At 39.6% G+C, this 72,089-nt stretch overlaps 1 protein-coding gene and 1 long non-coding RNA gene across 9 annotated transcripts; both read right to left on the bottom strand.

Moving 5' to 3' along the window:
- Nucleotides 1-9,643: 9,643 nt before the first annotated feature.
- On the bottom strand, nt 9,644-14,618 carry LOC122969832. 2 transcript variants are annotated; one of them, XR_006399094.1, is made up of 7 exons: nt 14,496-14,618; nt 14,141-14,392; nt 12,992-13,954; nt 12,750-12,879; nt 12,437-12,645; nt 12,025-12,327; nt 9,644-11,922 (listed from the first exon to the last, which is right to left on the bottom strand). It is a non-coding gene; the product is annotated as an uncharacterized LOC122969832 (long non-coding RNA). The 2 variants fall into 2 exon arrangements; XR_006399093.1 differs by having other exon boundaries at nt 13,801-13,954.
- A 17,218-nt stretch (nt 14,619-31,836) lies between these two features.
- phactr4a (phosphatase and actin regulator 4a) lies at nt 31,837-64,835 on the bottom strand. Of its 7 annotated transcripts, none has more exons than XM_044335418.1 (16): nt 64,476-64,835; nt 60,569-60,694; nt 56,175-56,219; nt 45,683-45,853; nt 45,520-45,600; nt 44,228-45,421; nt 41,182-41,556; nt 39,317-39,448; nt 38,137-38,704; nt 36,840-37,078; nt 35,898-36,060; nt 35,551-35,606; nt 34,022-34,083; nt 33,756-33,893; nt 33,182-33,258; nt 31,837-32,998 (listed from the first exon to the last, which is right to left on the bottom strand). In XM_044335418.1, the coding sequence occupies exons 3-16, from the start codon at nt 56,185-56,187 to the stop codon at nt 32,983-32,985; spliced, it is 3,285 nt and encodes a 1,094-aa protein (XP_044191353.1). In that variant the 5' UTR covers nt 56,188-56,219; nt 60,569-60,694; nt 64,476-64,835; the 3' UTR covers nt 31,837-32,982. The 7 variants fall into 7 exon arrangements, with proteins under 7 accessions (XP_044191353.1, XP_044191354.1, XP_044191355.1 ...); XM_044335419.1 differs by lacking the exon at nt 64,476-64,835 and adding an exon at nt 61,393-61,601; XM_044335420.1 differs by lacking the exon at nt 60,569-60,694.
- Nucleotides 64,836-72,089: the final 7,254 nt, after the last annotated feature.

The following is a 72,089-nucleotide window of genomic DNA, read 5'->3' as shown; positions in this document are numbered from 1 at the left end:
ATGGTTACCACTGGACAGCAATGATATGCAATAATTCACAATTTCAGCAGCATGCACTGTAATACTTCTCCTAGTGCTGGAGCAGTACTAGATGTAACAAGGTTATATTCATTGGGATTTACATGAACCTTGTATTTTGAAAATGTTTGTAAAAGTTTTGATGTACATTATGAAAGAAAAAACTTCAGTTTTCATCCAGCGACCAAAAATATTTTTGCTGGAGGACCAGATTACACATATGAGCATACACATACTTACCACTGCTCTACAAGTTCCACTTATACCTCCAGTAGCAATTTTACATTTGAATACATACATGCAAAAAAATGTAAAAACACCCTACAATACTTATATTAATATTAATATATATATCTCATACAGAGAAAAATGCAGAAATACAGCAGCTCTTTTCAGTAAAAGATAAAATGCATGTTCAACAGTTCAGTATGTAAATGTTCTACAACACTGGATGCCTCTAATGCCTTGAACATTGCGCCTCACTATCAGAAACATAAACCTCTTATTCATACATTTGTCAGGAGTGCAAACTTATTAGGGGTGAAAAGGTGACAAAAATGCAAACCCCCTATGGAGTCTGGCGGCATGTCCCCCCAGGAAGAAATTTTCTTTAAATATCAGCTTTAAAGTGTTGATTTACAGTCGATTTTATCATGCCAATATATGGAAAAACTCACCCTAGAATTAATGTAATCTTACTGCTACAAAACTAATGTTAGGGGGATATCAGTTCAGGTCACACAGTCAAGCGAGTGCAGAGCCAGGCCCAAAATTGTATTAAAGTGCATTGCCTCCGCTATACAATAAAGTTCATCAAACAAAATAAAAACACAACAACTGACAAATCAAACGGCTTATGTAATATTTTGGTAGATAGAGAGAGTGAGAGAGAGAGGATTTAAAGCAATAAAATTCTTTTGACTGAAATTTTTTTCAAGCTGCAGCCAAGTCATATTCCCCATCTTCAATTTGTAAAACACATTAAAGGTTACATTACTTGACGCCTGCTAAATAAAGAACACAATTAACACAATATGTAAAATTATGAGATATCAGCACCACAAATAACCATGTCCTCTAATGAAGTCATCAAGTTTAAATACTCAACTAATAGTGTTTTAATGGAAGAAGATGCTTTTGAACAGCTTTTCTATTGTCAGTTTCCTTTGTTTGTCATTTCAATGCCATTTTTAATCTGATGCTTTTTCTTTTTTGCAAAGCTTGTCTCAGTTTTTACTCTTTCAAATAATAAACCATCTACATAAGTTTTCATTACATATGTTTTTAGTTTTCTTATTAATTAATCATTATTATACACATAAGATTAAGGGAAGACAACGCACCTGAAATTGCTATATTTGTTCTGACTTATTTTATGAGTTTGCCTGATTTGCATAATTTCATGATAAAAAAATAAGGGTTATAATACAGAAATATATTGTCGGTATTAATAGGTTCTGTTCTAATAGAAGAACACCCACCCATGTTTAGGTTAAGAAATTTCACATAGGCTTGGCTATGTTGCAAACTGGGCCTACTAGTAAAAAAAAATAGAATAGAAAACAGATGATATAAAGCAAGGATGTCAATGATTCATCGATTATCGGTTAATTGCCGTTAATAACTTAACCAATGAAAAACATATTAACTGATAATGCAGAAGACGAGGGACATATGTAACTGTCAGAAATGTTTCTGTAGATTTGCTGTAGTACGCGGTTGTACCATCAGGATGGAGCCTCTTACTTTTTTATGTTAACTTGTTTTCACTGATTGAACATTCAACAATAATAATATAAATCTTACCATTGTTATTCCGTCATGTGAAATTCTGATGCTTGATCTGTCACTCGGAACTATGAGCTAATGTCGAGTGATGCCCTGTGTTTAGATATTCTGTGCTAGTCTGTGACACGTGCAGGCATGCTATTAAAATCCCTCCTCCCCCCCAAAAAAACTCATTGGATCTACATGAATCACACAAATGACCTATTTTGGATTCAAAATGGCAAATTTCGCAGAAAAGTGACCAGTTTGCACCCCTGATTTGTAATTGACACCCATCAGCTGAGGGACAGTTTTGAAATTACGCCATTTAGCGTGTCTGCAGCTTCCCACAGAGACCAGAGAACATGAAATAACTAACCCATTGTTGAGCCCTGACTCCACTCATCTCACAGTTCAAAGATTCACCCTGATGATTGGGACACTCTTGCTAATGAGTCAGAGTAGCTGGCACCGGCTCAACATTCATATCACAAATTAAATCATTAGAAGCAAAATGAAAAGGAATGTCAAATGGCGAGCAGCATTTTGTCTCAAATGCCATTGTCCATTTCTGCCGCTGCATTTCCATCAGAAAAGGTGCTGAAGAAGGTTAAAGAATGGAAGACACACTGGAAAGGAGGAAGTGGTGTCTCTCTCAGTGACATTTACATCTCATAATCTTATTAATGACCACCTGGTCCATTAAAAAAAAAGGCTCCATTAACCTCCCCCCTCATTAAGTCATGGTGCTTGGTCATGAAGCTAATGAGAGGAAGCTGGATATTATGTTGAATATACACACTGCAGGGTTGACCAGCTCAGGAAAACCTTTAATCGGTTGATTGCGCACATTCCTCCATTTGATCCCTCAGATAGATTGTCCTTCAAGATTTTTATGAATTTGAGGTTACATTCATGCTATCTGTTAGCTACTTTCTGCTGAACTTTAGTCATTGTGTCTAGACAACTGTGTCATCTTGTTTTTTTCAATGTGCTTGACATTTTGAAATGTTTGCACTTTTGATGACCAAAACTGATAAAGATGTTACATTAGTAACAACTGTGCAATGGCCCCATGATGTTAAAAATGTATTAATAAAATGGACAAAACAGCAGGGAGCCGTTCTTCAAATGTGCTCTGCAATGTGTCTTGGCTAATCCAGGATAACATAATGTTCATGAACTAAAATGATCCTGTTCATTGTCATCCACTTAACTTGATTTTGTGCACAATTAGAAGTTTGATTCATTAACCTTGAATAACAGAGTACTCTTGTTGGTGCTCCTAGTTCAGTAAATGGCCTTACTTATACAGTATAATTTACCTGGTTAATAAGAAACATTGAAATTTAGCTAAAATTTTAACAGACTTTTTATAATCCAACTACAGTTTACACTTGTGATACAACATTTCATATAATTTAGTGTTTAATGGTACCCTTTGGAGTTTTTGACCACTAGTAGTTCTGTGGAGCAATGCCTTTTAAAAGTGAGACCCTGTTATTTTTTTGTTTGTTTGTTTTTATTCATACACTTGTACTTGCAATGGTATCACCTATTACACTGATCAATAGTTGGCGGTGGTAATATGTCAAGAAATGTAGCAATACCCCAGCAGTAATGTGTTCAATTAAATTAAATTAAATTAAATATAATTAAATCACAAGCAGCTTTCTGGGCAAACAGACACAGTTAGCAACTAGCTGGCAAACACTGTGGCACAGTTAGAAGCTAAAGAGCCAGATATTTCCCTCAGGACTTGATAGAAATGAAAAACAGAGCTAAAAGAGAGTGAATATTGGACTTGTGTTCGCCAGGTGGCCAGAAACAAAACTCAAAATGATGAATAATTTTGCACCATAACTGCTGGATGTGCACAGAAGGAAGTGTTGGCTAAAAAGTTCATCATATCAACTTAAAAAGGTGATGTCAATGTCAATGTTGTGTTTACAACTTGTTTCCACTGCCCCTACATGAGCAAAAAATCAGATATTGCAAGTAAAGTGCAAATAAAAGTGCAACTGCAACATTTTATTGTATTATTATTACAGATGCATTAAGTAGCATTTTACTTCTGTAGCTGGTCAAGGCCGACCTAATTTGATTTTTTTTTTTTTTGCTACATTTGGGTAGTTTTAGTTAGAAGGCACAGTACCACCACACCACTTCACTGCTGGTTACATGCTGGCTGTTTTGAGACCAAACTGTAATGTACGTTGAATTATTAAGCCAATTAATCTGTCTCACAAAAGCAAGACACACACTCACCCACACAAACACACACTATAAAAAACATGGACCAATTTACAGTAGTCAACACGACATGTTAGATAGCAGCATTTCATTTGGCACTGACAGCTTCTCTCTGATGATACAGACACTCTGTTGACACACTTCCAATGACAAAAGGTGAGAAAACACCACAGTCATGTACAGTTGCTGTTCATTTACACATAGGGCAGCTATAATATGCAGCAATATTTTAGTGCTACAGTACATTTGAATTTTACCATCTAAGCTTGCTGTGTACTTCCACATGATGTACTGTTAATAGCGAAGAGGTAGGATGTATAATTTCAGTTGGTGGATAGATTGATTGCGTGACTGATTTAAAAAAATCAGCATTCAGATCCAGCCTCAACCAGATTGGTGCATCCCTATTAGTAACCATTATAGGCCAGTTGATGGCACATGTGTCAGTGCTTCTGCTACTGCCAATTATGTCTGCACATGCCCAGGGAGACTGCTTTTTCCATTTCACATTTATCTACAAGTGTGCTTTATCCTTTGCTACTATTAATTCTCCAAGAAAAAGAGAGCATCAGACTTCATCTCCCCACATGCCAGAGACCCCTGGAATAATTGAAAAATATAACTATTATAAACTATTTTTACTATTATACTATTAACTACATATTCTAAATTACTATTTTATCATAATTTTAAAAGGCAGCAATATAAAGTACCTGTCCTTTAGATATTCCTATCACATTTATCTAAATTGCCAGTATTTTATAAATTATAAAACTTTCACTGCTCTAACCTTTACAGCTGTACGTCCTCAATTATTATAAAGTCACCTCTAAATTGCTGTAATTATGAAGGATTATAAGAGCTGGCTCAGTCACCTCATTGCAGGACAGACCTGAATTTACATCTGACTGGGGCCTTTCTGTGTGGAATTTTGGGGGGCATTTTTTCTTCCTGCCATTGTAACTGATCTGGAGCTGTTTTAGGAAGCACCATACAATGGCTTCGTTAGGGAGTACATGCTCCTTCTCAGCAACATAATCCCTAAACTGAATTCAAAGCTGCCGATGATACCCAGCTATACTATATACAAACAATTCAAGCAATGTCAACATGTTACGATCTGCGTCTAGTATAGAGGTGTGAAGTGGGAGGAGCTGCTGATTTGCGGAAGTGTTTTTTATCACATTTCAAATTTTTCTTTGAATGATATCCTAAATGTTACTTACTACATAGTACATAGTATAGTCTCACAGATAATGTAACGATCATGTCTGTCAATGTTTTCAATTTTGTTTCTAGAAATCATGTTTGGTTGTCATTTTGGCCTGGCAATACAGGTCTAGATACTACATTACCCAGGAACCTCAACCACTGTTGCCATGGAAACAAAGCCAGTCAGAGGTGCAAATCAGAATGGTAGTGAATTCAAAATGTTTGTGCCATAGTCATTGAATTTGTCCATAATTGACCCACTCTTAAAAAGTTAAATGATTTAAGCTGCAGATTGTATTGTCAATTTTCTAAACACTGAATCTTTAGCTTCAACCTGCCATTGGTGGCACATATACAGCAATAGAATTTAAAGCTCAGTGATTGGATGTTTCTTGCCGAAATGCATAAGGGAGTCGTGCTTAACTTCTCCCTCAAAGTTTTTATCAAACCAGATAGTTTCCAATGCAGTTGTTCAAGGTATACTATGCAGAATTTGTCAGTTGGTGTTTGTTAACACACCATTCAAAGTTGGCCCCTCAACCAGGGTGAGCTGAGAGCAGACTTTACGAGCACAACCACAAATGCACAGTCTGCCTCTGTTTAAGGTTTTAGGTTCAACACATAGATCATTGCCCATACTTAGGCTACATATTTGTTCTTTTATTTTTGATTATGGAAAGATGAAAAAAATTACACCACCATCCTCTCTTTGAATATCAAATATTGCACTTAGTGGTGCTCCATGCACAACACTTCAACATAGTGAGCACTCAAAAGCTTGACAGACTTGGCATGCGTAGTTACAGTTGCTAAGCTAAGGTTGGACAATCATACTCTCACTCATCTAGTGTATTCATTTCATGCTATCTGTCTCATTTCAAGACAATATTTAATTTTGAGAAGAGGTAACATTATTATGAATTGAGTGATTGCTTTTGTGAGAGATTTTCTAGGTATAACTTTTTGGACTTGTGAAAATGCTGTGCAGCCAGAAAATGTGTGAGAGCAAAAACTGTAAATGGGGGGTGAGACACTTTTACAGCAGATGGATAATCAATGTGATCATTATTAAAGAATAATAAGAATTTTCATCATTAACTTATTCCTTGTAACCATACCCAAAGCATGGTCACCTGTGTCAAAAGGGGGTTTTGTCATCTGAGGATTTGGATGAAGTTATTCATTCTTTTTAATGATCTCATCTGGATTACCATAGCCTTTCTTGTAACAAATCTCCTCAATCTTGTTCAGACTGCAGCAGCTATAGGATCTTGCAGAATGAATAAATCAGCTCACAATGTTTGAGCTGTTTTACATTGATTGCCAATGTGGAGGACTTCTTTTATATTTTACCTTCGATTTTAAAAGCTCCTTTTGGAAATCTGAAGTCTGCTTAGCTCATGTTTATTCATGCAGGTTGAAAAGAAGATGTTAGAACTAAATGCTTACAAAAGAGAGGAGTAAGAATGAAAAGAAAGTAGGTACAAACTTTACAGGTACCCACTCACAATAACATGGGTCTACACTGCTACTAGTGGTCAAAAATCCCCCAGGAGACCTTTTATATCTCTCACATATAAACTCAATAAATCATGATCATTTTTGCGTAATCACTGAGAATGGATTGCCAACATGACAAGCAAGCAACTGTCCCCAGCAGACCCAGGTTTACTGAGTGGAAATTGGTTTGTGGTATCTTAATTAACTGTAATTCTTTGTTTGGGATAATGCCCTACAATATCAACAGACATGAAATCCCTTGAATGAACACCTCCACACCATGTTTAAAGATCTGCATATAAAAATTCATTATAAAAACCAGAATCTATGAATATCCAAACAATACTTTTCCAAAGTTAAACTGCTGGACACACAATGTCACACACACTTGAGTAACTTGCATATTGTATCACAGTTGGCTCCAAACTTGTGATGTCACAAATTATGCTGGTAAGCCTGCCCCTTAAACTGAGAGTCAAGGTGAGCACGGTGAGAAACTTTCCCTCTTCAGAAGATGAATTGTGTAAACATACAAAAACATAATTCAGCACAGTGACGCTCAAACATCCACCTGAAGTGAATTATAAGCAAAACACATTCTGGGAGTTGGATAAGAAGGTCAAAACCACTCATGTCTGTGCACTAAAGAATAACCATGACGTGATTAGGATAGCATAAAGACTGGAAGCAGGGGAAAACAGCTAGCCTGGCACTGTCCATGTTCAAAAATTCACCTACCAACATCTCTAAACCTCTAAGCAGATTACCACACAGAAAAACTCGGGGGACATGTAATATTCCAGCAAACCAACCAGGGGACGAATAGGGTTGTATATAGGGGCCAACCATGGTCATCTCTAACAGGTGTAATGTTGCTTTATTGCAATTTTTACATTAAGATTTTTAGCAAAATATAATGCACTTTAAAGTGCGTAGAATTCACATTAAGAATTTAGACACTCAAGTAAAATAACAGAAAGTATCGCTTTAAAAAGTAAGAGCATGACACAGTTTTTAATCAATATATACAAGTCACCCATATGATTGTCACATTTGCAGCTACACCAGTGGTTATCAGGGGAAACTCACTCTTGATATAAAGCATCACACACTCTCTGATTCCTGGCACAGTCAACTGTCTCTACTTCTGTGCTGAATTTATGACCCGCAGTGGCAAAGAACTATTTGTGCAGCCAAGATAATTATAGGCATTTTCAGTTCAGAATACATTAATAAAGGCCAATAGGTGTAAGGAGATGTAATGTTTTTAAGGGCAGCCTGCAAAAGCAAAGCAAGATCTAATGTTGCCATAAACATTATGTATGTGACAGCAGCCCGAATGAACAGACTATAGTCACTAATGAAAAGGTGCGTCGCTGTTAGCAGTAGATGCAGATGCCTGCAATATTAGTAAAGACATATAATATATGTAAGCAGAGGTGAGCAATGAGTTCTTGTGGTTTATCATGACCCCCTATAGAAATGACAGAGGGTCTCATTAGAGCTGCTAATATGAATAGCACATCAATCACTATGTATGGATTTATTTGCCTTCACACATTGTCCCATCCATACTGTACCTGTGCACATTGATGCCGGGCAAGGTATCTAATGTAATTCATTACTGCTATGCAAATTCACCCATTAACATGTCTAAAACTGACAGCATAATTCAAGTTCATCTGTCAGGTGTAGCCAGAGAGCTTGAAGAGGGTTAAAGCAGCATGGGAAAAAATGGTGGTACAGTAGATCAGTCAGTCAATACTGTCAGTACTATTAAATGTACTTTAACACAGCAATCCTGCAGGATAGTAACAGGGTCATAAATGATTAAATACATAACTGCAATGATGCTACATGCTCTGTCACTGAAACAAAATAGCAGTAACCATTCAACATCAACTTATATATATATATATTTGCACACAAATAATGTCAAAAGGAAAGGAAACCCATTGGTTTGCATTGGAGTCGGTTTGAAGCCCAGAGTTGCAGTTTATGGTCAGCAATATCTTTTTCATTTGATGCCAGGACCTTCCAAATAAGGAGTGTGGGGTGTTGCGTTTCACACTCTGGAAACACACCTTGCTACCTCAGGCCTGAGTTAAGACCCGCCCCCACTTTGCCTCTGATTGGCTCTGACCCTGACATTTTTACCCTAACCCTGGCCATCTCATTCCTCATGCCTGAACCTAACCAATCTAACCAACGAGCACTAGCCAATCAGAGGCAGAGTAGGGTGGGTCATAAAAAAAATAATAATAATAATAAGGTGCACAGCACACTTGGGCTAATGTTAGCTACTTCAGTTAATTGTGCTAACAGGGCAAATATCATAATTAAATAACATTAAACTTCCTGAAATATTGTGTGACAGCATCCTGTGAGGGTCTTGTTGGTGTAACTCCTTATACACAAATGCAGTAGAACTGCGTGTCTAGAGAAAAATCTGGTTTATTCTTTTTTCAACTTTTTTTCCCCCTCAGCAATCAATAATACTGTGTTACAACATCAAGTCGATTTCACTCCTGGTGGGCTCACCTTATGTGGACTCTCACGGGAGAAAGAAAGTTATTCAGTACAGCAGCCACACAGAACATCAAAGCATATCACTCATTCAAACTAGTATGGTAGTATGAAAATGATACAAACACAAAAAATAAATTAAAAAGAGTTGGACACAAGAGAATGAAGTCTCTTATCACTGGTTATTTTGAAATATAATATTACTGAAAATAGGTTCACATTTTGGGGTGTTAGATGAGAAGATCAACACCACTTTCATGTCTATCCATTAAATATGAAGCTAGAGCCAGGAGACAGTTAGCTTAGCTTAGCAGAAAGACTGAAAGCAAGGGGAAACAGCTAGCCAGGGTATGTGTAAAAATAACAAAAATACCTTTAAAGCTCACAAATTAAAGCAATTGTTTTACATTTTGGGAAACGCACTTATTTGCTTTCTTGCTGTGAGTTAGATAAGATCTCTTCCACTCTCATATCTGTCTGTTAAATACGAAACTACAGACAGCACCTGTGTAGCTTAGTGTAGCATAGCGATTGTAAACAGGGGGAAATGCGTTATTATGGATCCCACTGCTTTTCTTGGCAAGACCTGACCTACTCTCCCTCTAAATGGCTGGTACTTGTTGGTTGGGTTTGTTAGGTTTAGGTATGAGGTGTGAGATTGGTTAGGGTTAGGGTTAGGGTCAGTGGGATCCATAATAATGCAGAGGAAACAGCTAGCTACTTTGCTTGGCAGTCTACAGGTGACAAAATCCATTTACCGGCACGTCTAAAGCTCTCTAACCAACAAGTTATATCTTGTTTGTTTAATCTGCTGAAAAACTGAATATTCTCACCTGGGACACACTAGATGCGTAAACCTCAGCAGTGCGTGTGTGTCACTGAACTGCTGCGTCTCTCACGCTTGCAGTGTCCACACAGGAAGCGTGTCTGCTGCGGCGCTTCTGCCACTGGCAGCCCTATCTTTCTATCGCTTTCCCTGTCTATTTCTGTTAATAACCGTGCGCATCACGCAGAGAAAATAGACGAGATCTCGAATCTCTAGATGACTTGACGCAGCAGTGTGGCTGCTCTAAACCTGTTAACATGGGCGTCGAAATGAAAAGCAAGAGGTTCCGTGACACACACATGCTGCTCACACATCCAGTGTGTCCCAGGCATCTCTTTTACACTTTGGTTTAAGATATAACGTCAATTAATGAGCTTAGAGATACTGGTAGATGGATTTTTTAAATCTTTGGACAGAGCTAGCTGTTGGCTTCATATTTATGAACAGATATGAGAGTGGTATCTAACTCTCGGCAAGAGAGCAAATTACTGTTCTTCCCAAATGTCAAACTAACCCTTTAATTAAGTTTCGTAATAAAGACATTTGGCTGAATAATTTTGCTCATATGTGTATGAATCAGCGTGTGAATGTTCAAATTCATCTGAGTTGCCATGCATTATCATTGTGGCAGCTTAAGGATAATGACCTGCTCCTTGACTTATTCATGATCAAAAAATCAATGTAGGGCAGCCCTTACAGTAAAGATGAAAGAATAGAATGGTGAGAATATTATATACATGTAAAAACTATAATAAGCAATAGTCTAATTTCAAGGCCAGTAATCATTTTGTCAGCTGGTAGTTGTCTCATTTTAAAATAAAGCACATTCCCTTTGTTTCCTCTAAGGCACTGAAATATCTGTTTTGTGTTTTCATTAACCACAGCTGTTAGGCTTATAAAGGAATTAGCCTACCAACTCATATTACCATGACAGGAAATGTATTGGTTCCAAGGATCAAATCAGAATCCCCTGCATATGCTGAATTTGAGGAACTGCAGCATGTAAATGACAAATTAACAACCCTGCCAAATCAATACAGCTCCATGAGCCACGGCTAAAACATACATACATATTCCCAAAGCACACTGAAGAGCGGTGATGGATAATCCTGTGAGACAAAGAACAGAGGAAGTCACTTGCCAGCAGACATGATTAAGCCACAGCTGGTTGGAGGTTGCATACCTGCAGGTACTAATTGAACTAATCCGGGGGTATGCTCCTGCAGAGATTTTTCTTTGAAAAATAAGCTCCTAAATGCTCATTTTTGATGACTTTTAGGATTACTCTGGTGTTGGTCACAAGCTAACAGAATAACAAGATTGAGCAAAATATAGTACAGAGTATTCTTTTAGTAAGTGCAAAAGTACCTCTATGTATAATATGCTAACATTTACAAAGAAAATTAAAAAAGAGCAGCCCCACCAGGTACACAACTAATTACAATTATTTTCAAAATGATTACTTAAACACACACATGTGAATATGGAAGAGTTTCCTATGCTTTAGGACTGGTGGGGGAGACAGGGCTAGAGGGGTCTGTGTGTAGTTTTTTCTTCTTGGCCTGGACCAGTGTCTCAAGGGCCCGCTTTTGCTGTTTTGCCATATGCCTCAGCCTTGCCCTCTTTTCCTCTTCAGCTGTCTGCGTTTTGCTCTCCTGAGCACAACCAGATGATTGGCAGCCATACTTGTTCTGCTGCCGTTGCTTGCCGTCAGTGGCTTCTGCTGACTGGATGTTCTTGTCAGGTATGGAGAGGTGCAGTCCTCCTCCCTTTTGAGAGCTGGACAGCCGTTTTCTCACTGGACTGGAGGGTGTATTTGACTATTTGGATGACATTGAATGTTGAGATGTGCATGTTTCCACACCTGGGGTGGATGATCTCATTCATCAGGCTGAAAGATGACTCGAGGACTGGGTACTTACCTCTCTCATGTCTCAAAGACATGGCCCCACCACTCCACCATGCTCTCTATGTCCTTGAACCTGGCCAGGCACAGATCAACATTGTACCATATGATCCCTTGGTGGATGTCATTGCCAGCTGGTAAGAGGTGGCCTAGCATTCCACTCAATGTCTGCAGCTGGATGGTTGCCTGTCAGTGACCTCTCAGAAGTGGGTCCAGAGCAGAAAGGGCCCTCAGTGTCTGGCTGGCCAAGGGGAGCTTCCTCTGCATATAGCAAGCAGTAGTGGTGGATGTAGGCTTTTCTCATCTTTTCCATGAATGGCTTCAGCAGCATAAATATAGACCACAGAATTGACATTTATTTCATGTTTTCTCAAAACAATGAGAAAAAAGGTCAAGTATCAAATGTTATTAAATTGCAGGGTACTAACAGTGTGGTTGGGATCCCTGACCCTGAGTGTGTCTGCTTCCAGTCCCACACACATCTCCCTGGCAGGCAGCAGCATGTCATCCTTCAGGACCATCTCTCTCAGAGCCCTGGGTGAAACTGAGTGATATGTTCCCCTTTTTGGAAGCAAGCCAGGAAAGCCAGGAACAGCTCAAGCTGCTTGTCTTGGAGTTGCACCAACATCTGGCTACCCTGTGTATGTAAAACAAACTGTTTTTAAATGGAAGAAACACCATTGGATACATAAGTGCAGTCAACAGTTGCAGTTAATGCCTAAAATACCCGAAAACACCCACTTGGAAAACCATGACATATTCCTTCAGGATAGCCAATACACCCATGTAAATGTTGAGCTGTAGTAGTGTTATAGTCCCCTCATCTTTCAACAGACCCTTTTCTTCCTGTCTTTGCCTTGCTGTGTCATGCCTGTGAAAAGAGAATCAGTAATATAAGTACGTATCAATAAGGCAAATATTGCTCATCATTGGTAACCATGATGTATATGACTCAGTTCTGTATAACTAGTGATCATCTTCACCTTTTCAGTTTAGGTCCTTAAGTATGGACCTGATTCTGGCTCTTGTCATCTGAATAACATTGTACTGTGTATACATGATTCCCAGAGGCTCTCTATAAAGCTGGTATTCTGTGCTTAAATAGCCAAAATAGAGGATCTTGTATGCTGGCAGCATCGTGTATATTGCCATGCTGGCATCATATGCTGACAGCCAGCCACCAATATGCACAAACCCCTCTGAAGACTGGAGGCAGGGATATTCAGAATCTGGCACTTGACAAAAAGAGAGACTATGAAATGATGCATTTCCTTACATTGCCTGTAAATATTCTCTAATTTAAATGCCCAGTCCTTGTTTTAGCACCCTCTTCTTTGGTACCTGTCCAGGTTCTCCTCACTAATATTTGTTTAAGTTATGAGTATATGACAGCGCAATTGTTTTGAATGCCCTTTGACTGCTCTAAATGACGAACATTGGAGCAAAATTTATATTATTGCCAAAGAGGGAGCCATTTTCAGATTATGGATTGGGCCTATAAAGTAGAACTGCACAGAAACAATAAAGATTAGTAATAAATTCAGTTCTCTGATGAATTAATTAATGAATGAATGAAAAACATTCAAACACATTCAAATAAATAGTCTTTTTATGTGATCTGGACACCACTGATAGTATGTCTGTAAGCTGCAAACTTCTTTGCCGCATTGTGTATGTGGTGACATGAGTCTCCATCAGTGTTGAGCAGGGTTGGACAGTGCTGTTGGATCGTTATCTCGAGGCCGGTCTTGCTACCCCTCATGATTAAACAAGAATCCATCAGCATGCTTACCAGATGTTTCTGTGGTATTTTATTTTGGTCAAAGAACTTGCAGAGCACCCTCCCCAAGGTGGTGACATTTACTTTCATGACCTCTAGGGAGGTCATGCTCCACCATCACCTGCCTCAAGTCATCATGGTAGAAGCTGACAAGCATGGAGAGGACCTTCAAATCAAACCCAATGTAAAAATCAGAATTTATTTGCCAGATGCACAATAAACATTTAGACTGGACAAGAAACCGATTGCTTATATATAAAATCATTATAAGATTAAAACTAAGAGTTAGTGCAAATAGAACAGAGGTAATATAATAGATTACACGTATCTTGTAATTAAATATGAGACCAACCTTTTTGTTGTTGTTCGATGTACTTTCGTCCAAGTTTAAGGAAAAGGGAAATCTCCTCAGGTTGGAGAAGGTCCTTTCAGACAAAGTCCGCCCTAGGCCATGGACCATCTTGTATGATGCCGATGTTAAAGCTTTTAGTGGAAACCTTTATTCCCTGCAAAGCCACTTTGTCCAGAGCAAGATTTTGAGCAAGCTCCATGATTATTGGAGCAATAGCAAAGGGGAGGGAATTCTCTGCTAGTACTCCAAGAACTATGGAGTAGAACACAAATAATAAAATTAGTTAAAAGCAGGTAGTGTATTTTATGCCCAAGTAGTGATGCTGCTAGTGCTGAACTAATAGGCCTACACCTACCTCTGCATTTGCTATGCAGTTCACAGTGGGTGTTGGAAGCTTTGCCTGGCATTGCTGTCTTATGTTCTCTGGTAGGGGTGGGCCCGAATACAAATACATTATTTGGCAAAGCACAAATAGTGGGTTTTTATGAACATTTATTTCATACAAATATTTTAAAAATTATTTGTTTTTGGGAAGAAAAAAAACAAAAAAAAAACATGTCAAATACCAGCACACAGATCGGTTACATTGCTATCTCAGTCTCTCTCCTCTGCTCCGCTGTTTTGTTTATCAGCAGGCCTCAATGAGGGGAGTCACATCCACCTGCTACATGATGCACATGTCCTTATTTGGACATCACTCCTGGATTTGGGGCTATTACCCAGAGATAAAGCTAAGCTACTGACACAAGCAAAATGCTCTCAAGGGACTCTCCATCACCTGTTGTGCCCTTTCTCCTTTCCACAAAGTTAGGCTGTAAAAAATAAATGAAAAGTGCAAAGCAAGAATTGCCTTTGAAGTTCTTCCCTTCACGTTACACACTGTACTGTCTCTGTGTTATGGGTGTTTAAATAAGTAGAGGTCTGGCTGCGCATTTGCAATACACTTGGTTTTAGCTCTGTAATCAGCGCATGTCTATGATCTGGGAGACTTGAGTTCGATATCCAATGTGGGGACCTCCTTCGTAAATTAGTTTATTCATAAACATTTAACAAAAACTTTTAATACCTTAATATCCTAAAATTAAAAGCATGATAAAAACAAAAACTGTGTTTTTACACCTATTTGTATTTTATTTGAATACAAATATAAATACAAATACAAATACAGCTTTCGGCACATCCCTATTCTCTGGACCCTGTGTGTAGCTGATGTAGATGCTCCCGTCTCTCTGGGTAGAAGGCTGCTGGCTACACTGTGTGTTGTTGTGATATTACAGACTTTTTTCCTGTGCATGCCGGTTTTGCAATGTACCAGCATAGCATAGCTGCCCTTGTTTACATAGTTTATTTCTTTGCAGCAGAGAATGCACCTTGCATAATCTTTTTTATTTTCCTGAAAACATCCAATAAAGGGAACATTTGCTCTTGTCCTTTAACCTCAATTTTGAGTACCATTTTCAGCCATGACCAGCTCCAGCTGCACTTAATGCCTGCATCCACCTACTTCACTAACAATCTATCATTTTCTCACAAATCACTCATTCTGAAAATAAATCATAGGAAAAACATTATTTTTGAGGTTAGCTGATGTTATAGTTGGATCACACAAAGAGTCCATGGGGCAGACCAAATATATGGGTACCATCTGAGGTGGCAAAAGGTTCAGTGGTCCAACATTGTTTTTCACATTTCAATGAACAAATTGATATATGATAGACCTGTCAAAAAAGTAGCTAAATATATTTTTATAAGCCGTAATAGATCGACTCATTTACAGAAAATGATGGCTGGTGTCTTCACACCATATGGATAGGTCCCTCACCTCCTTCCCATAGGCATCCTCATTGTTGTCATTTATCAGTCCAATCATTCTGGTGTCATCTGTGAATTTCACAATGCTGTTATTATGATCGTTAGCAACACAGTTATGTGTGAACAGACTGTAGAGTAAGGGACTATGGCAACAACCCTGCGGTGCTTCTGTGTTGAGAACTATGGTAGATATCTATTCTCACTATCTGAAGTCTGCCTATCAGAGAGTCATACTGTATAACCACTTACATATGGAATTACAAAGACCAAGGTCTCTAAGCTTTAACACCAGTTTAGATGGTACAATAGTATTAAATGCAGAGCTATAGTCAATGAAAAACATTCTGACATAGGTCTTTTTATCTTCTATCATTTTTTACTTCAGGCAATCTGGTTTAGCTACAACCTGTTATACTATCATCTTTTTGCTATCAGAATGTAATATTATTGCCTTTTCTACTGCTGTCAGCTGTCATTTCAGAGTCTGATTGACACTACTCACCTGCATCTCTCCACCTCCAGTTTTCATCAAAGTCAGGCCCAGAGTGTGGCTGCTTCAGGTCTGTCCAATCATGGCTGGATTAATCCACTAGGGACTTAAATAAGGTATGGAACTCTTACTGTATACCTTCAAATGCCCATCATGTACTGTGTACACCAGACTCACATTATTTTCCCAAGCAGTACTCCTAGCTGGAAGACTAATTGGCTTATCCAGGTCTGACCTGAATCAAATTATTTTGTGACAAAATGTATTTAAGAAAGTGTACCATGTGAGCTCAATATCAACTGAAAAAGGTTTTAAAAGCCTATTTTGGCAAAGTGCCCCTTTACAAGACAGGCCAACAGCATTAGGTAAGAATTATTGCATCAGAGTTGCAGCAGCTTTGCCGCAGAGGTCAGCAGCAGTGCAGTGGCAAAGACAGCGAGGGCAGCTGTCATGTCTGAGTTGATGATGGTTCGACTTCAACATTAAAGGATACGTTCACAACTTTTCAAGTCTGTTTTAAAACAACAGTCAGGTGTCCAAATGAACAGTGAAAGAGGTTTTCTTCGCTGTTATCATTCCTCCTGTTCATAGTGGCTATTAAAAGATCCCCTTCAAATGTACTTTCAATGTAAGTGATAGGGGACAAAATCCACAGTGTGTCCACACAGTCATTTAATGCAAAAATGCCTTTAAATGCATTTAGTGGCAGATATCCATTAGTCATAGCAAGTGGATATCTGCCACGTTTACAGTCTTTTTAGCATCAAATTCCCTCTTTGTGTTTCCTCACACAGTGTTTCTCTGTTGAGCTGTGGTGGAAGTATAGTAACAAAAAGAGGGACTTTAGCACAAAAAGACTGTAATGTTGAAAGATATCTACTTGATACATTCTTAAATACATTTTTGCATAGAAGGAGGACTGTGGATTTTGCCAACCATCACTTAAATTGTAAGAGCATTATGAAGGGATCTTCTAATGGTCAGTATGAACAGGAGGGATGATTATGGCAAGAAAAACACGTTTCAATGTTCATTTGTGCACCTGACTGTTCTAGGACAGACTTGAAAAATTGTGAACGTGTCCTTTAATGAAGAGAAACAGTATTGTAGCAACATCTTCAAAATGATTATCCACTCTGGGCTGATAAACAATGTTTAGGATTGGTATCCATTTCCTCTATTTTAAGCTGAGCCCACAACAACTATGTGATGAGCCTGTGCTGTACCGTACTGGTGTAGGATCGGCAGTAGCCTGCAGCCACGGCAGCAGCCTCTCACTGTCTGAAAGCACCTTCAGGCCCTTATCATTTCAGTTGATATTATACTTAAGTGATGCAAAATCTCAAACCAGTTTGCACCAACAAATGACCACAAACCAATAAATGTGAGGCTTTTGGGACCCCATTGCTGTTGCCCACGTTGCCCAGTAATCTTGCCCAGTGTCCAATAAGCTCACATCCCATTCACATCTTCAGCTGAAGCCTTGTGATCTTCAGATGTTCAGAAGCTGTGTCTAAACCCCATCAGGGGGGATATTCATGCTGTGACTACACTATGAAGAATAATTATTTCACAGTGAGGTCTAATCATGATTTCATATTACTCAACAGCTCCTCCGATATTGAAACCCTATATTAAATATGTTCATGTTTTATTAATAACTGTCTAAACTCCTTTTTAAATGAGTTTCTCCTGATCGAAATAGGAACATACAGTACATAACTGAAAACTTTGGCAGCACTACACTGCACAAGAACATTTCAGAACAAAAGCCCTTTTTGCACCACATGTAGTCTTGGCTGACAGGTACATAAAAAAGAACCAGCAGGAAAATATGAAAAGGTGAAAAGCTCTTGCACACTGCACGCACGGCATGCTGTCTCATGACGGAAAGGTTGTATTTTTTACCATCCAAGAATTCAAGTCCAGACCTAAAACTAAGGTTGTGGCTCCTAAACAGATCTGTGGACATCTTTAAACAGTAGTTGAAGATTCTACAATGCAATCTGCTTAGACATGCCTTTGTTTAGTTTTATTTATTTTAATCTCCTTTAAAACTCAATTGTGTCTGTGTCACATGGCAGAAGTTAGTATTTAGTCTAATTATTATTTGCGTTATTTTCTGTTGAGTTTTTTTGTTTTTTTCCTTGAACTTTAAAACCCTCTCCTTCTCTCTGGACTTTTAAGTAAATTATTACGTGGACTTTTAGTCATTTTATTTCTTATTTGAATTTATTTTGCTTGTGTTTAAGGGAATTTTATTTACCTTTTAATCTACATTTTTAGATTGTTCAATGTTTTTTGTTTTTTTGTTTTTTTTGTGTGTTTTGTTGAACTGGTTTGCACTTAATTGTAATAACAACTCAGCAACACTATGCTGACTTCTGGAACAATTTTCACCAATATGTTGCTGAGTTGTTTTTTTAAATTTGTTACTTTGTTACTTGAGCATCTAGTCGGCTGGTGAAGTAGTGACAGCGCACTCCTCTGACGTTTAATTGTGATAAAACAGTGTTATAACCATATTAAGTTCTGTGTCGTTGGGTATCCAAACTACTCTTCCCCCTATACAAAGTACAAAATGAATAAAAAAAAAAAAAAAATTTACTTCTAAGGAAAAAAAGTTTTTCCTTTTGCTGTGAGGTGACAGAGCCTTGGCTTAAGACACTTAAAATTGAAGCAGGTTTACTCATCATGACCTTCTCACAGGTTGAGTTACATGCACACTGGTGTTACCTTCTTAGACTTCTCTATCACAGTGTTCATAGTCTTCACAATAAAAAAGAGAGAAAATAGCAAATTTTTTCATAGTTGATACATGTTTTTTTCCCTTATTTCTTATGTTTTTTAATCATGACCCTTCAGATTTATCATGTGACCCCTCAGGGTGTCCTGACCCCGAGATTTAGATTATCATAACTGTTGAGAGCCTTCTTTTTATATCTGTATTTTGCCCCTTCATTAACCTATTTCTCTCAAAATTAAGACGAGTGTATATAGTCATTTTTAAGTTTGTTTAAATGTGTAATTATACAATTATTTATCAAGTCAATGGATGTTTTTTATGTTGTGAGTCTTCATTTGTGAGTCTTAATTTCTACATCTTTCTAGTTCTACCTTTCTTCATTATTTCAAATTGTATTTAATTTTTCATTGCCCTGAAATTTTGATTCAGGGTGAATATGATAAAATTTCTGTTAAAAATGTCTAATTTTATGGTTTTTAACTAATAATCTGTACGTATTACAGCCTCCACTCTTCATGTTCAGTCTGCTTCTGGCTGCAGGGATTCACTCCCGTTTAGCTACAAGAGCATCAGTGAGGTTGGGCGATAAGGTCTGGCTCGCAGTCAGTGTTGGAGTTCAGTCAGTCAAGTACTTAGAAAACCAGAGATGGATTGGTGCTATCATGTTGAAACAGTAAAGGGATAAACTCTAAACTGTCGCCATAATGTTGGAATCATACTTGTATGCTGTAGCATTAAGAGTCCTGTTCATTGGAACCAAGGGGCCTCACCAAAACCAATGCAAACAGCCCCAGACCACTTTTGAAAATGACTTTAAGTCCATTTCATTGAACATTTTTTAAACATGTTTAATGAAATGTAGATTTAGGAGGCTTTAAGGCTTATCCAACTCTGTATATAACATTTACATGGCTGGAGGTCTTTCCACAATAATTCAGTGAGTTTAAATTAGTTTATATGACAGTGCTGTAAACTGTAGATACTAAAATAATAGAAAACTCACTCCTTCAAATAACCAAACACTCTGCACACTGGTCTTTAGTTTTACTTACGTGATCACGCACACAGTACTTAAGAGACACCAGCTGTGAATTTATCTCATTACATGCTGAGTAAAAATAAAGAAAATAGACTCGAACTAAAAGCATTAAAGAGGCAGTTTCTAAGCCTCTGCACAGAGTTACACAAACTAACATAAATGAGGTGCTTTGTAGGCTTTCATATTTAGGAGTTGAGTAAAATTACATTAATCACTGTGTAGCAAGGCATGGGCGTTTTTCTTGGAAGTTAATTTTCTAAAAGGTAATTGGTAACTCTGCATGCCTCTTCTTCTCAATGCCTGAGTGCTCCTAAATGCTGATTTTTTTCTTGCCGCAATTTTATGTAAAACACTCAGTGTTCTCATTTTAGCTGAGAACTAATGGAGAAGATAGAGCAAAGAACACTCTCAGGATGCAGCCAATGAAGACATATCCAGCAGATGATTTCAGTTAAATTCTTTATAAATGCAATGTATCAAACATTGTAGCCTCTAACCTTAAGCTTTGGTACGTTCACATACTGTATAATTCAAACAATATGCTTATATGGCAAATTATAAGTCAAATGTGGATCAGCTATCATAAACATCACATTGGTTACACTTGACATGTGTTTTCTACATGGTTTCTATACTTCTCATCATTGTTCATTGTTTGTCCTCTGACTCAAATATTATCCAGTAATGTGGAAGTGAGTTTTTATGCCTTCAGGAAGTCATACCAGTGAAATTTCTGTGTTATTACCTTCATCATCTTGTTACTGAAAATTATTCCCCTTTCGCCCATTAAAAGTAATCACTAAATTTTGCTTGTCAATTGCTGCGTAATTTCCCAGAAACAAGCAGGTCTTCTCATTAGTCAATTAAATGTTAAAGATTTCTGTTAACAATTATGAAATCCATTTGAAGAATATGTTAATCTTACATCAGTTTCAGAAAACTCTAAATCTAATTTTGAGGAAATACTTAAACTATCATAACCCATAGAAGCCCTTTTCTTGGCAGTAAAATTTTGATGCACTAATTCAAATTTGTGGGATACTAAGTAAAATTATGAGATAGTTAATCAAAATTATAAGACGCTAAATCAGAATAATGACATATTATAAGATACTAAATTAAAATGATAAGCCACTGAATCAAAATTATTAGATGCTAAACCAAAACAGTGAGCTACTAAGTCAAAGTTATGAGATACTTTGTCAAACTTTTGACATAGTGAGTCAATTCGATGACATTACAAAATAATTTTCTCATAATAATATATCATATGTTTGACTTATTAAGTCAAACTTTTGATTTACCATCTCATAATTTAGATTTTTCTATCTCATCATTCTGACTTACCGTTTATCTCCTACTTCTGACTTGCCATTAGATATATTCATTCCAGTCATGCATAATGTTTCATACATTTTCCTGGCAGAAATATATAATGCAGTCATAAAGAAATTACATAAGAAACTGAGAGATTTTGGGCTAATTACAAAGGTATTTCATTTTAAATTTCCAGACTATCGTCAATTTCTTATAAATGCAGGGAGATGCAGAAGAAAATGATAAGAAATCCACTTTTAAAATAACTAGTTGGTAGAGTGACATTTCCCATTTTGAAAGATAAATGCGGTGATCTTGCATTTCCGACTTCTTTGGTTCAATTACAGGTGTACCATGGAATACACTGTGAAAATGAACTGTGCAAGATAGTAATGTTCATTTTCAAGAAACCAAGAAAAAAAACACTTATGTTTCTCATGAAAGGGTTATACTTTATGTGTCCTAGAAAGGAAGCACCAAAGCTTCTTTCCCTTGCACTTAAAGCATATCAGCAGCTCTTATCATGGCTGCTGCTTAGATCTTTGTTGAAGGCCACTCAAAGTGTCAGGACATGATCACAGACTATAAAATTCACAATGCACCCCATTAGAGCGTGACCAGCAGGGATCAAGTTGTGAAAAGAAGAACAGTGGCTGTTTGTAATCTGGCCATTGTGAGACACTGTTTTAAAAGCCATGCCAGCATCTTTTTGCCTGAGGAAATTGTCCTGTTTCATCTTCAGAAATACACAATAACTTCTATTTATCATTTTTATGTATTTTCTCTAATATGACAGTTTGGAAACCTGTGTCTGGGCACCTCACTGATAACAAAGCTAAAAAGGCCAAATCACACAGCAAACTGGTCATTAAAGCCAAATGAGTTCTGACCAGGTGATCATGTTCGCATCAGGGTGTAGCTCACTCTGATGGAGCTGGTAGCTGAGCATACACACCACTTATCAAAGAAACTGATGATACAATACAAACAATGTAGATCAAAAGCTTTTTAAATTTGCTATAAGCTTCCACCAACAAAGCCCAGCAAGACAGCCAGCAGGGCAAACAGTAGTGTCTTTTAAGGCACAAAAGATCTTAATATCAGATGAAACCAACAGTGAGCGATATGATTAAAGCAGCTGTAATGAATATTTTATATTAACAACGGATCAAATGACTACTTGTATATGTGAAACATGTTGTTCATAGTGATGAGCCCAAAGAGAATTATCGCTCAACTCTGCAGTTTTACAGAGCGTTTTAGCATCTTTCAGCTCGCTCTTTTGATTTTACGACCCACAGCTTTACTGTTTTGGTTCACTCTCACAGCTCTCATCTTTGTCATTTCCAAATTCCCTGTTTTCAAGAAAAAGCTCCACTGTACGCTACACTGTACACTATCTACTCAGCACCATACAGCTGACAGACAAAGTTAGCGACTAGCTAGTGAACATAGTTGAGCATTTAGCAACAGCTGCTAAAGATGTTTCTCTCAGGAGTTCATGGTGACAAATACAGACCTTAAAGGAAAGCGATTAGCATTAGCATCAACAAACCACCATCCAACAGTTAAATCTGAATAAAATCCAATAACAACCAACACTAATGCCATTGATTCAGCTAATTTAAATGGAGTTAACTATACGCAGTTTGTATCATGGTTTCACTTGTTAATAACCGCAACAAGTTCTTAACACAGCGAATGTCAGAGGGTAAAATTAGCTGATTTAGGCTTAATGGTGTGACTAGCTGTCACCATTTTGAAATAATGCATGGACATTCCCAAGTCGCAATAACAGGAGGTTTTCTTGTCCTTCCCATTCTTTTGTCATTGTGTTAAAGCAGCATAGGCCCAATATCATAGTAGCTTAGCAACCAGCAATACAGCAAGTTACAGTAGTTACTGTAACTGCTTATGTTTTGACATTACAGCACCTTAAATTAGACCACATCACATTACTTTGTTATACTGCATTCCCAGCTGCTGTGGCACTTTGATGTAGAATAATGTTGCAGTATCTGTTTGCAGATACAAATGAATCAACAATATTTATACATCTGTTTACCGCTCAGTGAGTTTAGCATATTTTTTGCTTGCTTCATGTGGGGCCCTTGCGAATTGAGAACTCAGCAAAGCTTTGCTAATTAGTCTAGATTTCCAAGCATGCAGTGGCATTCCTCTAATTACACCACAGTTATCATCACGCCTGTTGGAGCAGAGCTCAGCTCCTCCCTTGAGCTCCCCTGATGTCTTAAAGCGGGGACAAGGGGGGCCCATCAACGATGCTAAAAAGCAGGCGGTTAGCACACAAAAGGGCTCATGGGTAAAGATTTTTGAAAAGAAACGTAATCCAAAAAATATGAGCATAAAATCTGGGGCTGGGTTGTGGAAAGCTTGGCTGGAATGAAGCAGATGAAATGAATCGCTTTTTGCACTTCTGTGAAATGTGTTCAGTTTATGCTGCGGGGCAACAAAGTGTTCTGAGCTGATTGGTTGTCATTGGAGATCCATTTAGTTTGGAAGTAGCCCAGCTCTTATGGAGAGAGGGTCTATATAAACACTCAAGCTGTCGATGCCTCAGCCTCCTTTTCACTACTTCATTTCTAGCTTTCCTATGCTATATTCTCTCTTTCTGACCCCCATTGCTTCCCTCTTTCTGTGTGCAGCTCCCATTCCTTTTGTGACACAATCATTTTTCACAAGGGCTCTTAGTGCAAAGGGCTCTGATTCAGCCTGATGCAGGATGGATGCAAGTTTCCAGCAGGCAGATGAAAGCTGAGGCAAATGGAAACCTCTAAATGGAGACACAGAGCACCATGTGTGATAAAAGATATGGTTTCAGATTGGTTGCATAGAAAATATCAAAACTTCCAGCATTGACAGGTCTGATTTTGAGCCTTGAGTAGCTTCTTCTTTTATTAAAATGAGAGGATATTTTTAATGATTGGCTTAATCCCCACAATTATTTTGAGTTTAATGTGATGGTAAAACTTAACTGTGAGCAGAATTAAAAAGAGAATGAACCACAATCAAAGAGTGAGATAGAAATATGACATCACAGGGGGAAAACGTCAATATTAATGCGCCATTATTCATGACACATGTGACTCACTCTGTTTCACCACAAGTCAGTCAAATGATATCTACATATTATAAAGGACCTTATGCATGAATGTGGTGCAAAATGCAGATCTGAATTCTTAGTCATAATAAAAGCAGTGAGGCTCTCAGATAATGTCTGTCAGTCACCACTGTGGTCTAGAATACATTATCTTGACAAATATTGGAAGGATAACCATATAATTTTCACTCATGCCTCCTAAAGGATGTATCATATTGACTTTGATGATCCCCTAAGTTTTGAGGACAGACTGCCATGAAATTTTGTCCAGACTTTGTTCCCCAAGGGATTCATTGTAGATTACTTGGTTGATAGGCTACTATGCATGTTCAACTGCCACCACCATCAGCTCAGAATTTCAATTTTGAGTTACTTGTACTTTATTTGAGTTAAGAATACATATTTCAGAGGGAAACATTCTAATTTTCACAACACTGTTTCACAGCTGTAGTTAACAGTTACTTTGCAGATCAAGATTTTACCCAGAAATCCAATGGTAAGTTTATAAAATATGACACATAAAGTAGCTCAAATTAACTCCACCTTGACGAGGTACAAAAACACTGACTGGAGCCATCTGACTAGTATAACTTTTTTGAAATTTTAAGAATATTTTTGCTGAACACCTCTGTACTTTTACTCAAGCAAAATGCTGATTATCTCTTGTAATGGAGTATTTTTACATTGTGGAATTGATACGTTTACTTAAGTAAAAGATCTGAATACTTCTTTCACCCATGTTAAGTTCAGCCTCACTGAGCTGTTAGCATGGGTGTAGACCTAGTCTTGATTTGACTTTTATAGAAATATGTGTAAATTACCATTCAGAAAATATACAGCAGTGGCAGCTGGTGACTCAAAAAATTGGGGAGGACAGGAGGAAATCAACATGGAATCTTACAACAAACCACATCTTAATATATCATTGTCCCCCACCTAAGGAAATCGTAGGGGTGGGGGGCAATTTTATAAAACAATTTGCTTTCAAAAACAAAAACCCCTGAGTGGTGAAAAGGCTGCATAAACGTATTGTTTCTAAACAAAGAAGTGCTCATTTTAGCCGTGCAGTGGTTCAGAATGTGTCATTTTACCAACAAAGTGAAATTCAAATTTATAGTATTGTTCTATTGTAACAACAGATTTCTGTTCTAATCAAAAACAGACAACATATCACATGATTTACACGTGTTTCCTTTGTATTTTCTTAGTATACAGAAAGATATAAAGTGCCACAAAGGTTGTAATTTGATACTCTGAGGTTCAAATCAGAGCTGAATACTAGAAAGAAAAAACATTCACAGATGTAAAAGTGTCAGTTCACATCAGAAAGTATTAATGCATGTATCACATACATGACTTACACACTCTTATCTATATGCACGACATACTAAATATAGTCTACAAAGCTGACATGTTAACACATGTTATTCTGGTTACTTTAAGCTTATTACTCAATATATGACTCAGCTTTAAAAACAAACTGAAGAAAATGTCACAACAAGCAGTCAGACCTCCTCCACACTCATTCACTAATCACACAACATCAACAGCTGACTGAACAACCGCTCAATTAAAAACGGGATTAATTTCAAATGCATGAGTGAGTCCAGACAGTTCACTGTAACTTCAACAAGCAAACTACCCACAACACATTATATGATCTCTGTTGCATTCTTGTTAAGGAGATAAATTCACACAACAGCAACAGAGACATTTAACCATCAGAGATGAAATTAACGATCAAAGAGACAGAGAGAGAGAAGATGTATCTGACTCACGTTATCTGACGTCTTCTTCTTTCTTTCACGGAGATGAAGTATCCATAACGTCCATTTGTGGCTGTTGGTCATTTTATTTGTTAGTTAACAGAACTTTGTGGCTGCTGGTTATTCAGTCTGATATCATTAGCAACAATGACAAACAAGCTAACTCTCCTGGTTGTTTCTCCGGTTGCTTCTCTCTCCGGCCTCCCCGGTGGCATCCTGCTGCTGCTGCGCTGCACAGTCAATTCAATTCAATTCAATTTTACTTATATAGCGCCAAATCACAACAAAAGTCATCTCAGGGCACTTTTCACATGGAGAAGGTCTGGACCATACCAGATCCTTTCTCCTGTTAGGTCAACAACAGACCTTAATAGTCCTTCAGGGCTGGTGAGGGCTTGGCCAATCATAGATTAACATGAAAAAATGAAGTAATTCAAATTGATGTAAGAGGTCCCACCCTGAGGAAGACAGCAGGAGCCCGTCCTCTTCTGCCCCCCACTTCCCCTCCACTGCCCCCCACCATGGATGTATAGAGAGAACTGGATACAGGAAGAGCGCCAGACTTTGAAGCAAATTTGACATAGCGGCCAAACCGTGTAATTACAACATCACGTGATGCACACTGGCCCAAAAAGACTGTTTCCCATAGACTTACATTGTGAAAGAGACATCTGTAAATCAGCGGATACATTTTTTTGAGCGTCACACCCCCCGCGAAATGACTTGTCTCACTATCAGAATTTGATCCATTTGTTCCGATCACATTTCAAAAGCCTCAAAGAGCCGCATGATTGAATTGTTTCATCCCTATTCAAGTTAGCCGGAGGGCTTAACCGGAAATAGCCGACTCCGCCGGCGAAAGTCACTACTGTGCTTGCTCTATGGACCACACAGATGCGGAAGCAATGCGGAAGTTGTTGAACTTTTTTGGCTTCATGCGCCACTGAGCAACTTTCATAGGAAGGAACAGGGCCCTGCCTCCGATGCTGTATCCAGTTCTCTTTATACCATCCATGCTTTATACATTCATGCCCCCCACCATCACTTCACACACATTTCCCTCTCTCCTCCTGCCCCACAGGTGTCGCTGTTGAAGCATTTTAACCAGAATTTCAATAATGGATTTTTTCCAAAGAGAGAAAAATATTTCATAAATAATACTGAGATTTGGTAATGGTTTATTTTAACTAAATATTATTTTTTATATTTTGATCTCCCTCTTGCCTCTCAAAAAATAGAGGAGGAGCAACCTCCTCTGCCTACAGAGGAACAGCTACACATGCTGCTACAGTATATACTTTTCTCAAATAATTGAATCACATATTTTGATAAATGTATGAATTATTGTACATTTTTGAGTTCATACTGACAACAAAACATTAAACAGTGACTTTGGAAACCTGACATATAATGTGACCAAATGTATATCTACAGTATATTATAGTGGCTACATATAGCTCCCACTCAGAGTAACCAGGAGTCAGAAGAGTACTTCACACATTGTAGGAGTGAGTTATACATAGTAAGCTTTTAAGCCCTTATCATCTAGTTACACCAGTAGTTGTGGTGAGTGGACGCTGAATGGAGGAACATCACATCAAGAAATCCTATAGGGTGTAATATACATAAAGTCCTTCAAATGCTGGACTCAAGAGCAATGGCTGCACATTATCTTTTCACCCCCATCGCCCTATCTGCCACTCCAAAGAGGACAATTAGGTCAGAGGAGTATGCACTTCACTGATATTGTGTTTCCTGATTTTAGGGTAATGAAGTCCTTTAACGTTCTAAAAACAGATAACAACATCAGCTATCACTATACCATCCAGTGTTGAATCTTATTCTTCTCATCTCAGTTTGCTTTTTAAGGCAGACATCTCAGCATCTAATAGAACTAATTAAGTCAGATGTTATTGGTAACAATGGACAACCCTGTCATACATCACAGATCAGTTCTGCTCATTTAAGCCTTGAAACCTACTTATAAAATGTATAAAATCAGTGTAGTGAGATTAAAGAGGAGGTTGTAATGGTGCTATAAAGGATCCAATGCGATTCTTTCATCCTGATCTTCCTGCAAATTACATTCTAGGCAGCTGCAGAAGATGTTAAGAGAAACACTCAGCCTGCCCGGGAAACACTGAACCCCTGCTGGAGAGGACACGTTTTAAATTGGTGTGTTTTGATGTTCGCTCTCCGAGTTCCATTCCCTGTCTACCTCCATCTACCTCCACCTCAAAGAGTCTCATCATCTGGTAGAATACATTCTCCTGCTTGTCACCACGGCGACAGAGAGTTGCAGCAGGCTTTGTTATATTCACAAAATGTAATTACAGTCTCGTATCAGCAATCCTCTTCCCCCCCGTCGTTTCACCGAGGAGCAGCTGTTTGGAGACTCCCAGGGTTCTCTCTAATGATTCAGTGATGCCCCCCACTCCCCACCTTCACCTCTTTTACAACCCACCACTGCCTGCATTCCTCTAGGCTACTGTCTTTACAGCAATGTCTTCATTTGTGCTTTGTCAGCAGCAGCAGCAGCAGCTATGGTCAGCGGGAGGCATTTGGTTTTGCTGTATTAACCTGTGATTTGTTATAACCCCTGAGTTGGGACGTGACTATCACATGGGAGCTAATTAATTTCTCCTTTGTTTAAAATCCAAAAACCTGTGATGAGGAATAATCACGGCTGGATGATAGTAATGCATTAATGCCACGACTGTGTAGTGATGTTAGATTATGAATCGTCCCTAATGGAGGTTTGTTATCAAACGTAGATGCCTGCCACCGAAACTCAATGTGTCGAAGACAAATTAGACATAAAATTTTCATTACCCCAGTGCAGTCATAAATATTCAATGCTCATATTCAGGATGAAGTCGAGTTGAGCTCATGATTTTTTTTTTTTCCCTTTTTCTTTTTACAAGAACATAATAACTCAACAATAAACACAGTCGCTGTCAATATTTGAGATTTGTAATTATACATTCATGCAGGGCTGCTTTGCCAAAACTGAAGTACTTTATGATTTTTGTTTTTCTTGCTTGGTAATTACTGAGGTTTACTGATGCAGATAGAAGCAAAATTATGCTGCTTTTATTTTGTGTCACATTTCCTTGATGGTTTTAGAAGAGTTACAGAGTTTTAAAGGATAGGTTCACAATTTTTCAAGTCTGTCTTAAAACAACAGTCAGGTGTTCATATGAACAGTAAAAAGGTTTTCCTCGTTATTAAATGATCCCCTTCAAATGCGCTGTCATTTTTCTTTTAAATGCATTTAAAAGTTGATCTGAAGCTCATATGAGGTTTCAGCAGTCTGAGTTAATCATATCAAAGCCTAGCCTGGCACCAAACATGTTAGAGAAGCGAACCTCTGCTCTTCTTCTCTGGCTGCATTTAGGTTACCGGCCAAGTAGTCAGCAGCTCTAATTAGCTCAGCACATGTTCCACTGTGGGAACAGTTTGACAGTGTGATAACTAGCTAAACAATTTAAGAGATGAAATCTTCAGGCAATCTGCTGATAAGGCCTCACATGCTCAGAGTTAATGTAATTATAGGATTCATTTAAGCCAGCGTCTGAGAGACCGGATACATCTTATCAAAGCCACGGGCTGACCTGGTGCAGTTCCCTCTAAATCAAGAGCACACATTGTATCTAGTCAGAGATACAGTATTCAATCATTCAACGTGCAGCCTTCAAAATGAAGCGGAGTGACTCAAGTGAAGGATCTGTAATAGATGGAAATGACGACAGCCGATGAGGAAGAAATTGAATCAAATGGGGCCTTATGGATTTGCATTCTATCATCGCCGCTGGTTTGACATGATTACTAATGGTTACTGACAGCGGGATTCAATATGTGCTCTATGATGATATGATTTATTAAGCCAGCACGTCTCATTCTCTACAGTCTCTGTGGTATTTTATAAGTCAAATTGCTAATGTCATGTGGACAGGACTATATAGAGGTTTTAGTTTAATAAGATTCAAATAAACCTGTTCTTATATCACACATCAAAGAAAAAATAATTATAGTAAAGTTCTTACATAAAACCTTAAATAATGAGCTTCAAAGTTCACCAGGCTGACAAAACAGTCTCACTTCTGGGTTCATGTATTGTCTGTTTTGGATCATAAGTTATGTGATCAAAAGCTCCAAGATGGAACTGAAGGTGAGACTGTTTAGTCAGTTGCTGTTTCTGAAGTCAAGAATGAACATCGAAACTCTTCTTTGAAGGACATGGAAGAGAACACACAATTTCACATATTAAAACCTTTCAAAGTTTATATGGGGAATGTGTTGGAAGCCAGTTACATATTTAAGGAGCGAGCAGACATGAAGCAACATTATCATTCATTTGGAGTTGTATTTAATCGTGTCTACCTGGAAAATCTATTTCTGAGAAAAATATTTGGCTGTTTGGTGCTGAACAGGTAGGGTGCAGTGAGCTTTATTCACTACAAACAGCTGCTCACTGCTGAAAACGATGCTGGTGAGAGTGAACTAAAACCAAAACTGGCTAAAAGATGCTAAAACACTCTGGCACAGAGAGGTGAGCTGTAGTGTGGGGATAATTCTCTGTGGGTTTGCACTATAAGTGTCTCCTTTCACAATACAATATATACACTCGTTTGATTTATTATTAATAAAAAAATTAACTACAGCAGCTGTAAGATGCTTTTAAATGTAAATAAACCTCCATCTGCTGAAGATATGATTGACAGAGCAGCTACTAAATAGACCTTGAAGTGAGATTTTATCAAATGATATTCAATTTTTTTTTTTCCAAAAGACGTAATGAAATGTGTTTACGTGTTAGTGTGTACTAGAGACTTTTGACATTTCTCTATAAATATTTGTTACAAGGTAAAAGCTTATTGATTTGTTATTGGACATTATAAACTGATGTACTCTGCAGTAAGATCTACAAAGTGATTTTGTTCTAAAACAAAACAGTTCAATGAGTAAAATGAAGATTAATAATATTTCAGTATGTTCATTTTGATCATTTGACATTCAGTTCATGTCTGAAGACTAAGTGGAGAAGAGCTACATCACTGTTGACTACAGTCTATTTATTTAAGCAGCATCACAGGGGCTGTAAAAGAGAAACACTTGATTTGCTCAAAGAATTGTCAGATAGACGTCTGAAGCTAATTCTGCTGTAGGGATATGAAACCATACAGGTCCAGAACTATGATCCTAATGAAAGGTTTCTTTGTCTTAAACCACATATTCTACAGATTTTATATAACACTGCCCTCATCTGGTCATAGAGGCCACATACTTGTCATTCATTTCAAATAACTGTTAAATATCCCTTAGTTCCCAGCAGATGGAGGGATTACACTGATGACTTGCTGTTAACTGAACACACAGTTAGACTCAGGAATAAAGACAGCATGTTGAAATGTAAATCACAAGTTATTTTAATTTCTGAGTGGATTGTTCAATTATACTGTGGTTTTCCAAAAAAAAAAGTTTTAAAGATCTCTGTATCAAAAAAGAAAAAAAATATTTTGTACCATTACTAGTTGGAAATAACATTTGAGAAATACTTTACAATTAAAACATATCAGCAGGCAATCAAATCTACACAGGTGGTCTATACAACTATTGACCTGCATATATTAAGTACCATAAAACAGCCAGGAAAATAAAAATATGTACATTTTCCTGCTGGAATAATTCAATTATAAACATATAGAATTATGGTTTCAAAAATGTTAAATTTTCTATACACCCAATTAAGGAACATGAGGTGCCTTGTTATAAAATTATCTAGTGATATGTGCTCCATGAGAATCATTTAAATGATCAACAACATACAGTAAAATGCACAGGTTATGATATTATATATTAGGTTGGAGGGTCTAGACTAATTTTTTCCATCACTAACACACTGTTGTACCACATGGTTTCACATTCTGTCTGAACCTTAAATTACATGAGTGTGTTAAATCATATGAGGAGTAAGGCGGGTGCTGTGTGGCAACCTTTAGATAGACATTTATAGTACACACACGTATCTACAGTGCTAATATAAAACTACAGTGATCTCTTAATGTGCGTAGTCTTCCTTTCCTGGGAGGAAGGGAGAAAATATATGGTGAAGGAAGGCAAAGGCAAGGTGAGAGTAGTTTCCCCTGAGGGAGACAGTGTGATACATACAGTACAGTAGAGGTTAACCCTCCAGTTCAATCTAACTCTTAATGAGCTGTGCAGCCCCCAGCAGACGGTTGGGGGGGAAGGGTTTCTCACACTTTTAGTGTTGGCACCGGGCGCTTCCGACATGGACGCGCCAACAAATTCCTCCTGTCCTGAACTCCACGGTCAATGTTCTGAGAACCACCTGAGGCTGAACCGCTGTGTGGCTTTTCTACCTTTGGTTCCAGTTTTCAGCAACGGTAGTGTCTTCAGCTGGAGCGGGTTAGTAGGCAGTCAGTAAAAATGAACCAAATGGGCCACATGTTGAGTTCATGGTGCCTCCTCGCTGCAGTGCGGACAGACTGGACACTCGGTTTAAGTGCTTTACTGGTCAGCATGGGCGGCTAAGGCCGGTGGAATCTGGGGGAAAAGAGAGGTCAAGAGGTTATTCAGGATGCTATATGACTGCAAACCTCTTCAGATTAAAAGAAGAAAATGCAGCATTCTTCAAAAGAAAAAAACAGAACTCATGAAGTATTGATGACTATGCTGAATAAACTTGGAGAACAGTTGAGGTGAATTATTGATGTGTACGAGCCTGACCGGGTATAGATCCTGCTTTCTTCGTGAACCTCCATCTCTGAACTCTTGAATTCATTCAGCTCCTTGCGGATGGCAGCCTGAGAAGAGACAATGAAGAGACAGCGCTTCAGCTGGAGTGGCTTTATTTGTTTACAGCAAGGCACAACAAGGAAGGAAGGATGTTTTTGCCTTTTAATATTCCAAACAAACAACAAGCAGCAATGTTGAAACCGTGTGTTGCTTCCAACATTTTCCATATGAGAACATCCATATGATTTCTGCTCCTACATATTTTATGAGCTTCACTGAACCAGGTAATTCACTTGGTCAAACTCAACACAGCCATTAAGCAGCGTCTGTATCGCATTCCCAGGATTCTTCCTTGATACTGAACCTGCTTGGAATGCAAATCCTCTCAGAGTTGACCACAGTAAAAGACAGCGTTGTTAAAAATGCACAGGGCTTAGACGCTCTCTTGCTAAGAAGCTCTAAGCCACCAGAGCCCTGTTAGTATGACGAAAGGTGTCGAGCGTGTGTGTGTGTGTGTGTGTGTGTGTGTGTGTGTGTATAGAGGTGAGGATGTGTTGAGCCTCACCTTGTCAGCAGGAGTCAGCTTGGTCCACGGTTTATCTGCTCGCCGATCGTAGTCGTGGGCATGGGTGGACTCCACGTACTCGTGGAAACGCAGGATCTTCCTCGCCTGCAGTTCAGCCACTGTTGGTCTCTGGGACAGCTGATGGTGAAATGAATATGTTAACTGAGGTCTGTCTCAGGTGTCACACATGTGTTTTCTAGCTCATAATAATGATCAAGGAGACATATCGGTGAATGCATGATACAGTTACTTTGTTGCATCCTGACCTTTCTGGTGAGCCTCCGTTTGATCTCGCATCTCTCTAGTCGTCGGTCCGCTTCATTCTTGGCTGCAGAAGGAAGGAAAAAGACATTCCATGAGAGAGAGGGAGAAACACTGCAGCCAGTCAGGTAGATTTCACCCGAGCTGCTGTTGGCACGCTGCGCTCACGGGAATCTTTAATCAGCGCAGGGCTCTGCACAAAGCGCGGCACTGTTCGAGAGCGGGTGCGAGGCATCATCTTGGCCGAGGACAAGCTAGACAGAGGAGGGAGGTACGGATCCTGGATCAAAACGTGATGACAGGTTCGGAGAAGTATTATGTTCAGACTTGGTTTTGGGATCCGACTTCGCAAAGAAATGATGCTGCGCTAATGTTTCACCACAGTAGGGTGATTTTAAAACTGGTTTCCAGGGATGTTTTTGTAATAATGTTGTTTGAACAGTTTACCACAAGGGGGCGTTTATTTTGTGCGCCTAGGCCCAGATGCATGCACACACACACACACACACACACACACACATATGAATATGTTTCCTTTTTCTTTTTTAAAGCCATGCATATAACATGGCTCTGTTGTACAAATCTAAATTAGTGTGACATTGTGTACATGTGCATGAAATGCTTGCGGACGCTTTTAAACTGGATTAAAACATGACACAAGAGGTTAAAGACAGTCCTAGTGTCGAGTCAAGAAGGTCAAGAAGGCGGGTCGTCTGATATGAGCCTTTCAGGGAGTAGACACCCTTTTAGTAGCTGGTATAGCAGTGAGGCTTAGTGCTAATTAATTCCCTACCACGTAAAAACAAATCTTCTCTCCGGTGCTGCCTGTGCTGTTACAATACCTACTGCGCAGGTTTGGATTTACAGTTTATGTGTCTCACTGAGTCTCTGCTGAGCGCGACAGCTACAGCATCACCTGCAGCGTTGCTTGAGAGGCCACACACGTATGAGACACAGCTAAGCTGTAACCCCTTAAGGCATGTCTGTAAATCCAGCTTTGATCACCTGTTAAGCGTATGAATATCTGTGACTGCTGCGCCATCATCGTCGTCATTAAACATTGAGAATCAGTAACTATCTAGATCATTTGCACTTGTATTGAAAAAGACGTCATATAGTGCTTCATAATAACGGATGAGATGAAAAGGGAAAAATAAAGGAAATAAATATCATAAAACTGAGTATACAGCTGTGCATGTTTACTATGAATATTTTAATTGACATTCTGACAGTTTATGCATGGGGTTTTTTGGTGCATACACATGGTTTATCCAACTGGCTCCAGGAGTTGCAACATGATTCAAATCAGACATCCTTTCCAAGTGACCTCACCATTAATAATTTACAGAACTGCTGTGTGTTTAGTGTTTAAACTATCAATACGCCTGAGGGCCAAAAGAGACTTTTGATTTCTGCAATGATGAGAAAAATGAGTGTGCCTTCTGACGTTGTGGTGCAGACGAATCGAATGCAAATAAATACACCTGGATGATTAAATGAGGGAACGGAGAGATAGATGAAGGGGGAGTCTTACCTTGAAGGATGTTTCTCTGCTCCAGCTCCTCTGCTGTCGGTCTCTGACTCAGCCGCCTGAAGATAGAAAACACTGCTGACTACTCAATTTTAAAAGGCTGATATGGATTCAGTCTAAAACACACATTTTGTCTTGAGAAGTGTGTGTGTAAGTGTGCGCTCAATCTGGAACTGATGGAGCACCTGTCATATAGTGAATTACATTATAAATAATGTCAAACAGCATGACGGCTGTTACATCAGAGATTGATGACCTCTATTTTTATGATAAGGATGTATGTCATCGTCATGTGCATCAGTCTGTTGATATGATGGGAGAGACATTAGGGAGGAGCGGCGGCTCTTTACCGTGTCAGTGCGGTGCCGATCTTGTTCCTCACTGCCACCCACTGCTCCCTGTTGTTCCAACTCATGCCGTCCTGGTTCTCCTGAGTGTCTCTCTCCTCTCTCTCCTGTCTCTCCAGCTTCAGGGCCAACGTGTCCTTCCTCTTCACGCGGCTCGCCAGCCCACCTACCAACCAGAACGATTATTATCACAATCGGTTCATCTGCAGATGGTGCAAATGCCAAAAAAAAAATGCAAAAAATGTTCATCACAAATTCCCAGAGTCCAATGTCGCATCCATAAATTGCACCGATTGTTTGACAGGAAATCCAAAACTCAGATTTACTGTCATAATATAAGTGAGAAAAGCAGAACATTCACAGCCAGGAGAAGTTTGGCGTTTTTGCTCGAAAACATGTTTTTATGGTTTAAAAATGTTACATATCAAGGTCTACACAGACTGAGGACACTAATTATTTTCAGTTTTTTCCTACATAACATGTATGTAGAAAACAAAAAAGGTCTTCAGGCACTTTTAAGTATAATAAGAATAAGAGAAAACAGTATATCAAAGCACTATTTATTTATTCACTGTGAAGTAGAAACTGGGTGGGTGCTCTTAACCATAACCATGCATGATTAAATCTTATGATTATATATTTGATCTTATACTGTAGGGCTTGTTTTCTTATTCTCTTGTGTTTCTTGCTCTACTTAATAAAACCTGGACATTATTTTATTCATGTTTTTTTTTTTTTTTTATCTTCAAGAGTCTCATCAAGCCTCCTGATCTCACTGCATTTCAAATGTTCTTTCAAGCATTTTATTGAAATACAAGCTTTCAGTACATGTTTAAAAGCAAAAAACCAGTATTCCTCTTCAGTTGATCAGTGTTTTCAAGCAGGGCACTTGTATCTACCGTCTCTACCGTATGACCTAGATATAATACAACGGGAGCAACTTACTCGGAGGGCCTTCCTCATCGTCGTCGTCATCGTCGTCGTCGTCTCTGTACAGGACGGGACCGTCGGAGTCGGACTCCTCCTCGCTGTCGTCGGGTCCTCCGCCTTCGGGGATGACGCAGACATTAGGGTCTCCGATCAAACCCCTCCGGCTGCGGGGCCCCAGCTCAGGCTGGCGGGGGAATCTCTGAGGCTGCAACTTGCGCAGCTCCTCCTCCATGTCGAAGTCATCGTCTTCTGGCCTACACACACATGAGGGGTGTATCGTGTTGAGTCATGTCATATTGTGTCTGATAATACACATCACATATAAATTTGACCACATCAGATACATATATATATATAACCAAAAAGCTCACATTAAGTTATAACTCTGTTCTGCCTGCAGTATGAGAACAAACTGTAACATGTTGAGGCTCCTTGTAGCCTCAATCCACCCTGATGTTCTAAGCTACCTATGCAGCTCAGTACTGTTAGGCACAATCAGATGTACTTTACAACCCTTTTGCCAAGTGAGGGAATAAAGCTCAATTGTTTGCTGAAGAGATTAACAAGGCACAGTTCTACAGATTGAGTTGGCTGGCTCTGCTGCTGCTGGAGTACATACAGGTCAACAGCCTCAACGCAAAGGCCTCATGTCTTTCCTTCATTATGGGAATGTACTGGAAATACATCTGTGAGTACATTCATAGACATTTATTGAACATCTAATAAATAGATCATTAAAAAGTATGACAAACTGGCTAATTTGCCCAAGTTGATTTTAAAGAGAAAATAACTTTTATATTAAGGATGTGTTTATACGCCACATCTGGAGCAGCTAATTCAAAACCTTGGTTACTTCCAGCTGTAAGTCATCTAGCCATACTGGTAGAGGATCATTCCTTACAGGGTTCTGCCAAGTTTCCCATCATTTACTTCCTAATGAGGTTTTTTTTTCTACAATGATAATGGCGCCTCAAAGGCTGATTAATCAATCTAAGTAGACTCTGCTACTTAACTTGTTTGTGTTTGAAAATCTGGAACTGGTAAGTTTTTGTAATTTTTTCTCTCTGTCAACTTAATTGACTATTGATTCTATTTGGATGAAGCTTCAGGGAAGTTTATTTTCACTCTCTGTCAGGCTACTAAAACTGTGTTTGTAGCTACCTGTCTTGTGACTCCATGTGACTTAATTTAATTGAATCAAATACATAAATTCCTCAAAATTAACCTCTCAACAAAGACAAACGACAGGGCTGCTCCTCTTCATTCTCCACTTTCAGTTATTGTGATGCAGTCGTGCAAATAGGACACTTACAGCCTGAGAGGTTCGATGGTGATGGGGAGAGAGTTCCGTGAGTTAACCATCACCTCGTTGAGGAAATCTGGAGGAGATTCAAACAGCAGCGAGTGGGCCCTCTGGGAGCCGTCGGGGTTGGGCTGAGCCGGGCCGGGGCTGGCCAAGGCTCTCTGGATGAGGATGTGCAGGGGGATGGCTGGAGGCTGGCTGGGAGGCTCGGTGGTGGGGCTGGGGGGATCGACTTGCACGGTGGTACCGGAGGAGGTGCTGGGCGGAGGGAGCGAATGAACCCTGGGAGGAGATGGCGGTATGTGGGAGGGCGGTGGTAGCAGAGGCTCAGTAGAGGGCTGCTGGGCTGCCGTACTACTCTTGTCCTCACTGTTATCTCCTACGGGGACAGCAGAGGGCGGCGGTACGGGGGCAGACGCCGGGTCAGTGGTGGAGGACTCTGGGACTTGGCTGGGAGGAGAAGGGTCCACAGAATGGCGCTTGGTGACAGGGGTCATCCTCTTTGGTGGGGTTGGTGGAGAGCGCTTAGTGGGTGCTGGAACCACGATGATGCCGCTGCCAGCCTGTGAAAGCTCCGCTGTGAAGAAACCACAGTAACCAATTAATACAGTCACATGAAACAACACTCGATACATGCAAACTTCATCTGCAGCCACAACATGATGCACATTCAATCTGTAGAAGGGTGAAGTTAGTGTTTTTTAAAAAAAACAAGCAGACAAGCAAATGTGACAAAAACACTTTTTAAAAACAGTTTCTGTTACTGCTGAGCTGATTGTTGAGTCAGTTGTCAACAGACAAAAGATCTTTAATCGTCTGCAAGCATCATAACATGATGCTACATGTTGTATCTGTGAGGGCTGTGCAACACTGGGGAGTTCAGCATTTCAAGATTTCACAACATGACACATTTCCATTTGTTTAGTAAGTATTCAATTAGACAAACTCTGCAGTCTTTAGTGAACATCCACTGGAGTCAACAAACACATTCAATACACTCCATCACACTGGATGTTAATGTCCATGCAGTGGTTCCTTGGCAGCGCTATGAATAAGTTAGTTGAGCTGAAAACAGCTCTGCCGGCTGAATACACATGCGATGCAGTATTGGGGGTTAAAAATGGAGGTGAGATGTTCCGTGTGTTATGAAGGATCTATACTGGTCGAGATCTGGCGCCCCGCTGGGTACCTGAGCAGGTCTGGCTAGCCCTGTGCCGCAGGTACACAGGAAGTGAAAGGTAGAGGCCGAGCTCACTCTGGCGTCTCCAGCCGGTCCAGTAACAAGGCTGCCTGACCTTAGAGCCCCTGTTCAATGAGGAAGCTGGCAAAAATGAGTGGAGATATCAGGAATGGGGCTGGGTTTATAATCCAAGCTGGAGAGAAATACAAGAGGGCACTGGATACATTCAGATAAGGTTTTACACTGTCCAGAAGCAACCCATCAATGAAAAACACTTCTGTGGAAAAATAACTTGGAGCAGAGTTTGCTTGCTAAGCAGAAGATAATGCTATTTGGTAATTCTACAAAATAGTTTCTCATAGTTTCATCATGATGCTTTCTGAATATTCCCGCTCATTCACTATGATTAAACAGTCTTTTTTCAGGGAATTAATCACAGGGAAACACCTTTTTTTTTTTTTAACATATATTAACATGTATTCTACATCTGATTGACCATATTTACATGTAGTATTATATCCAAAATATTTATAAGTATCCAACAAATTTTGCTATAAGAAAAAAAATAAAACAGCAGATGTATTCTACTGGGATTCCCTGCGTGAGACGTGGTCTTGTGCACAAAGTTAAAACAGCCCATCACATCCGCACACACACTCTCTCCTCTGAGTCCATTAACAATGTATATTGCAAGCTAGTCTTTCCCTACAAACGTGCAGATTGTATCAGTAACAGTGTGAAGTGAATGCAGTAACATATGCATAGAAACCTCACCTAACAAATGGTAGTGGAATGTGTTACTGCTACAGAGACAGTGTGTGTTTCACAGAGACAGTGCTGGGATGGGCTGTGAACAAGAGCAGCTGTGGCATGCTGGGACAAAGGATATGAAACACTAAAAGCCAATCAGTTTCTATCTAGCCTCCAGAGAATTGCTGGCATTGCATAAATGGTGCAAAGACAAGCCGGTACGTGTCCCCCCCCCCCCTCCAGAGACTGGTGCTTGTGCACACTGAAACTGCACACTAGCAACACGTTGGAAAACACACTACGCAGCAACCAGCCTCAGCTCACACTTATATGTGGGGAGAGACTCAATGAACTTGTGGCCGAGACTTAAATGGCTTTAAAAAAGACACACTATCCATTCAAAGAATATCTTGCTCTACCACCCGCAGTTTCTTACTCACTTCCTGCACACCCAGCATACCACGTAAATCCCAACCTCAACTGACACCTCACAGCAGTTGTTTTGTTTGAACGAAAGATTCAAAAGAATACTGCACCTGAAAAAACATCTTCCCCGATGGGAAGTGAGCTCATAAATGGACTTTGCACCTGCAGCAGTTGAACGTGATGTTTGACTGCTACATTTATCTACTTAGTTTCACATTAAACCGGCTGTTTTGTTCGGTTGCACCCTTTGTATTTACACAATAACTTAATGTAAGTGAGTGTGACAAGGGCAGCACCATCACATGTGACCTAGCAAACATAAACAGAGCTGCAACAATTAGTCCATCTACAAAAAAATTTATCAGCAACTATTCTGATAATCAAGTAACTGTTTAAGCCGTTTTTAAGCAATGATTGAAAGCATTCGCTGGTTTTTCCAACTTGTGCAGCAGTATTTTTGTTTGATGCCAGAATGGCCAAGTGATCTATGAACCTCTTTTGGGAAGACATGCAATTTGATACCATTGTTTGTCAAAGATTCAACACACAGTTTCTCTGGGTCCTATTAAATCCTACACAACTCATTTTGGAAGTTGTTTGACAAATAGTGTAAACATAAGATATGCATAGACCAAAGCAGCTGTTTCTTGAGAGAGATGTACAATAAAACAACAGAAGCAGACGCCAACAAAACTCACCGAGCAGTGCGGGGTTGCTGTTGCGGTTGGTGGGTTTGGGTGGAGGGACGGGAGGCTGCTTGCCATGGGGAGGGACAGGGGGCGGCGTGTCGGAGTCGCCCGAGGAAGGTCGAGGTGGGTCATCTGCTATTAGGGAGACTGTCCGTGGCGGCCTGGCCACAGCTACAGGAGCGGAGGAGGAGGAGGTGGAGGAGGAGGAGGATGAAGAGGAGGATGAAGAAGAAGGGGTGGGGGTTGAACTTCTGCCGGGATCGGTGGAAGGAGTAGTGAGGAATTTCGGGGGAAGCAGGGCCTGTTTGGCAGGGGGAGGTTCCTGCTGAGAGTCCTGTGTCGGGTGAGGGTCGGGGGAAAAGCGAACACCAGCGGCAGCGGATTCTACGGAGGGAGGACACAAACAACACACACATGACATGAGCAGGGGGGGGGGGTCACGACAAGGCTGCTATATTCTGTTCTCTACATTATGAAAAACTGAGGGTGAAGGAAACACATGAAGGAAAAAACACAAGAGGGAAAGCAAAGGTGTGACTAAACCTTGTAAAATAAGCAGATCTGTTAGAGCTTACCCAGGGGGCAACTCTGATCAAGGCAAAGACAAATATTAGGAGACGAGGGGTAACAAGCAGACACGGAGACAGATCAAAGCAGCACATACGGGTTCTAATGATTTGTTTCTCCCTTTTTTCGTGTTTACATAAATCCGTGTATCAAAGCCTGATATTTACTAGCGGCTTCATAACTCCTGTCAGTGTAAACATTCACCCGAAATACCTCGACAGCAACATCAGGAGACTTGGGTTCGCAGATGTGTTGGTATTTCATCATAGCAAAACGTTCACCGGCTGACTGTTTGCTGAGAAAATGGTTCACGATCACATTACGCAAGAGACAGCGTGTCTGCATGTTAGCTCATGCATGTCGACGTGACGGATTCGAGTGCAAACAGGACGTAAACGTTTCATCTATGGAGTATAGTTAATAATGCAGAATGCAATAAAAGGCGCAACCTTGAAATGTCAAAGCTGAAGTCAAACAGTATACTCTTGGCAAATACCCGTTATATAAACAGGTATGGTGTATTTAATGAAGGACTGCCCAAAGAAGGTAAAAGCACACGTGTTAATGCTCTAAACTGTTCTCAGGTTAATAAATCACACCCGTATGACTCATCTATAACGTAAAAATGTGCCATCTTCCCTGAATGAAGACATTGTACTGGCTGATTGGAAGTTGGTCAAATCGCTGCACCTCATCTTGTTATTTCGGTGCTTGCTTATCACTTGAAACATCACAGTCGCTGTCATAGGTAGGCAGGCTTTCCCTGTTAGGAATGCAGATCTGATTCTCTCTCAGATAGTCAAATGGTTCCAGCATCATTGTTACCCTAAATGGTTGAGTGGTATATTATAAAGCGATGCTGTAGTCTACCTGTATTGTATAATAAGGGGATGGTGGGAAGTTTTTCCAATGGAAATGGCTTTTAGAATTCATGATACAAACGTGTGGAGCTCCTGGAAAGAAGATCATTGCTGTCAAGATTAAAGTCATTTTTACCTCAATAAATCATGTCAGCACTCTCATTGGCTGTGATAGAAAGCGGCGTTGCCATATGAAAAATGCTTGTTCTGATAAAAGGCATTGTTAGCTCACAAGATATACATTTGTATGCAGTCAAAAATAAGGAAAAAGTTACAGCGCCGTTCTTCGTCTTGCTCTGACTTGTTTTCACTATCAACAAACACGATCATACATTTTGTAGTATCCTCACAACATGTTTTTAAATGTTTGTGGACGTGCACGTCAGCTCGGGCAGTACCACCAACGTAGCTGTGGAGCCAGTACATGCAGCGTTCGTGACATGTGGGGTCGTGTGTGGATCATGATTCGCAAAGCTGTTTTCTGTTGTGTTGAGTGAAAGTTCGAGTGTGTGAATGGGAAAACCTATTTGGGCAGGAGAGTGTCTGAGCAAAACAGTCAGATTCTCTCCAGTGATAACAAATCTGTTGAATCTTTTCTCTTTCTCATTAGCAGAGATCAGCGCAGGTTGTCTGAAAGACGGTGTCTGCACTCGACTAAAGATTGTTTACGAGGGAAGAATCTCCACTTTGTAACACTCCTGCGTGATCGCAAGAGTGTTTCTGTAGTTCCGACAGACTGGAGAACTACTCTCAAGTAAAACGATCAGCTGATTGCATGACATTGATTTCAGGAGTCACGTTGTCCCAGTTAAACTTTCATTCATATCATATTAATAATTCACGCTGAACAACTTCATAGTGTTGAACATTGATCTTCAGTATTTGGAGTAAGTCAGATACAAGAATACAGATATACAAAGTGTCAGATTACATTTTCAGGTTGTAGTGACAGGTTGTGAACATTAATGAGGTTGCCACTAAAGTAACTCATGTAAAGGGGGCGGCTGTGGCCCAGAGGGTAGAACGGGTCGTCCACTATTCATATCAGCGGTTTGATTCCCGGCTCCTCCGCATGTCGTAATGTCCTTGGGTAAGATAATGAACCCAAACCTGCTCCAGATGGCTGAATGTGTGTGTGAATTGGTGAATGTTGTTTGTAGTGTAAAAAGCGCTTTGAGTGGTCGGAAGGAAAGGCGCGTTTAAAGTATAGTGTGCCAAATTTAGCAGGCTGCACCTGTTACTCTTTATAAGGATGGAGCTTGGGTGTGCACTGGGCAGCTGTGTTATTTAGTTAAATATAGTTATATATTATCTCCAGCAGAAATAGTTTTCTATCCATGATAGGAGTTGATAGAAATAGGGTGAAGTTTCTGTGTCTTTTCTAGTCGGCAGTCAAATGAGTTAAAGGTTGTACTAAGATAGTGTGACAACTTGATTTTTCTTGACCTTTTCTATGAAGCCCGTGACTCTGATTCAGAAGAGTGACAACAGACCCATCAACATTCCATCTTTTCATTGTGCTGCTCAATGTCACAAACTGGCGGGGTGAAAAGTAGAAAAAAAAAAAAAAAAAAAAAAAACACAGGCTGGGTTAGGTCATGGAGTTCAACACGAGAGAGAGATCCTACCTGAGCGTTCTCTGAACTCTACAGATGGGTTGTATCTGGGCAGGGTGGACCTGCGGTCAGCCTCCGAGGCGGGCCGAGGCTTCTTGTTGTCCTCTGAGGAGCTCTTCTGTAGAGGAGGCCGTGTGTCCATCTCAGAGACGGGCCTGACTGGAGGTCGAGACTCGTCCACGGAGCGCAGAGGCTCTGGCTTTTCTCTCCTTTCCTTCTCCCGGTCGTCTCGTCGCGCTCTTTCGTTCCTCTTGGACCAGTCATCCCATTTGTCCCTGTCCTCTCTCCTCTCTCTGTCTTCTCTCCTGTCTCGCTCGTCTCTTCTATCTCTGTCATCTCTCTCCGCTCGAGGGTCTTTCCTCTCCCTGTCTTCTCTTTCTCTGTCATCTCGGTTCTCTCTCCTTTCCCTCTCAGGCCGCCGATCCCTGTCTTCTCTCCTGTCCCGCTCATCCCGCCTTTCTCTGTCTTCACGCTCCCTCTTTTCCCTATCATCGCGATCTCTCCTTTCCCTCTCGTCCCTGTCTCTCCTTTCTCTCTCGTCGCGATCCCTCCTTTCCCTCTCATCCCGATCCCTGCGTTCCCTCTCATCCCGATCCCTCCTTTCTCTGTCTTCCCAATCTCTTCGCTCCCGTTCGTCCCGATCCCTCCTTTCTCTCTCATCCCGATCCCTCCTTTCTCTCTCGTCCCAATCTCTTCGCTCCCGCTCGTCCCGATCTCTCCTTTCCCTGTTGTCTCTATCTGTCCTATCATCTCTCTTCTCTCGCCTGTCCCTGAAGTCTCTGTCTTCCCTCCCTCCCTCTCTCTCCCTGTCCCTTCTTTCCATGTCTTCCCTGTCTCTCCTCCCTCTGTCCTCCCTGTCATCTTTGCCGTCTCTCCTCTCTTCTCTGCGGTATCTATCATCTTGTGGAGGTCCTCGGGTTAAAGATCCTCTCTTATCCACATCTGATGGCAGGCGGTTTCGTCTGTCTACATCCACAGGAAGCCGTGCGTGAGAGTCCACATCCAGAGGTGCCCGATTGCTTCGGGAGGCGTCGGACGGTGCTCTGTTTCGGCGTTCGTCTCCCTGAGCCAGCCTGAGGGAATTCACCTTGATGTCGGACTCCCCTCGGGACACCCGCACTCCCACTTCTGACACCTTATCCACGTCCATGGGCACAGGGTGGCCATTCTTCACTGGTGCTTTAGAGTGGTTCACGTCATTGCTCTCTGTCCACAAGAAGTTAAGAAGATGTCATCAAAGTCAGAGCTGAATAACAAAGTTTTTAGTTCTATCAGTTCTTTTGATATTACTACACTTTACCTACCATTCTCTGGGATTTCCTTTAGAACCCCTCTTGCAATCAACTCTTGACGGCTTTTTCGAACTGAAATCTTTCTTTCCAAAGCTGACAAAATTAAAAGATAAATAATCAACCATAAAAAATGCACACTGCAAGTGTAAATAATAAGCTTTTGTACCCAGCTTACCTATAGATGTTTCAGCGAACTTCTCACTTGGCTTCTTCTTTCTCCATTTCCAGGGCTTGAAGATCCTTCCCATTTTGGAGAATTTGCCTTTGCGTTTGGTTGGAGGTGTTCCCCCTCCAGAGTTTCCGTCGTCAACCCCTGTTGTGCTGTGTTGCAGGTCCACCTCATCGTCTGTAGGGAAATTACAGTGACTTACAAAAAATATTTTTTGCAGATAAACAATACCTTTAAATATGACCAAGTCACATCACCAAAGTTTAGCATCAGAATCTAAGACAGGAATAACAACAGAGACAGATTCCTGTAGCATTGTGTAAATTCAGGGCAAAATATCACATGAAAGAGGAAGTTGTCTTATTTTAATGCAAGGTCTTATTTTAGCAGAGCTGCTGGTCTCTAACAGATACCCAGCAGGTCAAATCAATCTCCAGTATAACCCATAAAGACATCAACACGCTCTCTTTGAACACAAAAACACTCAGTTATAAATGGCTAAAAAGTTGTCTCTGAAGACCGACACAATCACAATAATGGTGCACTTTTATTGCACCACTCACAAGTCTCATATTTGTTTTGTAAGTACAGTACATTGTGTTCACGAATGAATGGAACTGATAAGTCCCTGCTACACTGTATTGAAAAAAAGCCACATATTCTTTAGGCTTATCACAGAGTACTTGGCCAACCTCTGTTACTAATTAGGATGGAATGTGATCTGCAGCGTTACTGAATGCCCACATCCTGATGACAACCTCCGGTTCTGTGAACACCACCACTCAGAAATCTTCTCATTCAGTGTACAGCTAATGATTAGTCTTCAACACTAATTGTCATGATCACAAAAAACTGGTAAAATAGATCAAAATAATAATTTAAGAGATTTAAAAAGGTAGACAAACCAATAAAGCGTGTTTGAGTTATGTAACAAATAGGTCAAACAAACAGCATTATCTCTATTACGCCACCTTGAAAAATATGGATTTATGATTTGGTTTGCATGGCCATATAAAGCAGGTCTTGAACTCAAAGCTGCTGCCTCATTTATGCGTCATAATAAGGGACTAACTCTCTAAACAAGGCTGGTCCAAATTCCACTCTGGCTGCCTGATTAGCTGTCACATGAGAGCCAGATAGTGAAATACGGGCACAGCCTCTTCTAGTATAATTTACACGGTGGTGTGAATGAATGTGATTCTTGCCATAGTAGTGAAGAGTATAAGAGCATGTCACATCCTCTGCACTTGTCAGATTCACTGTCAATATCAAGTTTCATATGTTTGTTAGAAAAATAATGCGACTTAAATTACAAGGAGAAAGTTCAACAACTCAGAAGACAGAAACCATGACTCTTATGCTATTGAATAAACTAAGATAGCAATGGGAGGGAAACCATTATTGTAATACTTAGGTGATGAGTCGTATGACAGAAGTTACACAACACTCTGCTGATTGGCAGCAAGTATAGAGCCATGCAGGAGGACTGTAGTTCAAGTGTAGAAAGGAGGGAAGGGGTTTTTAACCACTGTTTAACAGTTAAAGATACAGAAAGACAAGTGAGCTTATTTTGTCATCTGAGCTGTTACACTGGGCGTTATATGACACAATGTGAAGGAGGCATACTTGATGGGAAGGCTGAAAATCAATCAAAGTAAATAAAGAGATGTGGACAATAGAGGTGGTATAATCTGTTATTATGTCATGTTGACTTGGGGCTGTGCGGTATGACCAAAATCTCAGGGTCATTTCACATCCAGATAATGATCACGATATAGCACATTTTCTGTAAATTCAATGAAACTGCATGATTTGCTATGGCCTTCACAGTCAACAGATCTCAACCCAGTTGAACACCTATGGGAGCAGACTGGTGTTCATCCCTCCACAAGAGTTCTGAAGGCTTGTAGAATCAATATCAAGGCTGAGGAACAGCAATCTTTCCAAACGATATTCCTTCAATTGATGTTTTGATGATGGTGATGGAGAGCACTGTCTAGCATGTCAAATGTTCAACTGGGTTGAGATCTGGTGACTGTGAAGGTCATAGCATATGAGTCACATCATTTTCATAGTCATCAAACCACCCAGTGACCCCTCGTGCCCTGTGAATTGGGACATTTGTCATCCTGGAAGAGACCACTCCCATCAGGATAGAAATGTTTCATCATAGGATAAAGGTGATCACTCAGAATAACTTTGTATTGATTTGCAGTGACCCTTCCCTCTAAGAGGACAAGTGGACCCAAACCATGCCAGCAAAATGCCCCCCACAGTATGACAGAGCCAGCAGATCCCCTCACTGTAGGCGTCAAACATTCAGACCTGGACCAGTTCTTCCTTTAAATTTGTCACCTGTCTGTATATCATCATATCGCACAGCCCTATGTTGACTCTAAATTTAACTGAAAGATTTCATTTTAATATGCACAGTCAGTGACTTCCATATATGCATATTCAAGGATGTATGACACAATCTCATCCATTTTATATGGACTATAAAAAAAGTGGGGGCAGCTGTTACTCAGGAGGTAGAGCAGGTTGTCCACTATTTGGAAGATTGGCGGTTCGATTCTCGGCTCCTCCAGTCCGCATGTGGAAGTGTCCTTGGGCAAGATACTGAACCCCAAATTGTGTGTGTGTGCATGGGTGAATGTGGCTTGTAGTGTAAAAGCGCTTTGAGTGTTTTCGCAAGACTGGAAAGGCACTCAATAAATACAGATAATAATCTTTTTCTAATTTCCAAGAGAACTTTCTCCTCTAATTGGTACCATCATTTAGAAAAGACTGAATGGGACCTCTTAACTTCTTGGTAAAGAAGCCAATCAAGAGTGACTAGACTTGACAGCTACTGTTGACACAGAGCCAGCAGTAGTTTCTCAGAAACACAATTACTGCTGTGAATTTTTTTTTAATGTTTGCCCACAGATAAATTGCCTCTCTGAAGTGCACTGAAATTGTCCATGTACAAAACACTGAGAACGTGTTATGCTCAGCCTCCATGAAGCAAAAGGTTGTAGTAAAAGTAACAGAGCCAATTAGCAGCTAAGGATGTGCAGGACTGAAATCCTCTGTGTCACAGTGCATACGTGCCACCCAAAAGGCATGTATGGAGGACAAACTTATTTCAGCAAGAGTCATTAAAGCAGCCAGGCAGAACACATAACCCTGCCTCTAAGCTAAAAAAGTCAAAGCAGTCCTCATCAGCTCCTAATAATAAGAGAAAAGGAACTTTCCTAGCAGAGGACCTCATCAACACATAAAGATACAAATACAGCCTCAGGTTGTGTCAACACTCAGAATGGACAATTGAATCTCTGAAGCTGTTAATACTAAGGAGTAACTAGATGACGTCTTTTAAAATAAAAACAATATAATTATAATATCAGACATCAGCTTTTGACACCACATAATTACAGTTTCAAACCAGTTATCAGTCTTATTCTTACATTATTCTTACTACACTGATCACAATCTAAGTGTAAATTGGGGTTACTAGGATGTGAAAAAAGGTCAAATTAAATAAAATAATGAAGACAACAGACAAAAACAGTGGAGGCAAAATGGATTAAGAGGCAAGACACAAGAAAAATGTGCAGGTCAAGGTGAAAAGATGGGATCCTTGATTTTCTTCCAGCAAGCACCATAACTGATGGATTTCGATTCAATCACATGTGACAGTGGAGGGGGCGTACCTGTCCTACAGATTTGTAACATATATGTTTGGATCGTCACCTCTTACAACCACTATGAAAGCCATGTCCAGTGGATGAGTTTTTCAAGGTCAGAGACTAATGTAGCCAGAATTACGTGCTACAGAGGACAGCTCAGGACAGATCTTGTTGGAATGGAGATATTAATGATTAATGCATGACCTATTAATCACTGTCTAGAATTTGATCAATCAAAAACATATGAACTGACAATGTGCGAAGTTGCTGACATATTATTGTGCATCTCCAGAGTTTGGTTCTGTCCATGCAGGGTTTTTTCCAGAGGATGGTATCAGTATCCTATTATCACACAACTGGAATAACCGTGCCGTCACTACTGTCGCCGTGGACACAATACGAGTGGTTTTCCGTATGTCAGGTACAAATAGTAAAAGGTGTTGAGTTTGAGTTAACCCAGACTGCAGAAAGCCCGTCATCTGCAGCTCTTAATCTAACCCATCCATTGTAGATTCTGCTTCTTTTACCATTCCTTCCTACAATAATCTCTTACAAAAGTGATCCATCAAATTTTAACATAAGATCTGCTGATTTTCCTCTTCAATAAACAACTAGTAGACTGAAGTTTGTTATCAAGATAATGGGGCGGCACCATTTCAGTTTCCTACTTGTTAAAAGGTCACAGCCCTTTTCACTGATGCATAATTGGGTTGTTTAGTTCCATCTAATCCATGTCCTCCACTAAAGACCAGTGTCTAACTACGATGTGTCTCTTTCTAACAGAGCTGGGCTGAGATTCCACTTTCACAATGTCATATGTTTCACATTTTTAGTATTTATGTATGTCATCTGATTAGAAAGCAATAAATTGTGGATTGCAAGTCGGTTGATTTATAATCTAGCGAGTAATGCCAGCTGTGGTTTACACAACACTCTCACATCCAGATGGATATTTTTTTCAAAGCCTGTGACATAACCAATTTCAGACTGTTTTTCAGAGTGAATAACTTCCATTCACATAGGATACCTTTAGGCCTGGGACCATATGCTTATCTCCAGATTCAATACTATCACCTTACTTGGGTGCCAATTCAATTCAGAACTGATTCTCGATTCAAAAACGATTCTTGACTGGAAAAATAGAAAAGGTGGCAAGGTTTTCAGTCTCTTGCTCCAGTATACTGTGTGCAAAATCGTTCACTGGTGTCCTTCATCTGCTGCAATACAATATAAAACATAACTAGCAATTAAGATAAATGGTCCGCAGCCTTTTTATTTTGAAAGTTAACTGCATTAATGAATGAATTAATTAATTAATGTGAAAGCATCTTACAGTCTCCTGCCAGTATGAGAATAATAAACTGAGGAGGAGGTGGAGCACTCTGCTGTGTTATTAACGTCATGTCTCCAGCAGTGGAGAGCAGTCTCTCTGCTGCACCGTCAGCTCCGGGGAAAGACATCGCTGTCCAACACGCTGAGCGGCTGCAGGGTTTTTGAGGTGAAACACTGAGCACAGAGTTATTATCTTCACCTCAGAGTTGGTTTAAATGGTTTAATGCTGCAATGTGTGTTGGTCGGTCGGTCTCATTTGTTACTGCTGGAGTTCACTGCTTCGCTCCACTAACAGTCTCTGAGTGACCACATAGAAAGTTCACAATATACTTCATGTTCATCTCGCAAAAGGTAATTATTTAGTCATTAAATCAAAAAATGCTTGCTTCCGTCAACATCACGTTATTAACTAACATTTAGAAAATTGATTTTCATTTGTGAATTGATTCAGAATCGTAGTGTGAAACGATTTGTTCCACCCACCATTAGATACTTTCATCTGTTTAAAGGGGCGACTGTCGACTGTGATTATCCCAAACATCTGCACTTTCACCGTCAATGTGCCAACGCAGTAATGGCGGCATCGCTAGAGAGAACACCGTGTAGATCAGCTGCGTTAGTTACAACTTGAGGTATAAACATGACAAACTACTGCTGTGCTACACTGTGTCATGTATCGCGTGGCAGGACAGAGAGATGTGTACTCTTCAGCCTTGACCTCATTTTTAAGCAGCTCTTTATCCTCACACTTAGATTCATTTATCTCCACTGGGAACACACAAAAAGTTAACACTTCACAAAAGCAGGTCAGGTGAGGTTTTATATGTGGATGTGCAATATATTTTGACATTACTCTGTGTATGTCCCTGTTTATTATGATCACTGGCATGCATGCATGTATGCTGTGATGAGTCAAGACTATTCAAAACAGACATACTGAATCATTTTGCAGTATTATTTACCAATAAACCTACATTTTGGGACCAGAACAAACATATTTAAGTGCTGGTTAATTGGCTTTCAACCTAAGATCTCCCATTGATGCAACTATGTTCAGGAAAAACACCCTCTCCATAAAATGTTTACATTATTTTGTCTACCAACTGTACGAAATAAAGCAGGCTGTTGCATGTATGTGTGAAACCCCGTGCTGAAATGCAGGTACACACACACACACACACACACACACACACACACACACACACACACACACACACACACACACACAGGTCAGTGAACTGTGTGCAGACCACTGTCTCTCACAGCTATTCCTGACACATATCCCAGACACCAGTGGGTGTTAAACTGGGAGGGGCTGGGTGGCAGTGAGCAGGGAGAACACTGATGTTACTTGGCTGCAACGGAATCAAAGTGGGATGTGGTGACCTTGTGTTATGAAGCATGACAATTTGTGATGGGTGTTTTTCACAGAACAAGCAGAGAAGGCACCGACCCTTAACAGATGAGGGGAAAGATAAAAAAAAAAAAAAAAAAAATAAACTAAACACTGACACACAACTATAGATCTGCATTTATAGGCTGACTCTAAACAGGAAGGCTTGTTTCAACAAAACCTATGACAGCAGTAACAACACAGGCTTCTGCAAATACTCAGCCATTCAAACTCAAAGGCCTACTAAAAAGCATGAAAGCTGCACTAACCGCCCGGCACTAATGCAATACCCTACAGTGCTCGGGTCAAGCTGTCCATATGACTCATGCCATTCACATGACATGTTGACACCGACTCCAGAGAATAGCACACCAGAGGCAAAAATACATTTTGCATGGAAGGCAAATATATAACGAAGAGGATGTTCTCATGTTACCTGTTTTATTTAGGCACGAGTGTTGAGAGGTGTTTAAACAGAAACCAGAGTGTACCGTATGAAGCAAATATTGACTGACGAATTATACGTAAACATGATGTTGTTTCTATTCTACAAACACAAGAACGGGGTCAGCAGGTTGGTGTCAGCAGCTTAAAGTTAAGTGATATTATGCTGGAGAGAGGTGAAAACAAAGAGCTAGCCTGTGTTACAGATGCTAGACTGCAATAGCTACAAGCTGTATCATCAAGAGGAGTTGTAAGTGTGCAAATACAACTTGAGAGAGGTTCCTCCTTTAGACGACAAAAAACAGGTTCTGATAGTTTGAAAGTCTGTTTTGAGCTCTGCCAGAGAGTCAGGGGGCTTTGGGGAGCACCGTAGAACCGCAGACTCGCAACAAAACTTGTAGAAGTCAAGTCATATAAGTTCAAAAAGAGAGATCCACATGGAAAGAAGTGGTGTCAGTTGGTGCCTTGTACCGTGAAATCTTGTTTTTCAGAAAATGGCTCCACGGGGAGATGGAGTACTGCGTGCAAACAGAGAGAAGTTTTGTGTGGTTTGTATATTTCACAATCACCACATTCCATCTGCATGCATTCTTCTACACCTGTCTGTGCCTGCCGCCTACCAGTCTCTCTCTGATTTACAAACACCTGTTCATATATATTGTATCCTGTTGTTGAGACTCTATTCTTCACTAATGCAAACACGCCCGAGCACCTCAAAGATCACCTCAAAATTATGTTTGCAGCAACCGTGTAGCTCTGAGGCTCTGGCTTGAGACTCACCCGTGTTGTGTTGGGCTGGTTGCTGGGCCACTGTCTCACTGCTAGCACTGTGTCCCATGCTACGGCTCCTGTCCCCGTTGGCCTGCCGGGCCCTGCCTCTCCCAAGGCCCACGGCAGGAAAGGAAAACCTGAAGCCACCTCGCTCTCCTTCAACTAGACATAGAGCTCCTGTAACTCAAGACCGTTTTTGACTGCTCACTTGCTTCATTTAGTCTCTCGTCTCTATAGTCATGCCCTCTCCCTCTCTTCAGCCTGTGAGATTTGGTCTCTCCCTCTCTACCTCCCTCCTTCATTCCCCTTTAAAACACAAACACACTCACTCGCTCACTTCTTAGGTCCCTCCCTTCTTGGAGCTCTGACTTCATAAATAAGGTAGGCCAATAAGGTAATCCGGCAGTCTTGGATGCCTTTCATTCCTGAGAGCGCATTTTTTGGGGGCAAAGTTCACAGCAGGCAAGCTTTGAGGTTTGGCCGGTCCAGCCATCAAGCCTTGAGGGGATTTGCAAAGCGGTGGGGCCCCCCGCGAGCACCATTTCACAGACTGACAAAACACTACTCCCTGAAGGACGAGGGGCGGGCTCTGCGGGGTGAGGTAACTCGAGAAGTGTGGAAGGTGAGCTGGGCCAAGGTGGAGCTCAGTGCCAGAGAAGAGGAAGTGACACAGCAAAGGTGTCCGATGACTGTCCAGGGACTGTCCTTTTAAACTATGAAATACATGTGCGAACTGATAACGACGTATTAGATGTTAGTCACTCAGTTTTACTATTTACCTCAACTCCCACATGTTTGGTTGTAAGTACTTTTATTATGACTTAATTTGCACTGCTAATAAAAATAGCAAAAATGTGTCCTGTGTGGGAATAAAACAGCAATAAACAATTCAGCTATTCTTTGCTGGAACTATGGCTCTCTAAATATATAATAACACTGTGAAGCACAATAATACATCTCACAGCAAAGTGCTTTACATATAAACACCTCAGCAGACACAAAGCCAAAATCTCACATACATAACGGAGGAGTCTGTGTCTGAACGTTTCTATTAGAGCGCTGTGTGATTAGGTTATATCCAATCAGTGTGTGGGAGTTAGAGGAGCTCATTACCCGTCTTTTCTACAGCCAATCAGACAGATGTTGGTTTATAGAAAGCAATCCAAGACAGCTCAATGCAATATGGTGTTCATGCTATTTTGTCCTACCCATATATATATATATATACACAGTCATGGGAGGCGGGTATATCTTAAAGTAATGTAATCTCACCCAAAAACATCACAAAGCTTCAAACACAGTCTTGAAACTTGAAACTTCTCAAAGGTTTCGACTACATAAGATGCAAGGTGTTTCCGTTATTGTGTCTGATTTCAGCTTACTTTATATTTTTTAAAAAAAGGATAGATATAGGCTATAACAGAAGGAGGAGGTTTGGTAAACAGTGAGAGAGCAATATATCACTATGTTTTTAGACATTCAGTACATCATACAAAGCTGACTTAATAACATGCTGTATTACTGTTGCTCCCTCTACAGTCCAATTAAAGCCACAGCATAAGAGCACAACTCTGACAGAGGAATGTGTGGAATGTAAGACCACATGTCAGGTTTTATAGTTCAAGGACAATAATGAGAGCAATCATGGAAATCATCAGTAAACAGACAGGGATAATAACCAGTAACATTTTCTAACGTATGACTCACACAGACACTGAAATCCTTTTAATTCTTTCCAAAGAGCAGCAGCAGATGGAGACAGACACGTTAACTGAGAACAGAAAAAACACCTTAATGACTCACAAAAACACAATCACACCGTGTCATCATGACAGCCCCAAAACATACGCATACTGATTATAACCTAACATGAGTCAACACGCTGGATGGCTTTGCCCTTTCAGATCAAAATGCGTGGATATGTAAGGCATTCCAGTTGCTCATCAGCCATGCCTACATGTCAGAAACGCATCACTTTTAAAATCGAGCAGAGGAGGAAGTCTGGTTTATTTTTACAGCTTGGCGACAGCGCCAGGCAGGGATGAGCAGATCCAGCTTCCTTAATCTGTTCCTGCCATGGCCCAGTAGCCTAAAAAGTGCTCATGGAGCCATGCCCTGTCCTGTCTTGGTATTTTAATAACCCAAAGAGGAAACTGTCTCAATCACATTGTATTCATGATTTAAAAAAAAAAAAAAAGGACATTTTTGCCAATCAAGAGAGCACACTGTAGTTTAAAGGAGGAACTGAAATGTACATCTTTAAGAATTTAACATCCACCGACAGAGAGAAAGCAGGTTTACTCACGAAAATATTCAGACTGTACAGCCATCCCAGCTGTGTTCCCACAGATGTCACAAATGTACTACAACGGTTCAGTTTAGGAAGCGAGTTCCCCTGAGCGACTGTATCCCTGATACGCCAAGGTCGTCAATGATTGAGCTCAGTGGTGAAACAGACACAAGGCCATGCGTGGCAGTGACAGAAACCGGCAGCTCTGATAACCTACAGGTGTGTCCTCTGAGTGAGGGCCAATCAGATAGCTGCAGTGTCAACACCACAACGCGTCACAGGGCCTACCCTTTTATGGACAGCTCCATAAACAAGCACTAGGTTTGTTGACTCACCATTTTCTGTCATCGTGATACCATGATTGGGATAAAGTTAGTCTCACTACAGCCTACGTATATATTAAAATAGAAACTAACTCAGTTGGCATGTTTCAACTTGAAGGTCAACAAGATTTGTTTTGCTTTATATGCTTTTCTTTTAATTTACTGACATATTTCAAATGAAATCTGGCACAGTGAAATTGAAAAAGTCTTTAAAAGTTTTACAAATCAAATAATTAATACATCTGAAAAACAATAAAAAGGGCATTTTTCTTACCAGGATTTTCCATCACAGTTTCCAAAACTCAGCAGCCGACAGCTCCTGAAACAAATGAACAAAAGGGATCATTTGAAATGTAAAAAAGTAGAATTTTGATGATGTGTGTATCTTATTACATGCATTTTTCAAGAAGAGACAATGTATTCAAATGTTTTACTTAATGAATTCCTTGATCTAGCCTAATCCACAGCTTACACAAACATAAAAAGTTTCCAAAAGAAACTACACATCAACATGTGGAATCCCAGAGCAGCTGATACTGAAGTTAAACTTTGTATCCTATAAAAACAGCAGGAACTTACAAAAGTTATTCCCATCACTGAAGACTCTAGCGTTCCATTATCACTCAGTAAATCAATGAACGCCTCTCAGGGCACCTCAACAGATTGGATGTTCTCTGCGGTTAATGGGGGCCAGATTGAAAGCTGAACAAAAGTTGTGCTGGCTAAAACAAAATAGTGCATTAATTAGCTAACACGCTGACTGAAAATCCTAGCAGGCCTCACAGCAAATAAACAAGTCTAATTCAGAATTCCTTTCTAAGACACATGCAAACAACTGTCACGATTAAGAAAGGATCAGCCAATTACGCAATCACATTTAAAAATACACATCCTATTAGTATGGGTAACAACGTGGCGCTGCAGTGTGGAGGAGAACGGGAAAACGTTCTTTACCAAAGCAGTTAAGAAACTGAAATTGAAGAATGAAACACTGCACACACTTGAACAAGATACCTTTCTATACACTAGATGGGTTGGTAGATATGAACATACTGTGAGGTGGTTATCTATGATCATCTCACATTAAGTGTTGTGTAAAATGCTCAAACATACGACATTACAAAAGAGTGAAAAATAAAATACTCTGTTTTCACAAAAAACAAGACATTCTGCCAAATAACCAACTCTGTGCTACTGTGTGATAGAATGTGACCTTCAATGATATGAGGGTCATTTTCATCAGGCTGCAATCATCATCAGATAGCCTGGCTGCCATGTCTGTTTGTTTTAAATAGGGCCCGACCGATACTGCATTTCTGAGGCTGATGCAGATATTAGGCAGTATATCAACCGATAATCTTATATATACAGAATATATACATAAACACACATTTTTTGCAACGATCTCTCAAATGTAGTTATCAAACACTTGGGACAAAGATACGTAATAGAGGCAGGATATTTTACAGTTTAACAATGAACTGTATTGTATAAAATTACACCAGTGCACTGAAACAGTAAACTTCACTGGGAATTTAATCATTGTAAATAACTATATATTAAAAAAAAAAACAAATAGAGCTCTCTCTCTACAACATATCTGTGATGAATATCGGCTTTTAAATGACTCTGGGCTTGTTTCAGGACTTTCAAATAATGTTTTGTGGGGTTTTTTGTTTTTCATATTGTAATACAATTAAAGGACAGGTTCACAATTTTTCAAGTCTGTCTTAAAACAACAGTCAGGAGCCCGAATGAACACTGAAACATGTTTTTCTTGCTGTAATCATTCCTCCTGTTCATACTGACCATTAGAAGATGTCTTCATAATGATCTTACAATGGAAGTGATGGGGGACAAAATCCACAGTCCTCCTTCTGTGCAAAAATATATTTAAAAGTTTATCTGAAGCTAATATGAAGCTTCAGCGACAAAATGAGTCAAACCAAGCAGATGTCTTTCACCGTTACAGTCTGTTTAGTGCCGAAGTTCCTATTTTTGTTACTATAATTCCACCATAGCTCAACAGGGAAACACTGAGGAAACACAAAGAGGGAATTTTATGCTAAAAAGACTGTGAATGTGTCATATATCCACTTGATATGACTAAGGCTGTATTCAGACCAAATAAAGCGGTGCGGTGTACAGCCGCAGGGTTGAGCAGAGGTGTGTTGGCGTGTTTATTTGTGCTCCAGAATGTAACTGCAGTGAAACAATCAGAAAATAACCTTTTACTGATCTGATTCACCGGCTTCTTGCTACCAGCGCTCCCTCTCTTCATTCACTCTCTTGCTCGCTCGATCACAGTCTGTCTCTCTCTGTCTCCCACGTCTTTTTTAAAATGAGTCGGGAAGCCGACAGCAAAGCCTAACTTTACTTTCAACGTTATCAAACGAAGAGAAATGTCCTCCCCTCCTCCTAGTGACGTCTTTGTACTCCCTCATGGCAGAGTTTACAGTTCTGATCAGTCTGATCCCTGGCTGTGATTGGTCACCGCAGCCTTCAGCCACAGTGACGTCAGGTTGCGTTCCTCCAAAAGTTGACCCTGGCTCAACTTTCCAGCCGCAGTCCGGTGTGGCTCCCGCATCCGAAACACACTACCCCCATTCAAATGAATGGGAGGACCAGTGTTTTCGCCTCACTGTCTGATTTGGTCTGAATACAGCCTAAATCAGACTGCTGAAACCTCATATAAGCTTCAGATGCATTTTTGCACTAAATGACTGTGTGGACACACCGTGGATTTTCATCACTTATATTGAGAGCACATTTGAAGGAGATCTTTTAACAGCCAGTATGAACAGGAGGAATGATTACAGCAAGGAAAACCTCTTTCTCTGTTGATATGGACGCCTGACTGATGTTTTGAGACACACTTGAAAATCTGTAAACATCTCCAGCAGCAATACAGCTATCAAGTGGTCTCTGTACAGGTAACTGTTGTGACCTTAAATCATGTTTTTATATATGGGTGTATTTGTGATGTATTGTGCAAGGTATCTGAAATGATAGAGAACATCAAATAACTACTAAAATACACCAAAGTTGTGAAGAACTAAAATCAGACCTTTCTTATTGAGGTCTGGACACCAGGGTGTTTGGGGCGTTTCTATTTAACACAACAACTTCAACAGCAACCGCAAATGCAGCAGAGTAGCCTCCTTCAGCCACCTTCAATCCGACACGTAAACAAACATAAAGACTGTTTGTGATGAACACGGAGAGAGAATCAACAAGCCAGAGAAATGACACCAGCTGTACTTTACTGGTACCAAATCGATTCAGCACAAAAATCCAATGAATAGCAAAACAAGCTCAGTATTTCACAGTCTGTGTCTGTGTGTGTGTGTGTGTGTGTTTGTGTGTGTGTGTGTTTGTGTATTTGAAGCAGAGACAGGTAAAGAGACATGAAAATGTTGTGATGCCAGCAAGCTACTACATCTGTCCAAAGCTACAGCTATTACAGTACATATGTTTAGTTAACCATAATCAATGCTAATGCATAATTCATTCATTCTGTTACCAGTTAAACCCTCAGTAAACAAGGCTTCAAATTTGGTCTCAAGTCTGGTCTAAGTTACCATAGAAACGTATGTGTGCTTGAAGTCTCAGGTTTGTGTATCAAAGACATGAACATGCACTTCTTAAACCAGACTTGATTTAATTTGAGCATCTAGCTCTGAGTTGGCTTTTTGAAACAGTTTAATCCTGGTTCATTCAAGACAGCTTTCTGTCCTGAGTCATCTTCATGAAACACCCCTCTGGTGTGGAGCTCCACATAATATCAGCATTGGAGATACAACGTGCACTAAATCTTGTTTACCAAGCCCAGTTTGAGTCCTGGCTGAAATACACACTTCATATAAATATATTTTTACTGTTTTTGTTTTTTTTTGATGAAATCCTTCCAGGCTTCTCCTGCAATAGTACTTGCAATGTTCAGCAGTGCTCAACAAGTCACAACTTGACCAGTTGATTAATAACTGTCAATCACACATTGAAACTCATGTTTGTGATGAACAGTTCAGAACTAAGTGTTGTCAAACAGGAATAAAGATGAGAAACAGCAGGGAAGCAGTTACTCTCAGTTACTTTCTATGAACTGATAGCACTGACATCAACACTATCAACAGTCATGATTTTGAATGTCCTGTAGCTTTAAGACAAAGCAGCTGGGCAGGCGTGTGGTTAATCATAATGTCAAGATCAGGATCACTGGGACAGATGAGCAGCTGATATTAAAACCATAAAGATCATTTGTATCATCTCTCCCTGTGAGTTTCACAGTAACTAATCCAAAAGATGCCCCTGCCTGTAATTGGTCACTAGCAGAAGGTGCGGCTACATCATGACGCTAGCAGGGGAGGGTCACAACAACAGTATCAGGCTGCACTTTGGAATGTCAAAAGTCCCTTGACAACAAACTGGTAAAACCCTGCTTGCTCGTGGGACTGAACAGGCAGCGCAGTGTGTACAATGGAGAATAAAAGGGAGAGTGTAGAGTGGCAGGCAAGTATTTGACCTTCTTATCAAGTAGACTAGGCCAAGTTCTTACAATATCCCTGTGAATTCAGATTTCAAATGTAGTCATAATGGAAGAAAAGTACAATAAGCCAATATTAGTTAAGTAACTTAGCTACAAAATGTTGTCTTGTAACGCCAACTTACTTCTACTGAAGATCATTGATGTTCGATAAAATCTTCCCTCAAAATGCTGTCCTTGTAGTTTGGCTGTGACTTCTTTGCTTTCTTCTTCCAGCAGGACAACGTAATAGCAAAGTGATTACAGCACGCCTGTAAAGGATGCAGACAGACAAGTATATAAGACAGGAAAGCCTACTTCCTTCTTGGTGCTGAGCTTCTTTAAAAACTTTCATGGAGTCTTCTGAAAAAGAAAGCTTGAAAATATGCTGAGTAAACTGAGTTTATTAGATAAGGAAGTTAGTTGGTGCCACTGTCTTGGATTGCAGCACAAATCCTTTTGACAGGAGACAGTCATTGGCGTTGACAACAATACCACCACACTGTTAGACCCTTTAAGTTGGACCCTTACTTTGCATGCTAACTAAAGAATCGACTTTGCGTTGAACTTTAAAATCAGATCAATGTAACTTTCTAACAGCAGGCAACCCTCTGCATGGTCAGCTTTGGTTCAGTCCAACTGGTTTGACGTGTCTTGGGCTATAATGTACACACAGCAAATGCTCAACAGCTGCAGGCAGGACAGTGTGGCTGTACATTACACTGCTTTAACAGATCCCATTAAAAGACTAATGTCCACTCCTCTAGTGTCACCTTCAGCTTCTGTAATGTCCACTAGAAACTTGCAGCTTCACACACAGTTACTGCATTTTGAGCACAATCACTACCATTTGATAACTACATCATTTTGTCTGGATATTAATGACATACATTATTCTAATACACAGAATATCTATAATATCTGAGCTAGGTGAGAATGATAACCTTTCTGATTTTGTTTATTTTCTTACCATTTAAAAAGGCGTAATCCATTTATTATTCAGTATTTCCAACCTGCCCGTAAAGTTGATACGCACTCACAAACTCACAAATAATTCACTAGACAAAGTTCAGCAGCACTGCAACCCAATTCTGTTCTCAAATATCCTCCCGGAGCTCTGGTCCTAGGGGCTAGCTCCGGCTCTGAAGGGCCACGACTCACTGGTACACTCTGGCAGCAAAGCAAACACAGGTGAGTTAATGTGCACCGTTTTGTGTGCATACATACAAGCCAGCAAACTAGAGCAGCTGAGCCAGTAGTCAGTAGGGACACCACGTGAACATGAGCAAACACACACACACATACAGGATGACACCCAGTCCTGTCATTATTTTACAGCGTATCCAAAGGTTGAGGACTCAACAGCCTCTGTCTGTTAGCTTTTTTTTTTTGTGTACCAGGCATACATGGACTATCTCAGCATTAGAGAGAGTACAATGTAGAGCACAGTGGGCAAAATGGCAGCCAGATTTTCAGGTTTGGTAACAGGATCCAACAGTGGTATTTCAGTGCTTTCACGTGAGTGCAAGTGTACACCTTTTTTGTACTTTTTGCGTGGATGTGAGCCTTCAGACCTTCTACATAATTAGGATGCAATACCTTGAGTAGTCCGACTCTAAAACAGGTTGTAAACGAATCGGAGATTGAATTATAAAAGACTGAATCATTGTTTTATATTAAAAAAAGGTACACATTCAGGAGTGCAAGAGAGCAGACGATGTGTTATTTCTATTATGCCTCTTGTTTCCATGACCAGTCTTGAATTCAGCAATAATCTCATGCCTGTGAGAAACATGGTGAGTTTTTCTTTTTTAGTCTAACTGCTCAATAATGAGAGCCTATTACATCAAAGAATGGCTTAAGAATCAAAACATTACTGACTGATCCTCTGGTAACCAGGGTGTAATTCACTTCCGTAAGCCAAAGCACACTTTGGCAAGCGACAGAGAGGTTTGCAAACCACTGATTCAAACCGGTGTCATGCTAGATAAGCTTGCTGCTCGGCTTGCAGCTTTTGATCAGAATAAAACACACACAAAAATGCACCTCCTCTAAGACTACGAAAGCACGCCAAAAGCCTCTGAATTCACACAGGGCTCATGATTCAGAGGAATACACAGCTAAGTCCAAGAAACTTTAAAAATTCCCTTTGTAATACCATCTATCCAAACTGTAACCACATCTTCTCAATGTACATTTCAGTTTTTATGGAAGTGCTGTTTATGATAACAGATCGTTTCATTAGCCATTACTACCTTCCTTGAGTAATAATAACTCCACTGAGATTGCTGCATTACGGATGTTGCAAATGTCAGAAGTGTTTCATATGCAAGCTGACATTCCTAAGAGACATGATTCTGTACTTTGTTTGCACTGCACTGGTAGTTCATGAATTTTACGCAATCCTGTTTGTTCAGCATGAGCTCCCAATTAGCTTATTAAGAACTCCCAGTTCATCGGATAAAAGGACAGAGCTCTGCACAACTGAGAGGAGCACAATCAGCCATTGTGACAAGTTCATTCTGCAGACTTGGCAAACTGAATGAAGAGCCAAGTTGGAGTTTGTTTGGAGGCTAACAGCACGGTTCTCAATGAGCCACTGTCAACAGCTAGCATTAGCTGATAACAACACACACACACACACACACTCAAGCACAGCACAGCCCCACGATATTCAAATGCTCAAAGAACCTCATCTGAACACATCTCTGTTGTCTATCTATTTATAATCTAGCAACCACAGGAGCTTGTTTTTTTTTTTCAAAATGCAGCCACTGTTCCTGTTACTTGATTTTGATGATGGGACACATTTGCCAGACACTTTTTCATTATGTGCAGTAGTGCAAGAGAACATAGCGCACTTGCTGAAAGATTCCCATGGCGATGTTAATAAACAACTCCTGGATATGCACCAAAAACTGACTTAATGAATGGCCTAAACTGCCACCAAATTAAGTATTTGAGACATACGCCTGCTCTGAAAACATTACTTCTTAGGCTGAGGTAAGAATCCCCTTAAAGACAACAGTTGGTTATTTGCCCAAAAAAAATCTGTTATTGTTAACGAGCTTACAGTTGCGCGCCATCGTGGGCGTGCATTTTTGACCAGTCGAATCCAATAAAAATGAATGCCAATCCCATGCATCATGCCCATTCACCATCAATCTTTCAAACTCTTTCCAAAAAGCTACCTACCTTTGTGTAGTTACAATACATTTACCAAGACCTCTCTTCCTCAGTAAGTGATGTGTATATTGTATCTGTATACAAAGCACAATAACATGACTGACCTGATTACAATCTTGCCTATCTAGAACAAATACACAATAAGCTGCAGCTCCTTTTGTCTTCCCTCTTTGAAGAGTCTGTGTCGTGTTATAGGGCGTATTATGGCTTTCAGTCAGCACTCAAAGCACTTGTTGGAACAAGTAGACGGGCCTGTGAAAGGAATGCAGAGGAATGAGCTGCTTCCCTGGTAGTTCAATAACTGACACCTGGAGCCTCCCTCAAGTCATTGTAATGTAAAATAATGCTACAGTGGCTATAGGAAAGTCTGCAAAAAAACAAGTTACAAACAAAGCGCCTCATGCAAATGCTCTAAAAGAACTATGAATAGATTAAGAATGAACAACTAATTTAACATTCTGGCAGTGATAAAGTGTCCTGAGAACAACAGACAGACAGAAAACGGCTACAAAGAGTCCTTCGAAAGGTTTTTTCAGTTATTCAGCCCCAGCTAATGGTACATGCTCTGTATTATCAGACAGGTGCAGGTAAGTTAGCAGTTAACAGAGGCTACACGGTAGAAAGTTAAACTCACTCTAACACAGTCTGAATACCATTATTGATATTGTTTATTCCGCCTTTTTGTGTATTTCTCCTTTCCTATTCAACACCTTAACCTAGTTCAGACAGCCAAAGATAGAAACTGTACTGACATAATGCTAATCCTTGGCTGCCAGCAACAGGTGGCTACTGTCTCTTTAGCTTTGTTAGCTCAGGTAAATTAGCAAGACGCGAGTAACGACATGCACAAATACTAACGTTACTCACCGTTCCTAGGAAGCGCTGAATTTATGTAGAAATGTATCCAAAATGACAGGAGACGTGTGTTTCCCTTGTTCTCGTTGAGCTCTGATTACTTTTGACACTTGTCGCTGCGGTCCATCACAGGGACAAAAGCAAGGCGGAACTAGCTTCACCAACCAGCTTTTGTCCCAAATAAAGTCACAACATTCACTTTCTGAAAGCGGGTGAAAACACTAATATACACAAACATCGCCTAAATTTCCCCACCAAAACGCTAAGAGCGACGTTAAATGTTGTGTTTAAAACTTCTTTGTTAACACTTTGCTGTCAAAAGGTGGAGCAAGTTAACTCGGTAGGAAGATTAAATACAGTTGCGCATGCGCACTTATTAGCAGACTCCACTGCTAAGGACAAACCTCAGGGAACCACGTGACCACATAAGCGCTCTGAATGCTTTTAAAAAGAAGAAAAAACAAGGTTAAAGTTAGGTTGAGTTTCAGTATGAATGAAAAGTGCGGTACAAATTAAATGTATTATTATTATTATTATATCATTATTAATAATAATAATGAATTAATGAATTAATTAAAGACTGATCTCATAAATAAAGGTTTGAATGAATGAATGAATGAACGGGTTGTGAACATAGACTGTAAAAAACACTGGATTGTGAACGACTGTCGTCATGGTTGCAGTCACGTGGTTTCACAAAGTTTGTCCCCTCTCACCTATTTGAAACTATCAATTTAAACGATAAAGGTGAAGAAAGTGTATTTGAGTCAAGGAAACCTGTGGTCTGGTATAGAGTCTTTAAATGTAAAAAATATAAATCTACTTTTTAAAGTTATTTGTCTTATTCAATCAAATGAAAAAATGAAGATCCACAAGGAAAGCACATTGAATAGGCTACAGCCCAAATACTCAGTCATAGTTATACAACACTGCCCAAAATCTCTCTCTCTGGGAGGAAGTGGCATGTCTGGTGGCTACAAAACTGAAATTATCAAATTTTCTCTTCTTACATGAAAATTGGCATATAAATACAATTTTTGTATCAATATAACATGAATATTCAATACAAGATAATCCATTGTACAAAAATAACTCAATAAATTTAATTCACCAGTTAACCCAGTTAACATTTTGGAGAAAGTCTACTGTTGGAGCCAATGTAATTGCACTTTTGCAAATTCTTTATACTTTATAATTGCAAGTTATAAAGGAAAATGCTTAGACAGATGAGAAGTATCAATCCTGTGAGGAGATTTTTGGAGAATTTAACTGGTATGAAATATGGTTCATTTGTCAGAAATATTTTTTTATATTTTGTATTTAATATTAATAAAATATTTTATATTCTTTCAGGGGCAGCTGTGGTTCAGGAGGTAGAGTGGGTCCTCCATCAATCAAAAGGTCGGTGGATCAATCCCCAGCTCCTCCACATATTGAAGTGTCTTTGGGCAAGATACTGAACCAAATTGCTCCCGGCCATCGGTGCACACTGATGGCAGCCTCTACCGTCGTGTATGTATGTTTGAATGGGTGAATGTTGGTATGTGTTGTAGGGCACTTTGAGTGGTCAATAAGACTAGCAAAGCGCTATATAGGTGCAGTACGTTTACCATCCATTTACCGTTTTTAGTAATAAATAAAGAGAAATATACTGTATGTTAGTCCAATATTGAAAATGAGTGTGATTTCTCTGGATTAGACAAAGAAAATTTTCTTTCTTTGAACATACACAGAACTCACATAAAAACTCACATTTTATAAGGGGTAAGACTGGGTAAATAGAACCACAAGAGACTTTTTTATTTTTACAAACACTGAGATGACAAAGATTTTGTCTTTCCCCTAAAACTGTTATAGGAAAATTCTATATAGAAAAAAATGGATTGATTTAAGGCCATTTCAAATGCACTGCTATGTACTTTTTTAAAGTTACATTTAATTGAAATTGATCTAATTTAACTCTGTGCTCTCTTTAAAACATGAGCAAGTCATTCATCTTTTAAGTCTGCAGAAGGCACAGCAATCAAAAGTTGGAATACTGTGATCTCTTCTGGTCATTTGCTGAACTACATGGAATGAGTGCAGTTCATGTTTTTATAGACCGTACACTGTTTACTTGAGGCACAGATTGTTCTGCCATCTACTGGACTAGTAAAGCCTTGTCACTGAGTGCAAACATGAGGTTGATGGATAACTCTGGAAACAAAAGCCGTAGTTTTGCATTTTCCAACTTTACATATGAAGTACCTACTGTTCTGTTACTGTGATAATTCTTAATCAAACTCAAACAAAGAAGATAGAAAGACAAAAACAAATAGAGAAACTTTTTTTTCCTAAACATTTTCCACACACTAATGTTTACAGTAATCCAAGAGCAAGGCAATGATGCCAGAGCTGATAGTGAAGCAGTTCAATTCATGTAACTCAGATAAAATTTATGTGCCCTTTGTTTGCCTGGTATTAGGAAGTAAACACACCATACAGTCCTGCCCGCTGTGAGAATAACAGCCGCAGCCATTCCCAGTCTGAAGTTGTTTTCTCTGCTGAGTGAACGGCGCTCCATGAGAGGAATTGTTGGGTTGCGAGGAAAAGTCAGACAAAAGCAAGCCTTGCAGTGACCTTTCGGTGGACCCAGTCTAGTCTTACTGGCCCAGACAGGGGTTCCCACCCTCTCACTGTTTTTATTTATAGTAAGCTTTCATGGTTTGATCCCAAAGTGCTGGGTCACTGGTCAAAACCCACAAGGAGTTAGGGGTTTGAGGCGGACCTCTCATTGTGAAAGTGCTGTGGTATTACAGTAAAGGATAGCTTTGGATTTTACTCAAGCATGTCTTAATATATATTATTCAAAGTTACAGTATGTTTTAGTATAATAGTTACTATGCCTATATGCTGCAGCTCAGCAAGCAAACACTGCCCAAAGAAACATAAAGAGTCAATTATGTACAACATATTGTGAGCATTCTGCATTAAAATTATTCCAAATCTCTATAAAACTGGAATAAAACCCTGACCTTTGCATCAAATATCACAAAACCTGTATTTTATAACCTTTGCACTGAAAGAGTTCATAATTGTTTTGAAGATTCTGTTCATAACCTACAAAGGACTCAAAGGTCTGGCTCTCATTTACATTTCTGAACTTTAAGCCCTTATATGGCAGAATTCAACTTTGGATCATACAATGTGTGTCTTTTCTCTTACAGGAAGACCAAATTTCTTCAGTGAAGGCCCCCAACAGTCTGCCACAGTCTACTCAAATACGCTTTCCAATTCATTTACCACATTTAATTTATCTATTTTTTGCTGTTTTTGGGTGTTCCTATTTTGTGTTTCATTTTAGCACATTTGGAATTTGAGCATGAAAGTCCATTCTTGAACTTATGAACAGTTGTTTGATAAAATAATAATAATTAATTTAAGGTCCACTTAATAGAATTTTGGAGCTTTTAACCACATCTCATGGTCTTCCTTCATATACAACCACCTATTATCCCCTGAATTAAGCCACATGCAGTCCAGACCATAAGTATTTAGACAGTTACACATTTTTTGTTCTTGATTTTTTTATATATATATCTCACGTAGTTATTTTAATATTGATGTGAACTTACTCAAATTAACGCAGAGACTTTTGTAATATCCATTCTTCAACTTAATATGCAGAGGAAGAATGTGAAGGGTCTGGTGTAACAATTTTATAATCTTAATCAGGAACAAGGACAGGTTTTAGACATATGCTAATCACACACATTGTTCTTGAACAGACTTTCCATCTCCACTTTCAAGTATTTTTCCACATGGCAGATTCCGTTTCATCACGTGTAATATCCAACGTACGTTTCCTCTTAAAAGAATCATTTGCCAATCATCATCATAATCTTGCGTGGAACACCCTCATATTAAACTTAGAAACAGTGAACAAACAGAGGAAACCTGCGTCTCTGAACCCTGAGAAGGCTAACTATAAATATGATAGTTCAGCCATTTCATGGTGAATAGAATCCACACAATACATGTGCTGTTTGATTAGTTACACCCATGTCTTCAAATCTATAATTAGTGAGCAGGATTCTATTACAGTTTTTGTCATGTCTCTTTCAGACATTCATTTCCTGTTACAAATTTGGAGGGGCTGACCATAAATTCTATGGATGAATAAGAGGGAAATGGTGTTGAAACATGTCTGTTCAACTCACGCACCTACCTTTCAAAGTTCAGAACATTACAGATTAATAGATATCTGATGCCGCATTTAAAATCATGAGTCAAATATAGTGTAGCAAAAGAAACAGTGACACACTGACACATTTACAATGATAAAATAATGAATTTTATGTTTAAGTTACTTATTTGAGTAGATGTACTTGTATGCTGTATCTCTGACATAAAAGCCTGGTTTGGTAAGACAAGGATAGCTTTCTATCAGCTGAAAAATGTCTGGGGATCCTCAGATCTGACCACAAACACCAAGATCAGGATTTTCAATACCACTCTGAAGCCTGTCTTGCTATACGGAGCAGAAACCCGGAGAACAACTGTCACCGCCATGAAGAGAATCCAGACATTTACCAACACCTGCCTTAGAAGAATCCTTCAAATTAGCTGGCCAGATATTATCAGTAACCAGGAACTCTGGCAGTGAACAAGACAGCAGCCTGCAGAGGAAGAAATCCTCTGAAGACGCTGGAGATGGATTGGTCACATTCTTCACAAGCCTGCATCCAGCACCACAAGACATGCCCTCTTTTGGAATCTAAAAAAGGAAAAGAGGCAGACCAAGAAACACCTGGTGCTGTGACCTGGAGGCAGACGTGAAGAGAACTGACAGCTGGAGAAATTGGCCCAGCACCAGGATGCCTGGAGAGTCTTTGTTGGCGGCTTACGCTCAAAGTGGGGCCACAGCCTTTGAGTAAATATGTACTCTGGTTGTATTTAATACATGTATTTATTTTGTAAGTTATTTAGTGATGCTCATCTGTAGAGTGTTTTCATAATCTGCCATAACATTTTTTATTGTATAGTAGCACTGTATCTACCCTCATATGTTAAGTCAAGTAGTTGCTTTAAGGACCAGTGTGAAGGATTTAGTGGCATCTAGTGTTGAGGTTGCAGATTGCGAACCAACTGAATACACCTCTCCTCCCCCTCCTCTTCCAAGTGTGTAGGAGAACCTACAGTGGCCGTAAAAAAAAAAGTGAAAGGCTGTCTGAAGAGCCAGTGTTTGGTTTGTATGTTCTGGGCTACTGTAGAAACATGGTGGTGCAACATGGTGGGCTCCATGGAAGAGGACCTGTTCCCTATGTAGATATAAAGAGCTCATTCTAAGGTAACGAAAACACTCTTATTTTCAGGCAATTATACACTAATTAAAACATACTTATGAATATTATATTCCATTCCTGCCAAGTCCGTTCCGCTACATGCCACTAAATTGTACACACTGCACCTTTAAATACTCTCTTCCATCTAGCCTGCAGAATCCATATAGGTGTATCCTGGCATGTCATTCACAGTGTTTTCAGGAATGTCAGCATGTAAGTGTTTTTTAAGAGATAAACAGTTGGCATTTGTATTACAGTGCATAAAAACATAAATTATGCTGGTCATTGCAGAACAATGAGCAATATAATTTTATGATGTGTATTTTACATTCTTCAGTGGAACTGCTCATGGGTCAAGGTCAAGGAAAAAGTGAAGCAGCAAAAAAGCAAATGTAGGTTATATTTAGTAGCAAGGGTGAAACCAAGGTCTTGATAACAAGGCCACCTACTCTTTCCATGAGTCCCACTGCAGGAAGCAGACAGGAAAACAATAAGCTCATCATTGTGGACACAGAGGCTGATTAGACAGGACCGTATCATGGTTTCACTCAAACAGCAGATAAGACCAATTCCAAGCAATCCTGAAAAACAGACTGGGTGAATCATGACAATAAACCTCATTAATGACGTTTAGAAACCTGGCACAACAACATCAAACCTTAATAGCTTACAATTAAACTGAACCATACCATTTCACTATCAAAAAGACATAAAGGTTCGTTACAAGTTGTACCGAATGAACTATATGCTAAAATCCAATTCAGCAAATTACAAATCTGTTGATTATTTAAGGGCAAATTAGGCCACAATATACTCTAATTTTCCTGCCTGAATGGGACATTAGGTCATATACCTATAAAGCCATAAAATCAGCAAGTGTTGTGGAAAGTGAAGAGGAGACTAATAAGATTAGAGAAAGCTTTAATCGTTCATGTACACATGAATGCAGCGGTGCAATATAACTTTAAGTACATTGTAAGTACATGTAATGTACTCAAGTACTGTACTTAAGTATGAATTTATGTCACTTGTATTTTGAGTAGGCTATTTGAATATCAGACTGCTTTAAACATACACTCCATTACTGTTACTGTTACTAGGGAAATATTCAGTTTTTTACTTCACTACATTTATTTGACCTTTACAGTCACTTTACAAATTAAGATTTTACATACACAACATGTGATTAGCTTATAAAATATGATGCATTTTTATAGATTGATTAATCGACTGTTATGTGTGTTTGAATACATTTTGCTATACTTATTCACTTTTACTTAAACCATTTTCTGGCTACTTGTGGCAGCGGAAATCAAGCAGTAAAAACATCACTGTCATATTATCAGCTTTGAAGTAAATATGTAAATATGGCAAATGTTGGCTATTTACACATCTAGCAGATACAGAGCATCATTAGCATTCATTTTAGCATTCATCAAGTCATGTTTCTTTCCACCTGATGAATTTATAATATATGACTATAAACTCTCCTTTTAGTTCTGGTTTGGTCTCCACTTACTCCTGAGGGGAAAATCTGGAATTTGGTGCAGTGCTTTTTAACTGAAAACAGGTGCTTGCTGTATCTAGAAATGACACTGATGAGAGCGGTGAGAGTCTACCAAAACAGTCAAGTTGCAGGCCGTATATCAAAATAATGAGCTAAAAGACTCAGAAATGCTCTGTAGATCAGAGGGGAACTGCTGTTGTATGAAAAAATTATGAGTGACATTTTTCATATAGCTACACATCGTTATTTGATCCATTCTTAATGTAAAAATATTTATTATCGCAGCTTTAAGTTACATTTTCGATATAAGACTTTCACTTATTTATTAAGTGTTTTACAGTATGACATTGTCTTGACTTTCAAATGTGTAGTAAAGTATACATGGATGACTTGAAGGTGTGCAAAACAACAGCATGCTGAGAGAAACAACTATGAATGAAAATATGTGTGATATGAAAAGAGATACAGATTAGCAGCATAAATGTCATAATGTCAATATATATATAATCACTGTCAATTATATATAAGCAGTACATACAAATGAAAGGGAGGCATATATTTGTGATGTGAAAATGGGTTGCACTTCCTCAGTGAAAAAATAAATCTGTGACACCTAATCTCTTTGCGTCAGTTCAACAAAAATTTGCTAGACTGAACATAAACAAGGTATTATGTCTGGTTTCAACACGTCACTCACAGCTCCTACTCACATTCCCTTGTTGGTGGAAAAAGCAAATTAACTTGACTTTATCACAGAATGAATATACAGGTGTGGTGTCTGAGTTTGAGCACCTG

The sequence above is a fragment of the Thunnus albacares genome, chromosome 19, assembly GCF_914725855.1.
Source record: "Thunnus albacares chromosome 19, fThuAlb1.1, whole genome shotgun sequence".
In the NCBI taxonomy this organism is placed as follows: Eukaryota; Metazoa; Chordata; class Actinopteri; order Scombriformes; family Scombridae; genus Thunnus; species Thunnus albacares.
This window is presented reverse-complemented; position numbering and strand designations above follow the sequence as displayed.

Coding starts and splice junctions, on each gene's coding strand:
- phactr4a (XM_044335416.1), bottom strand. CDS start 53,354: ATGGGACACAGTGCTAGCAGTGAGACAGTGGCCCAGCAACCAGCCCAA. Junction 45,854..53,296: donor ACCAGCCCAACACAACACGG/GTGAGTCTCAAG, acceptor ATTTCCCTACAG/ACGATGAGGTGGACCTGCAA. Junction 36,061..36,839: donor CGATGAGGAAGGCCCTCCGA/GTAAGTTGCTCC, acceptor TCTGGTTGGTAG/GTGGGCTGGCGAGCCGCGTG.